Genomic DNA, 72089 nt, shown 5'->3' on the forward strand with positions numbered 1-72089 from the left:
TAATATTTGCATAAATATTATTTTATTTGTACATATTTTATTTACATAGATTATATGCAAATATTTAAATAAATCATTCGATAATTTATTACACATTTTATTTATTATATAGATTTATATATATAGATTATATGCAAATATTTAAATAAATCATTCGATTATTTGTTACAGATGCATAATGTGAAATATATATTGCGTACACGAAACGATAATTGGAAGATAATGTTAGGCAAGAATTATTGCTATTCTTATTGTTCTTTTACATATAATATACATATACAGAGAAACAATGATAATACGAAAACCGGTTCTTGCTGATATCTCCCAATAATCGCATTCGTTCAACGCATTAGTGTTTGTGTCTACATGGATGTTACTACATATGCGATGTAAGAGAGACAAGGACAGAATGATAATCTCTCCTTGTCAAGCTGTTAGCTGTCAGTATAGGTTTGTTCGCGTCGCATGCCCTAACTTGCTCTTTTTTACTTCAATGAGCTCGTATTGGTCCAATTCGAGGAGCGCACCAATACGAGCGCATTGGAGTAAGAAGGAGCATGTTGGGGCATGCGACGTGAACAAATCTAGTATGTTACCACGGAAATTTCCCCTGCTCCTTATGAATCTAGTGAGAATCTTATCGTCCAGATATTTCATAAAATAAGTGACATAACTTTGGTTTTTTTTTTTTTAATATATTCTTGATATAATAAAGTAGTCCGCCAAAGAGTCGGATTTTGCATTTTTGCTCTGAAAAATTTATAATAAATAAAATACGGACTCCTGGCTAACCCAACCTTACCCGTTACTAGCTGCGCATTCCCCCAAGTTATATTATAAATTTTATTTTCATCTTTTTTTCAATAAATAACTCTTTGGCGGACTGCATTTGAGCTTACTGATTAAGAATATCATAAATTTAATAAGATTCATTCAGTAGTTTCGCTAATATCTGGAATATAAGAATCTCTAATTCCCGGCCGGCCGATAGGCGTCTCCACCATGTCGCCTGCCGGCCCTTAAGGCGCGATCTTAAGATTACCTTAAGTCGCAACTATGAATCTAGAGGGCGTCTTAAGACTTAAAAATAAGTTTGGACTATGAATACGGGCCTAAGAGTTCTTTTTTTTTTAAATGACTACAGGTATATCATAACTCATATGTCATATATATCATATGTCATATCTGTTTAATTAAAATTTCATTAAAATGCCGTCGGAATGTGTTGTGCCGACTTGTACAACAAATAAATATAAGGTGTATGCGTAATAACATATAAATATATAACGTGTAATAATATATAAATATATATTATTTAATACCGATATTTTTGTTATTTATGTACAATTCTTGAAAATATTTGCATATGTGCAAATATATATAATAAAAATATATATTAATATTATTTTTATTGATATTGATATGCAATATGATAGAGTTACATCTAAAAAATATTTAAAAAATTATATTTAAAACATCATGCACTTAATATAAAAAATTATATTATTTTTAACCACAAAACTTTAAAAATACTTTAAGAATATCAATAAAAATATCAATAAAATTTTTTATGCATATACTTATATGCATCTGGAGGTCGATTGTGTATCTTGGGTGAGTTTGCTCACGAGATGAAAATTACAAAAGTGAAAAGATTTACTAGATATCGACAAATGAAACCGTGGGTACTCTAGTAAATTTTCTCACTTTTGTAATTTTCACCTCGTGAGCAACTCACTCAAGATACACAATCGACCTCCTGTTAATTTGTACAGGAGGTCGATTGTGTATCTTGAGTGAGTTGCTCACGAGGTGAAAATTACAAAAGTGAGGAAATTTACTAGAGTACCCACGGTTTCATTTGTCGATATCTAGTAAATCTTTTCACTTTTGTAATTTTCATCTCGTGAGCAAACTCACCCAAGATACACAATCGACCTCCAGATATAAGCTCTTTACTCAGCGATCACAGCGCTCTGCGGTTGGCGACAGATTTATGAACCACAAATCATGACATTAAGCATCGACATATAGAATGGACTGAGCATCGCGATGGGTAAGCGCGCGCCTGCTTTAGAGTGAGAAGTACTACATCTGAGGCCTATGTTTGTCTCTCTTTTTGCAGGGCCGTCTAAAAAAATTGCGGACCATGTGCATTTTTCTATGAAATGTGTAGTCAATAGATTTTTTTAGAATTTATTTTAAAATTTGTTTTAATATATTTAATATATTTATAAATAAACAATAAATTTGCTTTAATTTATATTATATTTATATTAATATTTTATTAATTATAAAGTTTTATAAATAGATATATGTTTACAAATTTTATTATAAATATTATTATTATTTACACACTATACTAATGTTATAAATAATAAAAAAATTATATTGTTGATATATAGAAAATTTTATTTATTTACATTTATAAAAAATTACAATACTACACATTATTATAAAATATAATATGATATATGCCACTTACAGGATATTGTTATAATTATATGTATAAAACAAAATTTTATTATATAATATTTATAGTTACATGTATTTCTTATATTTCTTATATTATGTATTTCTATATCTATCTTATATCTATTGATGCATAAATAAAATTGTTTTTGTTAACTTATGTCTTATTCTATTTATGACTGCAGATTTTGTCTTTGCTGCGTGATTTAATCTTATTTTTAAAAAATTAACAAAAACTAATTTTATTAATTGATATCTATGATCGTTTAAATAATTTTGTTCAAAACAGTGGTCCTTATGATAAAAAACATTACTCGTTACTTTGCGTAAACTTTTCATTAAAAGAAACTGTAAAAGATTTTTATGTTGAGAAAAAATATTATTTTCCCTAAAAGTAATTTCACCTATTTTACACACTAATATTACATCAGCAGATGCATTAATTAAACCACCTCTTGATTTTAAATGCTGTAATTTTGAAAACGTTGTGTCACTTTGTAAAAGAGTCAAACAGACATTGCATGATAAGTCTTTTGATATTTTACGTACTATAAATCCTGCAATATAACCAAGTACATCATCAATATAATCTTTATTTATTACCTCAAATAGAGCATGAATATTATAACTGTGGTCATCATTTATATTATTATTTAAAATATCAATGTCATTTTCTTCAGTTATACAAATATTATCAATATTATCTTTATGTATATTAGTGGAAGTAATATTTAAAAAGATAGTATCGTCTAAAGCAACGCTATTTGCATATTTTGAACCGCTAACTTGTGCATGCGTTAGTAATTTTTTAAAGACAGCCATGAATTGCGTACAAGTAGGGTTGTTATTATGACCACAATGATTTCGTACTGCAGAAAAAAATAATTCCAAGTGGTCCTGGGATAACTTATATGTTAAAAAATACGACATATTACTGTTTTCTTGTATCCAGTTTTTAAATATTCCTACAATACTATTTAAAGTAATAATGAACCCAAAAAATCCAGTTTTGCGTTTTGAATGTAAAATTGAAACTCCTTGATAACCACAATTTCTTTATGTGTTCTTTTTCTGGAACTCTGAAAATAATGATAATGTATTACTAGCTTTATATTGTATAATTCAATTATTATTATATTACAAAATATTTAAAATAATGTTCTAAATATCTCTTATTTGTAAAACGCATAATCTAACCTAACTTTTTATAATTTTACTTTACACAATTTTTATTACATACTATTACATATCTTAATTTTATTATATAATATATAATTTTAATATATATTTAACAAAACTATGCAAGTTACGTATATATAATATAATTATATACAGCTTTAAAACAATATGTTTAAAGAATGTGTTACAATAATGTCTTATAAAAAATACTTTTAATGTACTTACTTATGCATCTGTATATCCTTTTTATTTTTATCATACGTAATTTTGCACACAAAACACCTTAAAACCATTTTTTAATTTTTAAAGATAAAGATAAACGTTTCACGTTATTCCAAAGCGAGTAGGCGAAGGTGAGGTGTCAAAAATTTAATGCTATGTTACTGCTAGAATTCTGGAGGGGGACGAAATAACAAATCAGAAGCTTGCAAGAGAGACAAACATAGGCCTCAGATGTAGTACCTCTCACTCTAAAGCAGGCGCGCGTTTACATATCGCAATGCTCAGTCCATTCTATATGTCGATGACATTAAGAGCCTTACCCCCACCATGAGAGTTTCCAGACCTGTGTATACGACCGTGGTTTGCACACATTGATTATATTTTGCATTTATCGTTCATACCGTTAGGCCGGCGTCCCATGAAGCGGATTATGCGGAAGCGGAACCAGCGGATCGCCAATCACGGAATCGTTCCGATAGAACTTATCGATGAGATCCATCGGAACGATTCCGTGATTGGCGATCCGCTGGTTCCGCTTCCACGTAATCCGCTCCATGGGACGCCGGCCTTAGGGTTGTAAGAGATGGCGACGACTAGTTATTTATAGGTATGCGCTTGTTGTGTTGGATTGGTCGCGTTGCTAGTCTCTAGACTAGTTACAACTAGAAGATTCCCTATGCCGGTATTACTAACGATAAATGATAAAAACGTCTAATTCTAAGTTAAATCATTCTCAAAATAGTTAATTATATAAGTTCTCGCAAGAATTGATGTTAGCGCGAAAAAATTAGGGTTTCGACCAATGGCAGGACGTCACACTGGTACAGTAAATTAAAGTGAAACAAAATATATTTATCTCACTTTAACTTAATGCACTAATTTACCAGTGCAGCAATAAAGAGAAAACCCACTAGCTTCTCTCCGCTTGCACTAGTTTAGTTTAGTGCAGTGCACTGTGAACTCAGTGTAGCAATAAAGAACAAATCTGATGTAAACTAGGCCATAGCGAACTTATCGAATACATATTATGAATTAATTGGTTATATCAGTTGCATTTTTCTATATAACCTCTTTTCTACAGGGTAAGGTACAAAATTTATATAAATCATTATTATACATAGATATAGATAGAAGAAAATAATTACTTTTAGATTAAAGTGTAAAAAACAGCTATAAAAAGTGACCATTTTCCTCTAAAACAAACTTGGAACTCGTGTTTTGCACTTATGATAACCTATTAATTCTATTGGTATCGCATTAATGTAACGAAATTATTTTTATTCTGAATTTTGAATGATTCTGATATTTAGTATTGTACATATTCTATTATTTCTGCGACTTAAATCAAAATTTTTAGAAGCATAGCAATATTGATTATTAGAATAAGAAATTATTTTGATACATGATAAGATGATATTCAGAACTTTTATTATATGATTATTATACTAACAATAAGTATATCATGTATTATTAATCGAAACATTTAAGTCAATATTTTTATAACTTATTTATCATGTGTATTTTGTTTACATTATAAATTGTTACATATTGTTATATAATATATACATATATATATAGATATATATATTTATTTATTTGTGATAAAATAAAAGATTTATAAAACATTTTATAACAATGTACTGGATATAAATGTATAGATTACTATATATTATATGTTATTTAGTAGGTTTGATTAATTGATAATACAATTACATATATAAAACAATTAAATTTAGTATTTAAATAATTTTTATATTTTGTATATACAAGCTAATTGCCATATATGTATCTAACAATGATATATATGACCAAATTTAGCAAATTTGACATTCTGAATATTAACTGTGCTCTCAATTTTACATTTAATTTTTTATTATTTTGATAGGGAAGACTACTATTATATATTACATGAAAAATAAATTATTTTTTGCAGATGAGTAATATAACATATGGGAAAAGAAGAAGTATTGTAAGAAGAATTGGTTCTTTTTTGCCACTGAAACCACCACCAAAAATATATGTCAGTGTAACGCCATTACATTCAATGACAAGTTCAATGATTAATGAAGAAATTAGTAACACTTATGTCGATACAATTGGATATGGTTCTATGAGGTCAGCAATTTGATATGTCAAATTATGATTAAATTTTTATATACAGGGTGTTTCCAGGTTAAATAGCCAAACTTAAAATACGAAGAATTTAGGACTTCAAAACAAACAAATATTTTATGTGGAAGTTTGCTCGCAAATGTTTCCTTGAAGAGATATTGACTTTTAAAATTTTGAACTATAGGAATGAATAATGCCAAAATGTCTGTTTTGAAGATCAAAGGTCATTGACAAGCTTGTGTGTAAACATAACAGGGTTTGCACTATAAACAAAGTTTCATTCATTTGTATCAAATAATTCTTAGTTTGTTGAATGTCAGTCAGCTCGTTCTGTTATTGATAGTGCAATGCTGGTTTCCACATTGGAGGTAAGCATTTTAAACCAAATATTTAATAATTATATTAAATAGATTATTGTAAAGCAATAAAGATGATAAATCTAAATTATTTCGATAAGAATTATTCATTCCTATAGTTAAAAATTTCAAAAGTTATTATCTCTTCAAAGAAGCGTTTACGAGTAAACTTCCACATAAAATATTTATTTGTTTTGAGATCCTAAATTCTCGTATTTTAAGTTTGGCTATTTAACCTGGAAACACTGTGTGTGTGTGTGTGTGTGTGTATATGTGTGTGTATGTGTATATATATATATATATATATATATATATATATATATATATATATATAAATTTTCATTCAATATTCAAAGAGTGACCCAAAAAAAGGTGGTTTTTTCGCCCCTTTTTGGTCCCTCGATTTTGGGATTGAACTGTGTGCCAAATGTTACCTTATAATGAGACATTAATCACAGAGAAGTTTCAAGTTGAGGTGACAACTATTATCAGAGGTAGGGGGGGGGGGGGGGGGTCAAAGTTCACTGACGTACTATCTTTTTTGCTTCGAAGCAATTCAACTCAAGAATTTCAAGCGAAGTGGATAACTGTAAAGAGCTTATCCCCACGTTTTTTAGATCTCTGAATACCAATCTGACATTAGATTTTAAAAATACAAAATGGCTGATTCAATATGGCGAACTCTACATACGAAATGTTTTATTTTATAATAAATTCAGTCAAATAACTTAAGGCTACATATCCTGGAATTTTTTGGATTGCTATTAATGAATTTTAAATCAAATATTTAAAATTCAATTTAATATGGAGAGCTGTGCACGAAAAAATGAATTTTTTAATGCACATGTTATTAAATATCTTTTAATTTATGAGAGTTACTCTAAAGAAATTATTCTTTTCTTATACACTTGTTTCTTATTTTATTTTATTTTTCTTATTTTATTTTATTTATAAAAATATACATATACATATAAAAATAAATATAAAATTGGAAAGATAATTTAATACTGTTACTTTAATACTAGATTTTAAAGAAATGATTAACTTGAGTCTGAGACTTTTTACTCTATTTTGAAATAATCAGAGAAAGTGTATTTGTCAAGTGTATTTATACTTTTTGTACTTGGACCATTTGACGGCACTCACAACTTATTTTTGTACTCATTGATAAAGTTAAAACAGGACGAAATTCAATTACAGAGTACTATTGTACATGTGAAAGTGGCGCACGAACTGTCGGATGTTGCAGCCACGTAATGACCATCGTATGGTTCCTTGGATATGCTCAATATCATGGAGTACACATACCCAATCCTAATATATGCGATGTATCCATAACAATTCCAAAAAAACGAAATTAAGAAAGATACGTCTCAATATGTTTTTACATTAGGAATAGATTTACACAATCAACAAGATAAATAATGTTGATTTCTTCAAATAAATTGCATTGGAAAAATCAATATTTTTCAGGTATTCAGCCACATTGAATTGGCCATTTTGAATTTCGGATATCTGATTTAAAATTGATTAACAGCTATCTAAAACCCAGGATATATAGCCTTAAGTTATTTGACTGAATTTATTATAAAATAAAACATTTCGTATGTAGAGTTCGCCATATTGAATCAGCCATTTTGTATTTTTAAAATCTAATGTCAGATTGGTATTCAGAGATCTAAAAAACGTGGGGATAAGCTCTTTACAGTTATCCACTTCGCTTGAAATTCTTGAGTTGAATTGCTTTGAAGCAAAAAAGATAGTACGTCAGTGAACTTTGACCCCCCCCCCCCTACCTCTGATAATAGTTGTCACCTCAACTTGAAACTTATCTGTGATTAATGTCTCATTATAAGGTAACATTTGGCACACAGTTCAATCCCAAAATCGAGGGACCAAAAAGGGGCGATTTTTTGGGTCACTCTTTGCTATTAAGGTCAAAGCCAAGGTCACCATCAGGTGTCCCTCTCTGAATCCTGCAACTTTTGTATAAAACATTTTTCTATTTTGCTTACCTTAGATATTTGCATGGATTGATTAAAATGGTCCACCCTGTATGTGTGTGTGTGTATGTATATATATGTGTATGTGTGTGTGTGTGTGTGTGTGTGCGTGTAATGTGTGCGTGTGTTTATATGTACAGGGGATATATAAATAAAACCATCATAATTTTCTTACTTAAATCGATTTTTTGTAATATTTGGCGTACAAAATATATATCATATATATATATATACACACATATATCAGGTGGCCCCGAACGTTCCAGCCAGACTTTGAGATTTTATAGGAAATTTAATCCTGAACAAAAAATTTTTTATAAACATGGGTCGAAAAATGCTTTTTTAAGAAGTTATTGCTCAAAAACCTCTGATAAAGGAAGAACAAAAGGTGAAAAGAAAATGAAATAAAAAAAATGAAACGTGAAAGAAAGAGCAAAAGGTGAAAGGAAAATGAAACTTAATAGATTTTTCTTGAAAAAAAAAACGGTAATAAAAAATAAAAATTTTTTTTTTATGAAAATAAAATAAATTTTTTAAAACTAAAATAGTACGTAATAGTAGAAAATGAATAAAGACGTTATATCAAAATCTATGGAATGTACAACAATCATTTTGATCTCATTTTAAAGATAATTTAAATCTACAACTTTTGTTTCGGTACTTTTTATTAAAAGATGCAGATTTTTCATGATATTTGGGAAAATGTGACAAAATAATGAGATAAATTATTTAGTGCAAAAAAAACGTATTCTTGTCATTAAAAAAAAATCGGAACTTGCAATGGTAACTGCATACTTTTTTAAAAAAACTATGTTTTTTTTGTACGAATGGATTCATTTTATTATGCTAGGTTTATGTTACAACTATAACCTATATATATATATATATATATATATATATATATATATTGTACTTAAAAATGATTAAGCTAAGATTATAGAATAAAACAAAATAGCTATTACTCAATTTTTTACGCCAAATATTACAAGAAATTGATTTAAGTAAGAAAATTATGATGGTTTTAGTTAATAAAAAAAATTAATGATGATCTTAAAATTTCAAAAATGCCTCCACCCATAGAAAAATTATTAATATATTATGGCTCTCTTGATACAATATAACGTTCATAATTACAATATTTTCATATCTCTATAAATAACGAAGATATTCCAGGTGGACGAAGGAGTTATTGGTTCTATATATACAGGGTGTCTTATTTTAAATAATGCGTTACTATTTTATCAAACCCCACCTTTCATCGAAAAATGTTTCATATAAAAATTCTATAAGAGTTGTTGACTGATTGTAGCTAGTCTTATTTGAGATGCAGATATTATTGAGATTTCGAGGTCATTATTATTTTTTTTAAATGAAACCATCATTTTCTTACATAAATCAGTTTCTCGTAATATTTGGTAAAAATTGTTAGAATGAAATAATTGAAGAAGGAATAGTGTATAAGATATTTTATGTTTTATTTTGATACATTTTGACAAAAAATATGAAATATTTCGAATATATTTATTTTTCGATAATCTTATCTTAACAATTTTCTGTATAGACTAATGAGATATCGGTGTAAGAAAAGCTTAGTTATTTAAAAAAAGATATGCAGTTGCACATTGCAAATTGCAATTTTTTTTAACTACAAGAAAATATTTTTCTTGCAATTTATTTATCTCACTATTGATCACAGAAAATTATCATCGTTAAGCTTCATATTAAATTACATATGTTTATGTTATTTCCTACTTGTGAGAATATAACTTTTAGATAAATCTACTTATGTAATTACAGGATATTTTATTTTGGGTTGACATTTAGATGAATGTACTTTTGTATTACAGAATAATTATTTTGAATTGCGAGAAGATGGACGAAATGTGCCGATAGTACTACTTTACAAGACATCTATACTTTTATGAAAATTAGTTGCTGCCATTATTTTTATATAAAGTTCACAGCTTTCAGCAATGCAACAAAGATCCTTGACATTGTTAAATTCCAGAAAGAGTAAGTATATTTTTTTCTCTTATAGAATTTTTATTTATTTGTTACATACGTTCAAGTTATTTCTAATTTTCAACTTCTTTCTTCTTTCTTATAACTCCAATGATGGCCAAATTTTAATCGTATGTTCGAATGACAACATATATTTAAATAGTTATGTCATATTTAAATGAGTGTGGCAGAAAGGAGGATGTTCAAAAAGTGCGATTTTTTTAGCAGAAAGTAAAATTCGAGTTCTTTTAGGTCTCATACAACTAGAATAATGTAAAAACTATAGTGGTTTTTCTTGGAAATGCAGGGAATATTTAAATATCATCATATGTTTAGAGAAAATCATGAAAATCAATATCTCACAATAAATCAAGATTTCTTGATGTTTCAACCGAATATTTTGGTAAATATTTTGGTAATACTAAGTTTCTAAGATCATTTAGAATGATTTTTTGTAATGTTAGTCAATTGAATATATTGTATATACAGGATGTCTCTAAAGTCCGACTTGGGCTCTTTATCTTGGAAATTGAACTTGAGATACGAAAAAATGTTTCAAATAAAAGTTGTAGGCTACCTATTTTTCATTACATATTCTTGTAAACTATCTCAAGAGCTTTCCAAAACCCTATAATAAAGTATTTTTTCATGGAGTACTTTTTGAGTTATAAAGATTTGAAGTTAACAATTTTTTGACATAAAATGTAAAATATTCAGTTTTCGGTAATCATACCTTAATACTTTTTTGCACGGAATAATGAGACTAATTAGTTGGTATAAAAAAATATAATTGCCTATTAAAAAAAGTATGCAGCTGCATGCTGAATATTACATATTTTTTTTTAACAATTATCTGTTTTCTTTATACCAGTTGATTGGTCTTATTATTCCGTGCAAAAAAGTATTAAGGTATAATTACTGAAAACCGAATATTTTACAAGATATTTTATATTTTGTCAAAAAATTGTAAACTTTAAACCTTTATAACTCAAAAAGAACTTCATGAAAACATATTTTAGTATAGGGAAAACATATTTTAGTATAGGGAAAACATATTTTGTAAAGCTTTTGAAATAACATACAAGAATATGTGATAAAAAATAGGTAATTCCCTTTAAAAAATTAAGGGTGATGACCTTCACGTGACCTTCACATGACTATTCAAGGTCAAATCAATGGCACGATCTTATGTTCTTCTTGAAATCCTACAACTTTTATTTGAAACATTTTTTCGTATCTCAAGTCATTTCCAAGATAAAGAGCCCAGGTCGGACTTTAGAGACATCCTGTATATACAATATATTATTCAATTGACTAACATTAAAAAAATCATTCTAAATAATTTTAGAAACTTGGTATTACCAAAATATTTACCAAAATATTTGACTGAAACATCAAGAAATCTTGATTTATTGTGAGATATTGATTTACATGATTTTTTCTAACCATATGATAATATTTAAATGTTCCCTGCATTTCCAGGAAAAGCCACTATGATTGGAATTAATATTTATTAATTTAATTATAATAAATACATTTGTTATTGAATTTTTTTAAATTATACTTTCTTAAGTATCTGCCACTCATTTAAATATGATTATTTAAATACATGCTGCCACTCAAAGATACGATTAAAATTTGGCTATCATTCAAGTCATAAAAGAAAAGAAAGAAATTAAAACTTAAATGTAACTTAAACATAAATATGTAATAAATAAATAATAATTATATGTATAAGAGAAAAAAATATACTTACAGAAGGATCCAATGAAGCCACATGTCAGTGTTGACAGTTCAAAATGAGGTGTCTTGTTACACTGTTGGTTTTATCTTTTTATATTTTCAATTTAAAAAAAAACTGTGAGAAGAGGCGACACAAACGCCTATAGATATTAAGAATTTCTCGCTTAAAAACGAAGAATTAATTTACGAGATCCGACTAACATCATAAGATCATATCACGGCGAATACTTTTATAAATTAAATATGACAAATTGTAACATGCATATATTTCTTATAATTCTCGACTCGAAGTAACGGACTATTAGTAATTTCAAGAATATTATGATCTATTTTTTGTAAGAATTATAAATTACTTAACACTGTTATACTGAGGAAGACCGCGTGCGGTTGAAACGTTTATTGAAATTTTTTTTGTAATTTTAATATATTGTTTATGGAATAAATTTTAATTGGATACAACATCTTAAATATTGCTCGATAAGTTGGCCTTTTTTTTTGAATACATTTGTTGTTTTATACAATACACGAGCGAATAGAAATTTTAATTGATGCTTCATATAAGAATCATGGCTAATTTTCATAAAAGTATAGATATTTTGTAAGATAGTATTTTATCAGAACATTAAGTATATTTTCTCGTAACGCAAAATAATATCCTATAGAAAAGTAATAGAAAAGTAGATTTATCTAAATAGCAATTCAAAATAAAATAAGATATTTTGTAATACAAGTCATCTAAAACTTAGAGTTACACAAGTTTAATATAATACAAACATAAGCAATTCATTTACTGTGGGATCTAACAATGCTAAGGACGATTGCTGTCAGCATTGCTTACATCTTACATCATTGTAAGTTACGAGTTTATAAAGATCACAGGCAATATTTAATTTTCATAAAAGTACAGAACACAAAAGTTTTTATATGAAAGCTAATAATATATTTTTATAATTTTTTGCAATTAATAAATCAGTAGTTTTTTTATATGTTTTTGTATTTTGTAGTTTTTTTTATATGTATTTGTATTTATAACAAAATTATTATATATTCTCTCTAATTCTCTCTCTATATTTTCTTCGCAAATATTATATATTTTCATATATTCAAAATTATATATTTAACTTTATCAATTATTGTTATAAGTTTTAATTAATATTAATATATTAGAAAAGTTAAACCCTTAATATTATTTATACTAATATAATATAATATATAACTTAATTTTGTCCAATATTATTTATTCTGCTATACTTTTATATAATTATGCCATAATTTTATATCATTTTATCACTTTTTTTCTTATGTTACACTATTCTACAATATTCTCATAAATTCCATTGATCACTTTATTATCACTTTTCTTTTTGTCATTTCTTTATACTCCGTGCGTATTTTTATAAACATTATTATCTCACATACATTTCCAAAAAAAGTAAATATATTTGCAAATAAATTTTACAAAAAGCAGTGATATCCCGTAAAAAAATTATTAATAATTAATAATAAATTAATATTAATAAATAATAATATTAAGAATATTTAGTCAATTCTCGAAATAAATACATAATATATACATTTATCTCGGCCAATAGAGCCAAACGCGATGTTATTGCGAAAATTAAGAAACTTAGGAATTCGTATCTTATGGTTGAGATCTCAAAATTCTCCTTGTTCCTGTTTTTACCCCTCCCCCCTGTAAAAAAATAGACGAGAAAAATATTAGTCCGAAAGCCGGCTGAATCGGGAATCGCACCCGAGACCTTTCGCTTGCCAGGCGACTGCTTTTCCAACTGAGCTATTCAGACACTTACAAAACAATACCCTTCTCAATGCTTTCACCCCAAAAGCGCCGTAATTAGGCCCAGAATTAATAAGTTTTTTAATGGTGATATGTGTATCGGGTGCGTGCGTGCGCGCGCGCGCTTAAAGAACATCAAAAACCATAAAATTTCTATTTGAAACATTTTTTAATATATTCCAAATTATTAATCAGTCACTAGTATTTATTATAAATTATGGAAATAATCAACCCAACTAGCAAGTAAAATCGTTTTATTCAATTTCTCGACGTTTCGACCATATGGTTGTGGTCCTTTTCAAGTGAGACTACAATAATTATTAAATATATTATTAATATAAACCGAAAACACTAGATACAATTTGCAATTTAAAACGCACGTGATACTTACTAGTAAAATAATAACTAATCAACTCTTCTTTTCTCTCCATGCAGTGTCAAATTATAGTAATATTCTTATATAAGTCACAAATAAAAATTAATTAAAATTAAATTGAGAGTGGAAATAAGAAACAGCCACAACATATCCCAACCAAGGATCGTCAGATTCTGATATGTTTATATTTTAAAATGCAAATATATTTTTCTAAAAATCTAAATATACACAATACGCAGTTATAAATACATAGAAAACATAAATAAGAATTATACAAAAACATTTTTTATATATCTTATTGTTCGACGGTAATTACTTACGTACCTAACACGGATGAGCGTATATACGGGAGCGTTTATAATTAATTTTTGAAAATGATATTTCGTAAAATAACTTTATTACACATGGTTGAATTTGGAAAAAAATAAGTTTTAAATTAGGTAAATCAAAATTTTTAATTTTGAAAAAAATAAGTGGTAAGGGTTTTAGAAAAAAAAAATAAAAATAAAAAATTTTTGTTCATATAACTTTAAAGTACTCTTCAAGCCATTAAAATTTGTTTTATGTTTTTTTTTATCTCTTATACCATAGTTTAGTAGACATTCAATCCTAAAGAAAAATACCGTTTTTCTTTAAAGGGGTGTTTCATCCCTTAAAACTCAAATTGCGCACGTATAAATAAATACGTGTCTTTTAGATTTGTGTATTTGACAATATATTTCAAGGAGAATCAAATCGGTTCCGGACAGTTGTGACATGTCCCTTGTAAGTTTAATTTCGTATTCTTCGAAATGTCCACCGATCGCTTCTCAATTCAATTCCATTCATGACTAAATTCTTGGGAATATTGGTGAAACGCGAAGTGACATCCAGCGAAATCATTTTTTCCGAGTCATTAATTATTTTGTCTTGAATATTTTTTGAGAATAACCAACCATCCTTAATATATGACCTTGGTTTACTTATGGAACATTGTATAATATCGTGGATATAGTTAGCTAGATTATAAAACGGGCTATCAAACGGATTATCTATTTTTTAATATCTTTTACCGTTTTGACGGTATTAACTCAGAAATATAGAATTGTATCACTCAGAAAACCGATTTTCTTCAAGGGGGTGTTTCACCTTCTAAATGTCGAGATACGCCGCTAAAAGAATATGAGTCTAATATTTTTTAATGCTCTACAACATATCAAAGCCCATTAAAATGAGGAACACTTTCAATCGATCCCTTGTAAGTAGATGTTTGATCAAGATTTAAAAAAAATTTTTAAGTGTTAATAATTTTTTAATTAGAATTCATATTGTGACAGATCTTTTCTATATGTTAATCTAAACCATTTTTGTCTAAAACATTTCTTTATTTAATCGAGATTTTTCGATATTTAAAAAACTTACGAAGAGCTTATATGTTATTTCCGTTAGCATTATTTAATTAAACTGATGTAAATTTCAAGGATTTTACAAATTCAATTTTTACTTGAGAATGTACACAAGTAAATATATTATCAAATCGAAGAACGATTAGGAACCATTAGGTGGTTGCTTGCATTTAACCTTGTTACATTAATATCGAAATTATTATAAAATTCTCACTATTTAATTTAAAATTCTTTTGTATAAAACGTTTTTTATTAAAAACTTAAAATAATCTATTACCCATGTACCTATGTTTATTAAAAGAAAAAATTTTAGAGATCTTTAGTTATTATAAAATTCTATATTATAAAAATTATTTAAGATTCTTATTTAAGATTTTATTTTTTAAGGTTTTCTAATTAAAAAAGAATGCTCAAAATCATAAGAGTGAAATGGCTATCGGCGTCCATCAATGGTATGGGTGTCATTAGATAATCTCGCCTAGTAGAACAAGAATTGTAATGGTCATAACTCGTGATGTATGGAGGTCAAGAGTTTCAGAGCAAATGCGAAAAAAATTGTAATAAGATTCTATAAAAATTTCAACTACCAGACTAAAAGTGTAGAACAAAATATATTTTCTGGCTATATTATATCTAAAGAATTTGAAAAAATAAGTCGCAATCGTCAGATGTAACGTTCACAATTTTTTAGAACAAACAAAATCGAATTTAAAAAAATATTTTATGAAGTCTTTCTTTTGAGTTGCAATATGTACTAGATTGTGTCAACTTCATCAGAAGGGTAATTCCAACATTTATTAAGTAGTAACAATTCGCATTTATGTAAAAAAAAACCAATAAAAGCAAAAAATGCTGATATCTCTAATCCAACTGGATTAAAGCATAGATTATCCGCGATGACGGTTCTATTTTTTTACCGGATACTTTGCCAGGTTTAGATATAGTATAAATATATTTCTTGAGTATAAATACATTTCAAGCCTGTTACTTGCCGTCACCATGAAAAAATGACTTTTGTTGCAAATAATCCACTTTTGTAATAACATTTTTGTCTTTGTTTTGTAACTTTTGATCTCGTGCACCAATCGAGTTATGATCATTCCAACTTGTTCTACTAGACGAGATCTATCTAACGACACTCATTGATGAACGCCGATATCCAGATTTAGGCATTCTCTTTTCTTCACAAGTTATCTAATTATTTAATTATTCTATATATATATATAATTAATTAATCTAGCTAATAAAATTCTTACTAATAAAATCTATTGAATAACATTTTTAATATTATTTTAATTTTTGATGAATATTTACTATCATAGGAAAGCTTAAAATAAATTAAAGTGTAGATATTTGAGAATCGCCAGACAGAATTTAAAAAAAAGTAACAATCTTCTCTCGACTGTACTGGCAAATATTGTTTATTAATTAATCACAACGTTTCGACCCTTGTTTGAGTCCTTATCAAGTGATCTAGATATACACAAAGAAGAATTACAGTACAGAAATTAATACAATAAAAATTAGTTCACTTAACGATATTATAAAATAATAGAACGAAGAGAAACATACTTGCGAAAGTAAAATTATAATTTTAAGATGTCAAAAGAAACGAAACATAGTGTCGGTTTTACAACACATCTAGAATCTTAGACGAATTATGAGAAACTAGACGACCTTTATTATTTTGTCGTAGATATTATTTAAATTATCTGTATCCTTTTGTAAGTTAATAGTGTTATTATTTTTCCCGATTTAGCCGACTTTCGGACCAATATTTTTCTCGTCTTGTAATTTTACAGGGGGTTTTAATTAAGGGGGTATTACAGGAATTAGAGATCTAAATCAAGGATATTATTCCTAAAGCAACGAAAAAATTAATTTTGTGCAATCGGCGCGCGAAAAGTCGCCCTTTACGCATATGATGGGATTTTAGAAAGGGCTCCCTTTCCACGCACCGGTCACACAAAATATCGTAGCCAACATTTGCGGGTCATAAATCGGCCGATTTACGATCCCCCGCACTTGTTAGCTAATATACTATTCGTGGACGCAAAGAACATCGCGGCGTGGCCAATAAGTCGATATAAATATATATATGTTGTTATTATTTTTCTTAATAAAAAACATTTCAGCGATTTCTCTTTTTCTTACGTGTTTTTCACTGTGTAAGATAACCGCGAAGCCTAGTTAAAATCGTGATCGAATTCAATTTTGTTTGTTGATAACTAATAAATTGCTCAAATGCATTTTAATTTTGCTGAAATGTTCCTTTACACGTGTGTCTATATGTCTCTTCGTTTGTCCGATGTATGACACGTTACAATCATTACAATTAATTTCGTAAACTACTTCTGTCTTTTTATCCTTAGGCAGTCTATCTTTGCCGAGTGTAATTAAATGATTCGGTTTTTTAGGAACATTATGAACAACATTAAATCCGATATTTTTAAAAATTCGATCAATATTACTTAAGCTATTAACATATAGTAGTGAAATGAAATATATCTATAATAATATCTCAATATTATAAGAATATTAGATCGGCTCTTTAATATAAAACACGATATACACCTTCTTCTCGGCCACAGAGCCAAACGCGATGTTATTGCGAAAATTAAGGAATCTGAGAATTTGTATCCTATGATTGGGATCTCAAGAATTCTCCTTGTTCTTCTTTTAACTTCTCCTGTAAAGAAATAGGCGAGAAAAATATTGGTCCGAAAGTTGGCTAAATCAGTTGAAAGAGCGTTCGCCCGGCGAAGCGGAAGGTCTCGGGTTCGATTCCCGATTTAGTCAACTTTTGGACCAATATTTTTCTCGCCTATTTCTTTACAGGGGAAATTAAAAGAGGAACAAGAAGAATTCTTGAGATCCCAACCATAGGATACAAATTCTCAGATTCCTTAATTTTCTTACTTAATTTTCGCAGTAACATCGCGTTTGGCTCTGTGGCCGAGAAGAAGGAGATGTATATCGTGTAATAATATCTTACTTATATGTTACTTTTTTTCTTAGAATAAATATTTTTAAAAAATGATTAAATATGAAAAAAGTTTAAAACAACAGTTGCTCAATTTAATGGAAAAGTTTTTGTTTTCTATCTAATAAAAATTATCGGTTTTAATAAAAATTAAAATTATAACTTGTACGATGTATCATAATTAACTTAGATAATTTCTGTTTGACCGATTATTTTTTGTACGAAAAACACGGCACTAAGCGTCAAAAAGACTTTTAATTAACCGCGCAATAAATTAAAAAGTCGATATTATACGTACATAATAACACAATTTTCTACCTATATAAAAACGTGTTACATATGTTAACAACGGCATCACGAATCAACATAAACAAATAACTCGACTAATTTAACGTGTATAATTTAATGGTATTTTTTTAAGGAGGGAAAAACTTTGCATATATCCATGCGACCTGTGAGGACAGGTCGGAAATATTCGAAGAGTCTAATACTAAATGGCTGCGGGCTTGGAATATGTCCAACCAGTGCGTTTTTATTATAAAAACAGCCACCACATTTTCAAGTTGTAGAATTTGTCAGAAACCCACAAAATCTGGAAGCGATGGAATATTTCATAGAATGCATTTTAGAAAGAATATTTCAAATAAAAATTGTAAGATTTTTAAATATTTATTTACAGATCTTATCACCTTGACCATAAAAGATAGCATTATCAAAGTTTTACCAAGATTATATTAAATTTTTTAAATGGAATTGCCATCATTTTTTATATAAATCGATTTCTCACAATATTCTACATAAAAAGTTATAAGGGTAGGATAATCAAAAAGTGAAGTTTATGAGATAGTTTATACTTTAATTTGACATAATGTGTTAAAATACAGTTTACCTGTCGAAAGCTAAAGGTTTCTAGTTAATGTGTAGTTTTTGGGTAGTTTTTCAACCATTGTTTTGATAATGGCGATGATAGTGGCTTTTTTTAAGTTTTAAAAAGTTTTACACTCCCCACCCATCCACGCACTCATAAAGGAGGATGTTAAAAAAGTATCGATATATATATATATATATATATATATATATACACATATATATATACATATATATATGTATGTATATATATATTAATTCCTCATATAACACCAATATTTTGAATATCAATAATATTATATACTTTAACAATTTTATTTATTATTATTACAATAATTTACTTGTTCGTCGCGTCTGGACCTAATTACGACGCTTTGGGGGGTGGGGGGGTATAAACATTGAGAAAAGTATTTATTCGTAAGTGTCTGAATAGCTCAGTTGGAAGAGCAGTCGCCCGGCAAGCGGAAGGTCTCGGGTTCGAGTCCCGATTCAGCCGACTTTCGGACCAATATTTTTCTCACCTACTTCTTTACAGGGGATGTTAAGAGAAGGAACAGGGGGAATTTTTGAGATCCCAACCATAGGATTCAAATTCCTTTCCAAAATGTTCTTTCCTTCATAATTGTCGCAATAACATCGCGTTTGGCTCTATTGGTCGAGAGGAATCAAGTGGAGATTGTGGCTTTAATAATTTACTTTATATATTCTCCTTCTCATAATTTTAATAGTTTAACCTATTCATTAAATAAATATAATTGAAACTGAAAATGATAATAAATTTATTCTCAATTTGTGACCCATCAACTAATATATCTTTATCATTAAATTGATTTAGAATATTAATTATTTTTTTAATTTTCCCTTATCAATTCTGGATTATTCCTTCTCGATTTTTTATGACTTGAAATATATTTTATTAAATTTTTTTTTTAAAGAATTTAAAATTTTTATTAATTATTCTTTTTCTAACCTAATTATATTTATTAGTTTATTTATATTTATTATTATTAATAATTTCTTAGGATTATTTCCTTACATTTTTACTGCTTCTCGACATTTAAGATTTTGTTTAACTCTTTCTTTAACAATATGAATTTCTATAATTCTATTTAGAATTATTAATTATATTAATGATTTTTTCTCTCATTTTTAACTCCACAAGGAACATCTGTAATTTTAATACCTTTCATAGTTATTATTGAATCAATTAGATTAATTATCCGTTCTTTTACTCTAGCTATTCGACTAACAGTTAATATAATTGCAGATCATTTACGTCTTTATTAGGATCATCAGGACAATTTATTACAAATCCTTTTATTTTAATTTTAATAATATCATCACAATTAATATTATATATTTTAGAAATTTCTGTATTTATAATTCAAGCTTACGTATTTTCAATCCTATCAACATTATACAGAAGAGAAATTTAAATTTATTTTTATTTTCAAATTTAATATAATTTATAAAAATTATTAACATTAACTATGATAAAAATTCATCAAAATCATCCTTTCCATTTAGTTTCTGTAAGTCCTTGACCAGTTATTATTTCTCTTAGATTATTAAATAATTTAATTTCAGTAATTAGTTAATTTCATAAAATAAATTATATTATTTTTTTATCAATTCTATGTACACTTATATGTATACATATATCAATGATGACGAGATGTAACTCGTGAGTCAACATTTCAAGGTTGACACACTCTTCCTGTTTACCTAGGATTTCGATTAGGAATAATTTTATTTATTATTTCAGAAATTTTTTTCTTTATTTCATTTTTTTGAGCATATTTTCATTCATCTTTAGCACCATCCATAGAAATTGGTCAGCTATGACCTTTAGGAATTAAACCTTTTAACCCTTTTGGTATCCCCTTAATAAATACAATTATTTTAATTTCATATATAACATGAATAACAGTAACTTGAACACATCATTCAATTTGAAATAAAAATTACTCTGAAAGATTTAAAAGTCTCTTTATTATTCTTGGAATTTATATTTTACTCTTTTAGAATTAATTGAATATATTGAATCTCCTTTTACCATCTCAGACTCTGTTTATGGATCAACATATTAAACCTAATTTTTTACCTTTACCATAATAAATCTAATTTCTCTATTAATTAAACAATAAACTTTATTAACTAATTTTATTTATATAGTACAAAATTTTATTACCTTTAGCTTCCAATTAAAAAATTTAATTTAAAATTAATATAAATAATTTGAACTTTTAAAAAAATTTTTTTATTTATTATTTTATCCCTATTAATTATATCATTAAATTTATCTATTTCATAATAATAATACATGAATTTTAAATCGGCCAATAGAGCCCAAGCGCGAAAAATTAATTCTTCGGAACTGTATCTCTTGGTTTGAGATTACTAAGTTCCATATATAAATTAATCTTGAACTTACATATGGAGAAAAATAGGCGAGAAAAATATAGGTCCGAAAAGTCGGGAATCGAACCCGCGTCTTTCACTTTCCGGGCGACTGCTCTTATCAACTAAGCTATTCAGACCCTTTCGATCCTATATTTTTCACTTTTTAGTAGATGTTAGTAAATAACTTATAATAGTTGGTTTAGGTTATAGAACCTAAATTTTGAAAATTTTTCAAAGATGGCTAATATGTTTTTTTTTAAGTTTTACATCATCACCCACCCACCCACGCACTCATACATTTATTGACCGTAAGTACCGTCTGTCTGTCTGTATGATCGCGAACTACTTTTACATTTATGGACCGATTTTCACCAAATTAGTACCAAAATGTTGCAAATTTTTCGGGAGTAGCTGCTGTGTGGTTTTTTCAAGTTTCCATCCACCCACGCACTTACACATTTATTGACAGATTTCACGAAATTGGTACCAAAATTTCGTAAATTTTTTGGGGATTACTACTTTGTTTTTTTTATATTTTACATTCACCCACGCACACCCACCTACGCACTTACACATTTATTGGCAGATTTTCACGAAATTGGTACCAAAATTTCGTAAATTTTTAGGGGATGACTACTAGGTGTTTTTTTTTATTTTACATCCCCACTCATGCACCCACCCACGCATTCACGTCTTAATTGACTGATTCTCTTGAAATCGGTACCAAAATTTATTAAAATTTTGCAAATTTTTCGAGGATGACTACTCGGTGATTTTTTTAATTTTACAGCCCCACCTACGCACCCACCCATGCATTCATGTCTTAATTGATTGATTCTCTCGAAATCGGTACTAAAATTTTGCTAATTTTTCGGGGATGGCTAATATTTGATTTTTTTAGTTTTGTCCATCTACGCATGCGCGCGTTTATGGAATAGAAAGGCTTTGAGGACCGCGCGAAGCGCGGTCCGAAAAGCTAATTATAATATAAGCCCTAATAAATCCTAATTTTATTAATGTTATTATTGAACATATTAATATATTTATATGAACAACCGATGAATAAGCTACCAATCTTTTTATATCAAACACAATGATAACTTATTAAATATTACGAGGCCATGTGTAACGAGCAAATAAAAAATTATTATAAATCTTGGAAAAAACTTTAATGTAAAAAAACCAGTTACAAACGTTTCGAACTGTACTCAGTCTGCTTTAGTGCGCAATAATCATTATAATAATTAAATAAATATAAATAAAAATTCTAATAAAAAGTCGCAATATAATGTCAAAATAAATTAAATAATTATGTCAAAATTAAAAGGCGAAATACGCTAACAATAAATTTAAATGATTAAAAATAGTTCAACACGAACAGTCCCAATTAGATGCAAAAATCGAATTAAAATAATTTATCCGGTTAATCCATATTATTTTAAAAATTATTATTGAGAACTCGGAGTGGCACTTAGACATTACTCCAAACCAACCGCTCATCGTTAGTCGGCGAAAGGCTGTTAGTCCGGCAATGATCGTGTCCATCATTTCATAAAAGTTTTTTTAAATATTATAAACTGAATTTAAAAATTTTCTAATATAAAATAGAAATTGACTTATGTATGTGTAAAAAATTAAGAATTAAAAATTAAAAATTAGTTAATTATTGCTTACAGTTGTCTCCGAATAAATTAAGATGACCATGCCTTTAATTGTTGTTGAACTTAGTACTTGACTGATGTCGAGTCATTTGAAAAGTTGAATATATAGGTGTCAACTCGCAAAAACATAAACATTTTAATAAGTCTAAAGATTTCCTATTTCTTCTAGAATGTCAAAATAAGCGTTGTTGAGCAATTCAGTATCTGTATTATTTATACCATGCTTTTGTTCTTTTATGTGTATCATCTCCGAGATAAGTCTTTTATAATAGTTAGATTCAATATCAAGTATTTTGACGTTATCCCAATCAAAAGCATGTTTTTTATCAACAATATGTTCCGAGACCACCGAATGCTTAGAAGAATCAAATTTAATGTTATTTATATGCTCCTTTAGTCTAGTACGTAATTTTCTTTTGGTTTGCCCAACGTATGAAGCTTCAGTCTTTACAATTAATTTTGTAGACAACATTATTATTGTTATTATGCGCATTTTTGTCCTTATGGACTCTGATGAATTTGTTAAGATTATTAAGACAACGTAATATTTAATAAGTTATTATTGTGTTTGTTTACATACGAGCTTAAGCATTGTTACAGATTAGGTGATTTTGTATGGTAAATTTTATTGTCTTTTTATATCAATTTGAACTAAACAAGTTAAAGAAACAATAATTGATCCAACAATACAAATTCTAAAAATAATATAATTAAACTTATCCTTCTTCTTCTAAACATTTCCATAAATCGTACTAAACCATATCTTCCTAATTTTAATAAAATAGCAGTTAAAATCATAGACCCATAAACTGAGGCCTTAACATGAGCTTTAGGTAATCATACATGAAATATAAATATTGGTATTTTAATATAAAATGCTAAAAATAAAATTAAATAATTTCAAAATCCTATAATATAATTTCTTAATAAATATATATTTAATAAATTTAAGAGTTTAACAAGGCTCTGTAATATACATATAAATTTAAAGTGTAAGACAGGCAATAAGAGCTAAATCGCGGATAACAGTGCGTTATCCCAACGAAACTAAAATTTTTTCCGTTAGAATTAAATACCTGTGCACAAGGCACTAAATTTCTAACGGAAAAAATTTTAGTTTCGTTGGGATAACGCACTGTCATCCGCGATGTAGCTCTTATTGCCTGCCTTACACTTTAAATTTATATTTATATTGCAGAGCCTTGTTAAACTCTTAATTTATACACACTGGCTTAAAGGCGTTTCAGAGGCGTAGCGAGAGAGTGTGGCGCCCGGGGACATTTCAATGTATTTGCGCCCTCTATCCGTTAGACCTCTATAGCTAATTCCAAAGATTTTTGGCATGCTGATTCGCTGAATTCAAGTCCAACCGTGACCTAAATCGCTCCATTACCATTATCAGGTTCCCGAGATATTCTAACTTAAATGTGTCCAGAAAGATGAAATGAAAAAATCTATCAAAATCAATTGGTACATCCAATAAATTAAAAAAAGCTGCGTACTCTCGTGCTAAACTTTTTCATCTTAGTATGTTTTACAGTTAATACATAATATTACTTTCAATTATTGAACAATATACAATATAACCGCTCTCAGCTAAACCCAGAGTCACGAATCGAGGACGTGGCGGTTATCGACTCCATTTTTCGTTTTTTGTATTTTTCTTTTTTTAAGTTTTTTTGCATTTTTCTTTTTTTAATTTTTTTGTGTTTTTCTTTTTTAAGTTTTTTTTGCATTTTTTTTATTTTTATAGAAGCGAGCTTTCTCGAAATATTAAATATTAATTTTTCTGGCCTTCGTAATCGCAAATTTATCAATTACTTCATTGAAATCCACCAGATCTAATGTTTCTTTCTCTATGCTGAGTAGAGCAAGATCACTTAGGCGATTTTGTCCCATTGATGTACGTAGATACGAAAGAATTAATTTTAATTTGCTGAAAGAGCGTTCACAACTGGCAATTGAAACAGCAATTGTGAGAAGAATTTGCAAGGCAACGCACAAGTTGGGAAACACGTCATCACCGTATGATATTATAAATGAAAGAAGCTTCATCGGAGTATCTGGTAATGTATCGCCGCGAGTATGAAGTAACATCTTGGCGTCACAGATCTCACTATAGAGTTCATTTCCGTCAACATCTATGTTATAAAATTCACCGAAATTAGAACAATGTTGACGAAGATTATCCGTGTTTTTTTCATGAAGTAACTCTGTAACATTAAGTAAAAACCCAAATTTTGAATTTAAATCTTCCAGGCGAGTAAATCTCGTGATTATTTCTTGTTGAAGCCGATCTAAAACGCTTTTCATAACGCGCATTATCTCTTCACTTGCTGATAATCCTACATCTGTTGTTACTTCCCCAGGCATCTTTCGCCGTCTTCTTATGCGTCGTTCAATATCTATATCCCAACTTTCACATTTCATCTTCCCATATTCAACAGCATCTTGACAAAATTCATCTCTCAAATTGTTGATGTCAATTTTTAGGGATTTCAAATCACAAGCTGCATCCCAGAAGTTCATCGTGTGATCTTGAAGACGTTTCTGTACGCGATCAAATCGTCTTAGGATGTTATTCCAGAAATGCAACAGAACTAAGAAGTTGAAATTTAAAATATTTTCTAGTAAACATTCTGCCTCACTTCTTGTCTCATTTGTATTATTCGAGTCACCTGACATTTTCTCCAATAGGTTCACTAGTGCATCGAGCCCATCAAAAAGAGCATTAACAGCTTCATACCTCGCACTCCATCGGGTTTCGGATTCACGCTTTACTGTTTTCTTCACGGCTTTCTTTAATTCTTCCCATCGCAGAGTCGATCGCGAAAAAAACAAATAAATATTCTCCAATTTACCAAAAAATGTAACGACAAGTGGATCTTGCTTAGCTGAATGTACACCTACTAAATTTAAACTGTGGTTATTACAATTAACAAACAAAGCTCGATGATTTCTCTCACAGATCCTTTGTTGAACTCCAGATATATATCCAGCCATCACAGCCGCGTTATCATAGCATTGTGACCTGCAATTATCTAAAGATATGTTGTCAGAATTCAATTTCTCCACAATCACTTTTTCTATAGAAGCTGCATTTTTAGCGTGCAACTCTATAAATCCTAAAAAGGATTCTTTAATGACAACTGTTTTATTAACAAAATCGATATCTACGTATCTGATAACTTCAGACAGTTGCTCTCGATGTGCGAGATCTGGAGTCGAGTCAAGCAAAATGCCATAATATTTATTTTTTTTTATGTCGTTTACCAATTTGTTCCTGACAGCAGAGGAAAGAAGATGAATAAATTCATTCTGAATTTGCGGAGATAAGTAGGATGTAGAGTGTGGATTCTCGATAGCATAGTTGAGATGGTTTTTTAAAAGTGGGTCGTACCGAGCTATTAGTTTTAGAAGAGATAGGAAGTTTCCCAAATTTTTACCATCGTCATGACTTAAGCTTTCTGAATGGCCACGCAATGGCAAATTTTGAGTGGCAAAATACTTTATGCAAGCAAGTAATCTATCTAACACATCTCGCCATCGTTGTTTCTCAGATGCAATCTGAGCTTCTAGTTCAGCATCAAGTATTTTTCCTTTAATTAATCTTCGTTCCGTTTCTTTCCAACTAGTAAACGATTTACGGTGACTAGGACTATTTTCATGCGCTGACAATTTTTCTGGCTTTTTCCAGTTACTAAATCCAGTAGCCAATTCAAAAGATGATCTCGTATTGGGCTTGGACGAAGGAAATAATAAGCAAGAAAAACAATAAGCCGCATTTTTCGATGGTGAATAAAGTAACCACGATCTATTTACTTCATTTCCTTTTTGATTAGCAAGTCGCCGTTTAAACCATGACACAGTCATTGACCGTCCACCTGACGGTACAAATGGACCAGATTTGTTCTGGAAATATTCTGAGCCTCGAATAATCATCTCAGTACGAAGCTGCTGCGATATTTTTGGCAAGTGCGATGTTTCGTCAAATTCTAAATATGCAATATCGTGGTATTTAAATATATCAAGAATTACTTTCGATAGATCTGATTGTTCTAATTCATCGGAATAACTAGATTTTTCAAACTGATCTTCGTCATTGTTTTCTTTTACGTTTTTGGTTTCATCAGTATTTATTTCCTCTGAAATATTTGATTGATTGGCATCATCATCTTGGTCCTCATTATTTTTATTTAATTGGGCGTTCTGCACACCTGAAATATTAGGCTCATTCTGATAATTATTAATACAGTCATCTCTTGCCTCTGCATCCGAATCTACTTCCTCATATGCTATCGACTGATTTGTTTTTAAAAATCCAGCCATTAATTTTCTGGATTTCGTATCTTCTTTTTCATATTCTACCTTTCTTTTCCGACGCTGAAAGCCACTAAGTTTCTTTCCCGACATTATTATATAATTATTAAAAAATAATACTTTTTTTAAGTTAAATTATGTACCATATATCGTATATTTTAATCATACATAAGTACATAAACTTTTAAATCTCGTATCCTCATCAGAGGTATCTACCCTTTTGGCGCGCCTCTATATTTTTTCTATCTCGCGTAGGTAGCAAAAGAACGCGATCTCGCAGAAGTGGGGAGTGGAGATGCGCTGATTGTCCAGACTGACGTTCTTATGTCCCTTAACTCCCACGCGACTGCAGGTTGAAGCGCCGGGGCTATGGGTGGAAGTAGAGTAGAGTGGGGGTAATTCGCAGAGGCGCAGGCCGCGCCGTGCGCCTCTACAAGTTATCCCCACTCTACTTTCACCCGTAGCCCCGGGCCCGGCGCCCCGTTCAGTCGGCACACTGGCGTCGACTCCCCGCGTGTCCCAAAATTTGTCATCAATTCTAAAGGACCATTTGGCGCCCCCTCATCATCGGCGCCCGGGGACACGTGCCCCCATCTGCCTCCCCATCGCTACGCCTCTGAGGCGTTTGTTTATCAACATTATTATATACCAGGAATGTAAGTTGAAATTTGCCGGTTTTTTGTTAAAAAAAACATAATTTTCAGGGGAATCTCAAAATATTTTTATTCAAAGTATTGACCATTTGATTCTACACATTTCGTCCATCTTTCAGGCAAATTATGGATACCATTCCAAAAAAACTTTTTTTCTTTCGAGGAAAACCATTCGACGAGCCATTTTTCAACTTCTTCAAAATTGACGAAGTGCTGCTCTGCAAGTGAGTGCCCCATCGATGCGAAAAGGTGGAAGTCGGACGGGGCGAGGTCTGGAGAGTACGGCGGGTGCGATAATATTTCCCAATTAAGTGTTTTTAATGTGTCCTTCACGGATCTAGCGGTATGAGACGGCGCGTTGTCATGTTGCAAAATAACTTTGCCATGTCTTCGGGCCCATTCCGGTCGTTTTTGAATCAACGCATGATTCAAATTGATCATTTGTTGTCGGTAGCGATCCGTATTTACCGTTTCACCAGGTTTTAATAGTTCGTGGTACACCACACCATCCTGGTCCCACCAAACACAGAGCATTGTCTTACGGCCAAAGCGATTGGGCTTTGCAGTGGATGGGGCGGCTTCACCAGATGAAAGCCATGATCTTTTTCGCTTCGGGTTCTCAAAAAAAATCCATTTCTCGTCACCCGTGACAATCCGATGCAAAAAAGACTTCCTTTCGAACCGTTGAAGCAGCATTTCACAAATAGTTTTTCGATGTTCCATTTGCCTGTCGTTCAATGCGTGTGGCACCCATTTTCCATACTTCTGGATTTTTCCCAAGGCTTTTAAACGTTGGCAAATTGCTACTCGGGACACATTAAGTTTTTCTGCCAATATTTGTTGTGATTGGGTTGGGTCTTCATCCAACAACACCTGCAAATCCTCGTCTTCAAACCTTTTCGCTGCGCCAGGATGTTCATTGTCTTTCAAATCGAAATCTCCACTTTTAAATTGACGAAACCATGTCTCACATGTTCTAATCACTAGAGCATGTTCACCATAAGTTTCTACTAGCAAACGATGTGCTTCAGCTGCTTTTTTCTTTTGATGAAATAAGAAAAGCAACGAATGCCGCAAATGCTCTTTATTTGGAACGAAACTCGACATATTCATTGATATAAACGACTATGACGCTATTATTTTGACAGAATGAGACTTGGGTGTTTTTGGAGGTTAATGTCAATAGAAAACAATCGTGTATATAACAAATCATAGAAATGCCTACATCCTGCTAGGGACACCTAATGTAAAAACCGGCAAACTTCAACTTACACTCCTGGTATATAGGAGAAAAAAGTATAGAATCGAAAGGATCTGAATAGCTCAGTTGGAAGAGCAGTCGCCCAGCAAGCGAAAGGTCTCGGGTTCGATTCCCGATTCAGCGACTTTCGGATCTATATTTTTTTTTGCATTTATTTCCTTAGGGGGGGATTTAAATCTTGGCCGTGACCACGTAAAATTTGGTGCCTTGTGCACAGGTATTTAATTCTAACGGAAAAATTTAGTTTCGTTGGGATAACGCACTGTCATCCGCGATTTGGCTCTTATTGCCTGTCTTATACTTTAAATTTATATTAATTTTGTAAATTAAAAATATTTACTTCTTAAAAATTATTAGCTAAATTCTTCAAAAAAATAATTATTTAACAATTATAACTTTAATCTTCAAAATTAATATTTTTTATAAACTATTTTTTGATTATAAAATATAAAATTACTAAATTTATAAATCGTAGTAAGTCAAGGCTCTTATTAAATTATAATAAATTTGATAAAAGGCTGTTAAGAGCAGTAAATATAAAAATTCAAATTATGTTAGAGAGTGAAGTCATATATAAAAATAATATTCTTTAATCTAATGTCTAATAATAATTTATAATAAAAGGTGACAAAAATGAATTAAACATAAGTACTCTTTAAATATAAATACAAAGCGAACGTTTCGGTCAATATTTTGACCATTATCAACGCTGATTAAATTTTGAATTTAAAAACTAATAAACGGTGTCATAACGGTAATATATACATCAAGCATAGTCAAAAACGTCACATAGTATGTAACGCATTAAAAATACAATGATAGATATAATGATTAACAAATATTATCGTAAGAGAAAAAGAGAACATCATGTAAAAATGAAAAGCAATATTTTTCCAACATAGTCATAATGTGATGGTTAAAATTCGTAAATTGTGTTTCTACTCCGGTTATTAGACCCGATAGACACATAATGATTTGAATCCTATAATGTTATTAAATATTTATTTATTTATTTAAGCTTAATAGGTTATACGAAAACGAAGATGTTTATAGACTTACATATGGTTAGATTGCAACGTAAAAACAGTAGTGTAGGAGGAACATCGATTCCTGAGATCCGCACACTTATAATGTCACAGTCAAAGTGATCGAAAGGTGAAAATGAGCGGTGTTAACTTATTATATTTGTGTATCTATTTTCAGAGTTTCGGTAGTTTATCAATACTATCTATATATGTATCAGGTAAACATTCTGCGTCCGTTTACAAGTTCAAACTATTTGTTTGTCTTTTAATATAAATTATCTCGGAGATTAATCTTTTTCCGAGGAAATTTTCTTTATCAAGAATTTTTACTTCATTCCATTTAAATTCGTGGTTGAAATCGAGCCTATGGTTAGTTATAACAGATTTATTTGTTGAATTTCTATTAATGTTCAGTTTATATTCCGAAATCCTAGTACTTAATTTACGTCCCGTTTGGCCTACATATGATGCATTACAGTCTGCACATTCAATTCTATAAACAACATTGGTATTGGAAAAAATTGGAACTTTATCTTTATGCACTTCAATGTGTTTATTTAACTTATTTAAACTGAAGTAGGAGAGTTTCGTATTAAAATTCTTTGTGATATTTTTAATTGTTCAGATATAGTTGGTAAATACCCATAGGATGCAAATTCCTTAGTTTCTAAATTTTCTTTCTTTCTTACGTATTGCAATAACATCGCGTGTGGCTCTATTGGCTGAGAGGAATGAAGTGTAGATCGTGTTTTTAAAATTAAGGAGCCGACTTAATATTCTTATTATTAAAATAAATAAAGGATATATATAATTACTAGATATCATAAATAAAACTGATAATTAATAAAATAAAAAATAGAATATCTTCCTCTCATTAATATAACAATTAAAATAATTAAAATAAACTTTACTTCATAGGATAATATTTGTGAAACTGACCGTATTGCACCTATTATTGAATAAATTGAATTAGCTGACCACCCTATAAAAATTATAATATATCCACCAATAGTTATAAAAATAATTATTAATAAAATAGAATAATTTAAAAAATAAATATTAGTAATATATGAAAATACCAATCATATTATCATTATCATAACAATTCTAACTATAGGACATAAATAAAAAAGATTATAATTAGATTTATATACATAAAATAATTCTTTATTAAGTAATTTAATAGCATCACTAAAAGGTTGTAATAATCCTATAAATCCTACTTTATTAGGTCCTTTACGAATTTGAATATATCTTAAAATTTTTCGTTCCAATAAAGTTAAAAAAGCTATCCCAACTAACATAATTAATAATAAAATTAACAATCTTAATATATTTAATACTCTATATATATATAATCTTAAATTTTGACAAATTATTACTTGTATAACTTTTTTTCATTATACATTATTTAAATTCTAAATTTAATACACTTTAAATTCTGCCAAAGTAATTAATTTTTTTAAAATTTAATTAATTAAATTTATTCATTTAAAAAAATATAATTTCAAAAAAAGTTTTTTCGTACAAAATTTTTAAAATTTTATTATAGATAGAAACCGATCTGGCTTACACCGATCTGAACTCAAATCATGTAAAATTTTATTAGTCGAACAGACTAAAATATTAAACTTCTTCATTTAATTTTTATTTTAATTCAACATCGAAGTCGCAATCATTTTTATTAATAAGATCTTTTTAAAAATATTACGCTGCTATCCCTAAGGTAATTAATTCTTTCAATAATTATTTTATCAAAAAAATTTTTTTTTTAATTTAATAATTAATCCTTTATAAAAAATTTCATTAATTAATGTTATAATACTTTTAAAATTAAAGTTTATTTTATTTAATTATCCTTCCAATAAAATATAAATATTAATATAAAATTTAATTCCTTAAATAAATTTAAAAATTATATTAAATTCAATAGGGTCTTCTTGTCCCATAATTTCTTTTAAGAATTTTAACTTAAAAGTTAAATTTTAAAAATAATAATTGAAACAGCTTTAATTTCATCAATCCCTTTATTCCAGTTTTTATTTAAAAACAATTGATTATGCTACCTTTGCACAGTCAATATACTGCGGCTATTTAATAAATCACTGAGCAGAAATAATTTTAAATTATTATCAAAAAATCATGTTTTTGTTAAACAGGTGAATTAAAATTTTAATTTAATAAAATAAATTTGCCTAATTCTTTAATTATATATATAATTTTAAACTAAAACTTTTATATAATTATATAAAAATATACTTATATTATCATTATTTATTAAAATATATAATTTATTTAAAATATTTTTTTATTTAATTAAATCAATTTTTCAAATTATTATTTCAATTAGATTTTAATAATCTTTTATTTATTATAAATTTTTAATTTTTTCAAAAAATTTCTAATATTAAAAATATTTTTTTTTATCATCATTTATATATAATATTTTAATTATAATCTATAGATAATCCCATAAATTTTTTATATAAACTTATTAATTAAATCTATTTATTAATTTAATTAATTTTGAATTATTTATATATAAATTAAATTTATATAAAAAAACTAGATATCATAAAAATTGATTAAAATATATCCTCTAAATAAATATTTAAAATAATTTTTATACATTAATTTCAATATCTCATTTAACTCATTTTATTTCGAGAAATCTAAATTATTCAATAAATAACAAAATTTAATAATCTCTGATACAAAAGGTACAATTAATAAAATTTACTTTTCCTTAACTAATTTACTTATCTTGAAATTTTCATTTACATTACCCATATATATAATTTATTTCATTTTTTTTAAATATTTCAACCATTAAAACTCAATTCTATTTAACTTTTATTATCACTTTATTTAATTATAAATTAAAAACTATATCAAATTTTACATATATATTTAAATTTAATTCTTTTTTTTAATTTTAATAAATTTTTATTAAGATATTAATCTCTTCAATGTAAATGAAATATTTTTAAATAAACTAAAATTTTATTCATTCTAAATACATTTTCCAATATATTTACTTTGTTACGACTTTTCTTATAAATTTTATTTAATAAGAATGACGGGCAATTTGTACATAATTTAAATAAAATTCAACTTATAAATTTTTATTTTACATTTAAATCCTTTTTAAATAATAATTTTAAATACTATTTACAAAAAGAAAATATTTTTTAATATAACTCATCTTAATAATTCTACATTTTGATTTGAATTTAATTTTAAATCAATTTATGATTAAAATCTCTTAATTTAATTTACTACAACAACAATATATAAAAATATTTATATTAAGTTAATCCATTTGTGGATTATCAAATTAATCAACAAGTTCCTCTAATATAATAAATTACCGCCAAATTTTTTATTTTTAATGTTTTACATTTAATATTTAATTAATTTTAACTTTACTTAAATAACAGGGTATCTAATCCTAATTTCTTTTTAAATTTAATTAAAAATAAATTTTTGGAATCAAATTCTTTTATTAATTAAAATTATTACATTTTACTATAAATACAATTTTAAAAAAACTTAACTTATCCAAAATTCTCCTTTTATAACTTTAAGTTATTATAGATTATTTATTCTTATCATCAGTTTAACCGAAATTGCTGGCACCTAAATTTATTAATAATATAAATAAAAATATCTATTATAATTTTCATTAAAATAATTATTTTAAATAATAATATAAATTATTTAAAATTATTTAAATTTTAAAAATATATATATTTTTATAAAAATTTATTTATATTCAAATTTTAACAATAAATTTATTTTAAAAAAATTATTTTCTATTATTCACTAATTTATCATATTTATCTAATTGATTTATTTTTTAATCAATATATAATTTAAATAATTATTAAATTTAATAAACATTTTTATTATATAATATATTGATTAAAAAATAAATATGATATTTCCTACCTCATTTACTAACTTATCATATTTATTTAATTGATTTATTTTTTTATTAATATATAATTTAAATAATTTTAAAATTTAATAAACATTTATATTATAAATATAAATTTTTAAAGTGTAAGACAGGCAATAAGAGCCATTCGCGGAAGACAGTGCGTTATCCTAACGATACTAAATTTTCTCGTCAGAATTAAAATATCTTGTGCACAGGGCACCAAACCCTACTTGGCCACGGCCAAGATTTAAAATATGAAACAATCTCATTTTTGAGATTTAATTTCAATAATCCTATAACACCCCTACGGAAAATAAATAAATGCAAGAGAAAAATATAGATCCGAAAGTCGCTGAATCGGGAAATCTTGGCCGTGGCCAAGTAGGGTTTGGTGCCCTGTGCACAAGATATTTTAATTCTAACGAGAAAATTTAGTATTGTTAGGATAACGCACTGTCTTCCGCGAATGGCTCTTATTGCCTGTCTTACACTTTAAAAATTTATATTTATATTACAGAGCCGTGTTAAACTCTTATATTTATATTATATGTTGATTAAAAAATAAATATGATATATATATACAGGGTTTGTCCGGAAAGTAATGCGTCGCATTTTTTTAAAAAAGAATTTATTGATCGCATAGGTAAAACAACTTAAAATTGTTCGAAGTATGACCCTTCTGCGTCAATACATTTTTGCCAACGCGATTTCCATGCGTCATAAGATTTCTGGAACTCCTTGACTGGGATGCTGTTCAGGGAGGCCGTCGAAGTAGCTTGTACGTTGTCAACCGACTCGAGCTGTTGTCCTTTGAGCTCCCTTTTCAGCCGAGGAAATAAAAAAAAGTCCGCCGGGGCCAAGTCGGGACTGTAGGGCGGCTGCGGCACCGTTGCCACACCGATCCGGGTCAGGTAGGCCGTAATAACAAACTTTATCGCATAGCGTTGCTCTATCGTTCTCTCCATCACAAGTTCGACGCGACCACTAAGCAGAGGTTCACAGAATAAGCCGTCCTAACCCTCCAAGCGCATGGAAACAATTGAGCGACCTACCGTTGGAAAGCTAAGGGTACCCCCCTTCCTCCCCAACCGGTCCCATCGCTCTGCGATGTATAGTCGCGTCACCAAAAAATGCGACGCATTACTTTCCGGACAAACCCTGTATATATATATATAAATAACTTATAATTAAATATTTTATATTCCTCATGGTTATGCATGTTACGCATAAAAAAATTCGAATCATCCTACTTTTAGCGCTATCCAGGAACAGCGACGTGGACGTAGTAGAATTTTGTTTCTTTTGGGGTGCTTGATTAACGTGAGTCCCCTTGCTACAAATATTTGGGTGAAAAGTTGATTTGTCTTCGGAATCCCTAGGAGTCAACTTAACCACATAACGTTACAACATACAAGATATCGTATTTTTAGGTCAAAATACTGCTTTAAAGCTTTATAACTCGAAAAGTACTTTACGAAGAAACATTTGATTATTAGTGTTTTGGAAAGCTCTCGAAATCAGCTACAAGAATGTGCAATAAAAAATAGTGTTCCATTTAAGAAATTACATAATTCATTCATTCATTACTTTATTTGCCCCCTTAGGGATTAAAGGCGCTTTTAAGGAGCGTACCCAAACCTTACAAACCTTTACAATATTATCTTACAAACTACTCTTACATTTATCTTACAAATACCTTAATTCTAACTTAATCTACCTATCTACTAAATAAGAGAGAGAAAGAGTTGTCCCTAATCTATTATTTCGCTTCGCCTCGGCTTCCAGTTCCCCATACATTCTCCAACACCTCATTTATATATACTTTCATTCATCCTCTTCCTCATACCTTCTTCCCCCTCTTCCCTTCCTTCCTTCTCCCCTTCCGTTCTCCCTTCCTCTCTCTTTTTCTCTAATTCCCTCATCCATCCTTCCCCCTCTCTTCCTTCTTGCAGTATTTCCCTCATTCTTTCCCACCAATTCCCCTTATTCCCCTCTCCCCCACATTCTCCTATTACATGTTCCCAAGTTTCATCTTCCATCCTACATAGTCTACATCTTCTTTTCTCCTCTTCTTCCCAGTATCTCGCCCCTCTCATTTCGTTGTTCATTCTAAACCTCACTATCCTTCTCCATCTACTTTCCCCCCATCTCTTTCTCAAATATTCCGGTAAACCCTCCTCCTTCCATTCTCCATACCATTTATTATACCTCGACTCTCTTATCTTCTCCCATCTTTCCTCCTTTTGCATTTCTCTGTTTTTCTGCTCCCATCCCTCGTATACTTCCTCTCCCCTTTCTCTTTTTTCTTCCATCTCCTTCCCTTCTATTCCCCTTTCTTTAAAAAATTTTGCCCTCTCTTCCTCCCAAGCCGTTCTCTCCTTTCCTTCTCTTACCCACTCTTTCATATCCTCATAGCATAATATATTTTGATAGCCAGAATAAATTATGTAAGTACTTGCTTTTTATGATAATTTATGATATGACTCACATGTATATGATAGCTACTTCATATTAACAATTTAACAATAGGGAACTTTTATCAACTCCTGTGATTATAATTCGAAAAAATTCAATAATAAAAAGATGGACAACGAAAGAGTAGACACTAATGGCTTCTGCAATCTAACATCACTGAAAAATCTAAAAGGACAATTGTAAAAGCGAGAGTATAGGCGTATTAGAAATCTGCGTTAATTTATCGATAGAAAATTAAATATATTTTGACCAAATCTGAGGTTCAATGTAAATTTATATTAACTATTAACATTATATTATATTGAGAAAGACTGCCGTGCAGTCAAAACGTATATATACATGTAATTTAAATTCAGTTTTATTTAAGTTTTATTAAGATTAATAAATGTTTTAATATTTTATTAATGTGATATCATAATTTGGTTTGCTCGTTAGTTGGCCTTTGTTTCTTATAGTATTCCTTCCTTTTTTATATTTATATTTAAACGAGCTTATTAATTTTATAAATTTATACATCTTTATATTTAAAAATTTGGAATTTTTATTTTTTCTTATTCTTTTTAATGATAATGAAAATTTGCGACAAGGTCATTTTCAAGGTCAAAACTCAAAAAACTGAAAAAATATAACTTTTTAGACCTTATTTCAATATTGATGTAACAAAAACATATTTCAAATAAAAGTTGCAGTTCTTATAAAAATACATCATTTATGTTCTATACATTTTTTGCGTAAAACTGATTGTTTTCGAAAAAATTAGATAAGAAAAACCCTCTCAAACATCAATATATATTCTTCGTTCTCAGCCAAACCTGGAGTCAACTAGACTAGAAAAACTAGACAAATAGATTTGCGTGGAACCTTGCTCTGTGTGGAAAGTTGCAAATCCATGTGGAACCTCGCTTCGCGTGGAAAAGTGTATGCGTGGAAACAGTGGGTTCCGCCTCTTCCGGGAGGCTCCACTACTGAAAAACTAGAAAAATAGGTGTGCGTGGAACCTCGTTTTACGTGGAAAGTTGTAAACCCATGTGGAATCGTATATGTACTGCAAAGTACATGCTTAGAAGGGAGAACAGATATAAGATTTAGATTCCATCGTTTTTGTTGAAAACTCATTTGTACGGTAAAAATTAATAGGACATAAATGTTTTTCTCTGTAAGATCTAAAACTTTTGTCTAAAATATTTATCATGATTTTTCGTATTTACTGAGATAAACGTTAAAAACTATAAATTTTATGGGTTTTTCATAATTTTCACTATGAAAATGAGAGATGCGCTAATTTTTGCTATGATATTCGTAATCAGCACATCAAAATACGTAAGAATACTGAGTTCCAAAAAATCAGAGGTGAGCACTTTTCGGAACTTTACCCGCCGTTTTTGGTCTTTAATATCGATTTTCTCGAAAACTATCAGTTTTACGCAAAAAATGTATAAATGATGTATTTTTATAAGAACTGCAACTTTTATTTGAAACATTTTTTTTGTTACATCAATATTTATTGAAATAAGATCTAAAAAGTTATATTTTTTCAGTTTTTTTGAGTTTTGACCTTGAAAATGACCTGTCGCAAATTTTCATTATCATATTTGTAATCAGCGTTCAAAAATATAAAAAATAGTGTAGTTTCAAAAAAATCGGAGGGTTCACCTATTCGGAACTCCACCCTATTTTAAAATAGGAAGTTTAGTTTTTATTATAAAATTTTATTTTGTTTCAAATTTTTAATTTTGTGAGCGAATAAAATATTCTTAATATTCTTAATATTGTTTATAATTTTGTTTTAAATTTATAATTTTTGCAGAAAAGTTTTTGTTTGATAAGTATTGTTTAAATTGTTTATAAAATATAAGATTATACAAAATCTTCGAATCCTTGCTTTTTGTTTTTCTCACTTAGAATCAACTACAAATTATACAGACAGCGGCATCTAATTGGAATTTGTATGTGTGTGCGCATGTATGTCTATTGCAATATTAATATTTGCAATCTTATTGTTATTTTGCAATTTAATAATAGGCTTTCCGGCAGCAGACCAGATCTATTAGAACCAATTAGTTTTGGATCCGAAGTAAGATTGCTTGCGTTGGAACAAGAATTGCAAGAACTTAGAGAACAAATCTCAACAATTGTGAAAAATAATAAACTGTCTAAATGTACGTACAAAAATACACACACGCACACGCTCATACGCACGCACGCGCGCACACGTTCATACACACTGTTAAATAATATTATATATTGTATATATATATATATATATATATATATATATATATATAGTATTCGGAGTAATTAAAATGATTTAAAAATGAGATTTATATGTTTTATATGTAGACGCATCTGTTACATCTTTACCTAATGGAGCGGACAAAGGAAAATCTTCGCCAGTACCACCACCACCTCCACCTCTTCCACCACCCACAACACCCCATATCGCGAGAAGAGCTAGTTTGCAAGATCATAAAATTGAGGAGCGCAAAAAAATTCCACTGAGTGCACAGAAATCAACAGACGATATACTTAAAGATATCGACAATATAAAATTGAGACCAATTGCGAGGTAGTATTTTGATTGTATGACAATTTAATGTAGCATTACATTATGATATCAAGATAAGAGATAATGTGTAAATTTTCTCCTTGCTATGAAACATTTAAAATAAATTATAACTTATTAGATAGAATAAACTTATGTACCAAAGATTTTTAAGTTCATAAATTAATAAATAGCTATAAAAATTTGATTAAAAATTATTGTCTTAAAATGTTGTCATAAGGGAGAAATTAAGAGTCAAAAACGGTAAACGATATGCAATTTTTTCTTTCTTGTCAAATATTTATTGTATACATTTTGGTCCCAATTTCGAACCAATATGACCTAGTTTCATCGATCATTTAATACGTGTATCAAATAATAAATAACTAGTAAATTGTTTCAATTATTGGCTGAACTCATATACACTACTTGATATGTGTATCAAATGCTCGATGTAAACTAGGTCATATTAATAATTATTAAATACAGATAAAATGAATCTTATAAAGCATGAATTATAGACTCAAATTTACATATAAAATAAATAAAACAATACTTAATATAAATTAAATTTTACATGTGAAAGGTACATCATAAAATTAGATTGCTGATAAGTTGTTGATAATCCAAAATTAAAATCGAAACGTGCACAATAAGTAATATTTGAGAAGAAAGAATGATTTGAACAAATAATTTGCGTACTTACTGCACTTAGCTGTTAATTATTCCTTGCTTGTGTATATTTAATATTAGAACTTTCTACTTTAATTTTGTCATAAAATTGTCAGAAACTTAAGGTATATAGATTAAATTATATCCTAATTTAATAATAATAGACATCTAATAAGGTAGTTTTGACTTGATTGATCAATTTATATTTATCGAACATAAATTATATTCATAGATATGAGTTAAATTGAAAATAATTTATTACAAATATTTAATGCTAGAGAAAAAATGTATTCCGTTTCTAATTTCAAATATAATTTAATATAGCTGTAAAGATCTAAGAGCTTTAACTTTTATACAATGGAATAAAATAAAATATTACATCGATCTTTCACAGATCTCCAGGTGGTCATTCTATACGGGTTAAGCGTGAGAACAGTCCATGCAATGATTTGCAGGAAATTTTACGCAGACGCTACATCGCGATGCAATCTCCTGACAGTAGGAATTCATCTGTTAACTTAGCCATAGACAATTAATTTTGAATATCATAAGTGACAATACTTTTGAGTATTTCCATTGTATGTTTACACAAAATTTATAATTTCTACAAGCTAACATCTCTCTTGTAATATGTTATGTTGAAAATATTTGCACTCTACATTAGAATTTGTAAAGAAAATCTTAAACCAAAGTTTATTGTCAATAATTAATGTGTCATTTAGATAATTTTTTTATCTGAATAAAAAGATAATGATTAAAGTTTTTGCTTTTTTCGATAAATTTAAAGATCACTTTTATTCATTAAAATGTAATTATTAAAACAATTACTTTAGTTTGGCTGGTTTTAAGTAAGACGTTGCAATATTAAAGTCTCAATGCCTTCTTTTTCAAGATTTGCTCATCAAAACTTTGTACTATTTAATATTGACAGATATTATTTTTATGTGTCATGATAAGATAAAATACAATTCCTGTTATTATTTGTATATTAATAAAATATGTATAAATGGAAATTTTGAGTTAAATCGCTTGTAAATAAGAAAAATAAATTTTATGATTTATATAAACAAAATTAATATTCAATATTATTATTAATATTGTGATTATTTATTGTTTTAGCTAACGTTTTCAAAATACTTAGTTTATTATTTTTTATTAATCTTTAAATGTATCGGCAATATTTACACACGTACGCATATAGACATTTTTGTGTACGCGTGCGTGCGTGCATGCGCGTGTGTGGGCGCGGGCGTACTTTAATTAATAATCAATAATTCAATATAATTTCTAGGTTCTAATATTATAAACTGAAAAAAAAGTTTGTTAAATTTACAAATATTTACAAGGATAGAAAATGTATCGCTGTGAAGAGCCAACCAAATACTTAGCAATTCGCTAAGACAAGGAACAATCTCTAAATTGAGATGTGAATTTCTCTTTCTTTTACCCCTCCTAAATTGATGTAGACGAGAAAAATATATCGGTCCGAAAAAGTCGGTTGAATCGGGAATCGAACCCGAGACCTTCCGCTTACCGAGCGACTGCTCTTTCCTGAGCTATTCAGACACCTTAACGCTTTAACGAACGATATAGCTCTCTCGTCTCTATGTATACTAATTCTCTTCACAGCGATACATTCTCTATCCTTGTTATTATGATAAAAGCGTTCTAGCCATATTATTATTTTCACACGCTGGCTGTAAATATGCGTGTTTTCATTAGTATACATAGAGACGAGAGAGGTATATTGGTTCGTTAAGGTGACTGAATAGTTCAGTTGGAAAGAGCAGTCGCCCGGTAAGCGGAAGGTCTCGGGTTTGATTCCTGATTCAGCCGACATTTTCGATATATTTTTCTCGTCTACATCAATTTGGGGGGGGGGGGGGGGGGGGGGGGGGTAAAGGAAAGAGAAATTCAAATTTCAATTTAGAGATTGTTCCTTGTTAGCGAATTGCTAAGTATTTGGTTGGCTCTTCACAGCGATACATTCTCTATCCTTGTTATTACGATAAGAGCGTTTTAGTCACTGAAACAAATAAATATTTATTTGTTTGAAATAAATGATTTATTTGAACGTATTCAACTAAATATTTGTTAATTTAACAAATTTTTTTCAACGTATAAACAATTAATTTAAAACCTTTAAGGACCGTTTGCAGGATTTTAATGCACAATATAATCTTACAATTCAGACAATGTGAACGTTTCGGCCAAGGGTTGAGGCCACCTTCAGCGCAATACCAATTAATATAATTAATATAATTAAATTAAATTAATAAAGTAGTTATATATACAGGGTGTTTCCGCGTTAAATAGCCAAACTTCAAATACGAGAGAATTTAGGACCTCAAAACAAACAAATATTTTATCTGAAAGTTTGCTCGTATACGCTTCCTTGAAGAGATTGTTTTTAAAAATTTTGAACTATAGAAATGAATAATATCGAAATAATTTAGATTTATCTTCTTTATTGCTTTACAGTAATCAATTTAATGTAATTATTAAATATTTTGTCCAAAATGATGACTTCTAGTTGAATAACGATTAACGAGATTCCATGACATGGACGTTGTTAAGACGTAAGAGTCGCTCGAGACGGTCGTTTCTCTAGATCGTTCTCTGAATTGAGTGGAATTGTCGTCGAGAACCAAGCTGTCGATGGCTGACAAAGCTAGTGAGGTCCAATTCATTAGAATTGATAACTTTGAAGAACTTTTAGCGGCAGGCGTGAGATGCACAGTCAGCGGGATTCTCATTTTCCGCGACGTGAGCTGACGGCGCGAGTTTGTGAATGAGTGCGACGTGATTTGCGATAATGTTCTTTTATCGAAAAGGATGTCCCTTGATCCACGTAAGCGTGACCGTTGAGTCGAACCATAAATATATCGGTGCATTCTTCAAAGTGTGGTTCGAATGTGGAAGGCAAGGCGACCGAGCAGAACGACAACGTATAATTCGCGGAATAGTCTTAAGCGGTGCGATCTTGCTTTTCGCGGTGACTAATAAGGGTCAACCGTACATGTGGAAACTCGTCGACGACACGTATAATTATGTATAATAAATTATGACACTAAGCGCGGTTTGAGACGCGTCTAAAAATCCATACAATTCCACTGTGATTGAAGGCGACGAAGTTCCGAGCCACCTTGGAAATGTAACGGAAGTTATACTGAAAGTTACCCTGTGACTGGGGTTATTTCGATTAGGACGATGAGACTTGACATAGTGCTGAATCTCAAAAGGGTTTCGGTATAGTGAAACACGGACAAACAGGAAAAGTTGAATCTTTTATTCAAGAAGGAGCTTGTGCTCCGTGCGAATCGCGAACGAACTTCTTGGTTGGCATTGGGTTTGATTTAATAGAAGCCCATGCTGCTAGATAATCTTCGGTAAAATAAAGTCCAGAATTACATTCACACGTCACATCAAACATGAAAGTTACACTTTTCAAGAAATAAGCAGATAGTTGTAACGATTCTCGGACACGGCGATTCAAGGAGCGAAAACACGTCACCAGGGGAAGATAGATTCTCACGTCTGCGCAAAGAATTTACTAGATTAGAACGACGATCACTTAGGAGCGGGTAGGACCAAAGGATATGGTCAATATACTGTCTGAGTGCACTACAGTCACATGTAGGAAAGTCCACAATATCATATCTGAAAAAGCTATAATTTAAATTGTATAATATAATTTAAGTGATTAGAGCGGATTCTGCAGACTGTCGCAATCTCTTGATAACCAAGACTAAGCCCACTGAACCAGAGGCGGGAGAAAAAACCGGACGTAAATAATAAAATAATTTCCCCCTGCTTCCGGCTCTGGCCAATACAATTTCATAATGCATTTCTTTGATTTCTGCAAAGAGATCAGTGTAAATATTTTGAAAGCTCCCCCGAATGGGCAGCTTCCTTAATATGATAAAAAGCCCGCACAAAACATGAGAAAATTCGGTTTCGGCCGATAAAACTATGCCATTTGGTACTGTGAGTCATACTGATCAAAAGTTGTCATGGGCGCAACCCGATCCTATGAGTCGTTTTAGAGCTACAGAGGCTCAAAGTCCTCTTGTTCTGAATTCTTATCGATACGTATGTGCTGTGTGTCATGCAATATCCTTCCTCAACGCTACCCAGGATCAACGGCGTGGATGTAATGAATGTTTGATCTCTTGTGTGTGTGTGTGTGTGTGTGTGCGCGTGCGTGTGTGTGCATGTGCGCGTGCGTGTTGGCGTGTCAATAAAGATAAAACTCTTATGGTTCGTCACTCCCGTAGTATTTGACGGCTAACCCTCTTTATTGTGTGTGTGTGTGTGTGTGTGCGTACGCGCGCGCGCGCAACCCTCTTTTCCTCTCAATTCACAAGATCTTAGCCTTCGTTTTCTTTAATTGCATTATTTGCATTCCCTATTGCATTAAGTAAACTATTATCCGGATATTTGACGTTAGGTTGATGCCGAGTGTAATCCGGGTACCACACAATACTGGCAACGTGAGCTCAAGTTCCTAAGGTTCGAGTTCCGGACTGGCAGGTGCAGTAATACCCACTTATCGGCTCTTCATCTTCACTAATATTCTCACTTATGTACGCGATAAAAACCTGATATTTCATCGCATGATAAAACTTGGAATATATCCTTGATTGAATGAAACCTGGTTCAGCAAATGCTTGATCTATCTGTAATTCTCCAACTCTCCTTTTCGAATGTGTCCTGGATACATGAAGGAGCAAGATTCATTTGGTATACACCAATTGTAAAATGTAGATAATCTGTAATTCTCCAACTCTCTCCTTTTCGAATGTGTCCTGGATACATGAAGGAGCAAGATTCATTTGGTATACACCAATTGTAAAATGTAGATAATCCAAAGTAAGAATCAGGAAGCCTGGAACAAGGTTATCATTGATTCTCGCCCATTGACCTCACTTTAAACGAAGATTATCAACTTTAACATGTGCTTGAATGATAGTAGATATATGTATAAGGAGAGTTCTAACCCAGGTCCTCTGAGGAGGGGGGGGGGTGCGGGGCGAGGGGGACCTGCGGCGCGGGGGAATGACGTCACGCGGAGAAGGAGATCCGTGAGGTCCGCGGGGAGGAGGATCCGCAAGTAGTCTGCGGGAAGGGAAATCCGCGAGGTTAGTGTCCGCGGGGAGGGGGATCCGCGAGAAATCCGCGAGGAAGGGGAAGCGAAGAGAGCATCAACGAGAGAGCACAGCGAGAGAGACGCACGCGAGAGATGACGTGAGAGAGAAAGAGATAGCGCGTGAGATAATGCAAGACGCAGTTGAAAGGTAACGCGGGGCGTTCACAGGAGAGCGCAAAGAGAGGGAAAGAGGAGCGACAAGATGATGCGAGAGAAAAATGATTACGCGAGATATTCATCTCGGAGTTTTTAAAATAATTTATAATAATTTTTAATAATTTTTTTATATATTTACTTATTGACTTATAATTTAAGAGGGAACAAGAGATAAAGAAGACATTTTAATCTAAAATAAATAACAGGTTTTATATAAAATATTTTTAATCTATAAAATATGTGTAAATTTACATTTGTGTGTGTATATATGTGTGTATATGTATGCGTATAAATATAAAATATATAATATAAAATATAAAAATTACAACATAAAATATAAAAATTACAATATAAAATATAATATAAACAATATACAGAAATATATATGTATATATACAATATGTACATTTTTAAATTTATGACGGATGTGGACAATAAGATGGTCCATATGGATGATCTTTGATGCGGAAGAAGAGCCAGACGATGAATCCTTGGAAGCTTGGTCAGGTGGTGCGGCAACTCTTGCATCATAGAAAAATTTATTATATATTTTTTAATTAATCAATAATTTAAAAAGTACTTACATTAATTGCACACTGGACAAATATTCCAGGTAAACATGGTGAGCTGTACCATCGTGCAGCGTTGACGGGCGTAGCGTTGGCGATGGCGGCGGCGGCAATTGCGAGCAACTCCTGCATTATAGAAAGAAATTTAAATAATTATATATTTTGAATATGCGTGTTTTCCTTAGTTTACATTGGGACGAGAGAAGTATGGCGGTTTGTTAAGGTGTCTGAATAGCTCAGCTGGAAGAGCAGTCGCCCGGCAAGCGGAAGGTCTCGGGTTCGATTCAGCCGACTTTTTCGGGCCGATATATATTTTTCTCGTCTATATTAATTTTAGGAAATTTTAGGGAGTTTGTTAGGAGGAAAGAGGAACTTATAAATCTCGATTTGAGATAGTTCCTTATCTTGACAAATTTGCTATATTGGCTCTTTCAGCAATAGATTTTCTATCCTTATTATATATTTTATTTTATTAATTAATAAATATTTTAATACTTACATGAATTGCACACTGGACATATATTTTTAATGAACATAATATCCAGTGGGTCGTTGCAATCGCTGCACCACCGCCCCAGCAAATGTTCATATCGTCCCGTTCTGTGAGTACGAACGACATCAACTTCTGTATACAGATCTCGAGATCTCATGAAACATCTTATACACAACATTTTACCAGGCCATGGACGATAATAGACATGTATCGAACATATTCGAACTTCATCGTCCATGGCGAGGATCTCCGTTGTGTCGAGTGTTGCGCACGGTGATCTCGAGTGATGCCGCTGCACTTACTATCATAATCCGAATCTTGGAACGGGACAATCTCTGCATCTGATCCAGCTTCCAAAAACTCATCGTCTGACCCTTTTTCGATGCTCGATCCGTCATTCGTTCTTCCTCATCAAGGATCATGGCTTTATTGTCCACATGGATTACCTTATTGTCCACATGGATCACCTCATCGTTCTCATGGATCACCTCATCGTCCACATCCATCATCTCATCATTACTAATAATAACTTCTTCACGCTCCATTTTTTAAATGTATTCTGCGACTGTCAGAATTTTTATGACACATGAACCGTAGACACCGCAGGATTAAAAAGACTCTCATTAAGAAAAGTAGGGGATGCATGACATAAGAATTAGCATGAATGCTGACTCTGCACTTGAGATAAGAAGACAACAAGTCTTATGATAAAAACGAATTATATTTAAAATCGAAACCACATTTGAACATCCATCGAACAACGTCCGAATCACGTCCGAACGTCTATTGAACGTCAATCAACCATGTTTGAACTACGTTCGAACGTCGATCAACCACGTCTGAACCACGTCCGAACGTCAATCAAACAACGTTCAACCACGTTCAAACCACGTCCAAACGTCGATCAACCACGTTTGAACCATATTCAACTACATTAAGCAATAATTAACATATAAGAATGATGTCGCATACTGAAATTGATATGTACATGTGTCGAAACATGTAAGAGTAATATGAGCTGAAAGTAATATGTGTACGTGCGGAAATATAATACTCGTAGGAGAAGAAAAGGAGAGAAAGAATAAAGAGAATATTATTTTAGCATCGAGCCATGTCCAAACATCTATCGAACGTCTATTGAATCACGTCCGAACGTCAATCAACCACGTCCGAACCTCAATCGAACCACGTTCAACCACGTCCGAATGTCAATCGAATCACGTTCAACCACGTGCGAACCTCAATCAAACCACGTTCGAACCATATTCGAACGACATTTAACTACATTAAACAATATATTATAAAAATGATGTTGCATACTGAAATTGATATGTACACGTATCGAAACATATAAGAGTGTTGAGAGTAATATGTGCACGTGCGGAAATGTACTACTCGTAAGAAGAAAAAGAGAAACAAAGAGAATATTAATATAAGTATGCTGTCTTCTAAGCTGGGCAATAGAGCCAAGGAAACGAAACGAAAAACTAATTAAACGAAACTGTATCTCAATTTGAGATCCCAAAGTTCCACATATAAATTAATTTCGAAACTTACATATGGAGAAATAAGCGAGAAAAATATAGGTCCGAAAAGTCGCTGAAGCGGGAATCGAACCCGCGTCTTTCACTTTCCGGGCGACTGCTCTTACCAACTAAGCTATTCAGACCCTTTCGATCCTATATTTTTCATTTGCCTTTTTAGTAGATGTTAGTAAATACCGCCGTGATTAGCCCAAGGCGTGAATAAACTCAGAAATAAATATTTTTATCGGCTCTCAATATAAATAATATAAGTATGCTGTCTTTTAAGCTGGGCAATAGAGCCAAGGAAACGAAACGAAAAACTAATTAAACGAAACTGTATCTCAATTTGAGATCCCAAAGTTCGTTTCCTTGGCTCTATTGCCCAGCTTAGAAGACAGCATACTTATATTATTTATATTGAGAGCCGATAAAAAGAGAATATTATTTTAACATTAATTTATTCAAAAAGGTGAATTATCGTGATTTTTCAATCACCAATTGTACAGTTTAAATACATTTTGTAAAGTCCTAGTTTTGAGACTTTCGCGGCCATTAGAATCATCAATGCAAAAGGTTTCCAGATGGATGCCGCGTGGTTTAACAGCGTAATGCCGACGTTTCGCAAACGTTGCAGTTTGCATCTTCAGGGCTGAGAGCTCCGATATTGAGCTTTCTTGGGTTGTAATTCTTATATACAATATGTATTATGGGAGATTTTTCATCTACGGAAAAGTATTCCGTAATGACGCCGCCTAATGGTGTGAGTGTATATTAAATCAATTTCTCGACTTTCTAAATTTTCAGCACCGCGGTATTCAGTTTACAATGGAAATAGAACAGAATAATCAGCTCCCCTTTTTAGACGTGTTAGTTAAAAAGAACGAAGACGGCACCTTAGGCCATCGGGTTTATCGAAAACCAACACATACGGATCATTACCTCCATGCCACCTCTCATCATCACCCGGCTCAAAAGAATTCTGTCCTCAGTTCATTAATATACAGAGCCTTAACAATTTCTGAACCAACCTCCCTGAATAAAGAATTAGAACATTTCAACCAAGTCTTGACCAAGAATGGGTACAACATCAAAGACATCCATCGAACAACTGAAAGGTTGAAAAATAAAATCTCCAGTTCTACAAATATGAGTGCATCAAGTGAAAAAGAAGAAGAAAAAGAAGATAAAAAATGGACGATCCTTCCGTATCTTCAGGGTACAACAGAACGCATTAGCAGGATCCTGGGTAAACACAATATCAAAGTAATTTCTAAACCTTAAAATAAGATTGCGCAACTGCTTTCTAATCCCAAGGACCGGAGACCATACTTAGAAACACCAGGTGTATACAGAATTCCTTGCTCCTGCGGAAAAGTGTACATAGGAGAAACTGGGAGAAAGATCAGTACACGAATTAAGGAACACCAACGGAGTGCCAGGTACTGCCATTTTAGTCAATCAGCCTTGGCAGAACATTGGATGGAGACGGGACACTCGGTACAATACGACAAAGCAACCAGACTAGCCTTCTCGCAAAGCTATTTCGCCAGAAAACATCGTGAAGCCCTAGAAATTCTGAAACATCCCGACGACCTCTACCGCGACAAAGGATATCAAACAAACCCTATTTGGCACACTGCCCTTAATATACACTCACACCACTAGGCGGCGTCATTACGAAATACTTTTTTGTAGATGAAAAACCTATAATATATATATAAGGATTACAACCCAAGAAAGCTCAATATCGAAGTTCTAAGCCCTGAAGATGCAATCTGCAACGTTTGCGAAACGTCGGCATTACGCTGTTAAACCACGCGGCATCCATCCGGAAATCTTATGCATTGATGACATTTTGTAGAGTACAATTTTTCACATGTTTTTCACAACGTAGACTATTGATATCTAGACAACGTAGATTATTTTATTTATTAAAGCAGGTACATCTTCATAGTTTTTATCCAAGGTCTCAATAATAAAACCGCTTTTCGCATCGCCCAATATATCGGCTAGCCATTCTCGCTTTTCATGTCCTTTGACGTACACGAAAGAGGATTACTCTTCTTCTTGCATGACTCCGGCGACAGCTGTTGTAATCAAACGCTGAGCCATGCTATATGGAATGTTTCTATTTTCCCATTGCAATCCACGATGATTTTGAGTCAACCATAAGGCTTGGCGTCTCTCAGATTTTATGAGCACGCGCCATGGTATGGGACATTTTTTTTGTGACGCAGCGGAAACTCTAATGAGTACCACACACCCCCGGGTAGAGATGCGGGTTATGTGGGACTGTTTGTCTCCCTTGACCAAGCCACGAATGGTTCGATCAGAGGGTCCAAGCCCTACCTCACTAAAACCGCTGCGGGTGCCTTCGCGAGCTCTATGGAGGATGGCAAGGAACTGCTGAAGCATTACTTCTTGCCATCCCCCGGCCTTTCCTGTCCCAGGAGAGCGTCTTCCCCGAAAGGAAGATACTCTCCCTCGCGTATAAGTCGTGCGGACCTTCCCGGTTGTGGCGCAAGGGGGCACCACCCCTACGCCACGCCCTCCCAAAGAGTTTAGGGGGCGGGGTCACGGCTCGAGTGTTTCCGCTCGAACCGCCACCCCCCGTCTCTGGAGTGGTGCTCCCAAGAGGGACGGGGATTTGGCGACCAGCCCCTGAGGCTCTACACCAGACGACCCTTCCCAGAAGGGGAAGAGCCCACTTCGCAGGCAATGGTGTCCTCCCCCCGGCGCCCTTGGGCATCAGTGAGAGGACCGCCAACTTCCGCGTCCAATCCCTGGGAGATCACGTACAATGGGGTGTGAGCCCTTGTGGCCCCCCGTGCCCCCGGGTCAGGACTCCCTCCTTTTACGGGATTTGGCCATTGACCCGGGGGCTACACCGAGACCTCCCCCTGGAGGGAAACCTCGGCAGGGGCGGGGTCGAGGGGCGCCCAGTCCCCGGTCGCAGGGCTGTCACCGTGCGGCCGAGACCAGGCGACCCCAGCCCCGTCCATTCTCCAACCAACTATTCTGCGCAATTGCGTTAACTCCTCCTCGTGGCCCATTTCAAGGGGGAAAAAGGAAAGCTTGAGATCCTCCCCCATTTCTCTCATCATGTTTGCTCCCCATTTAGCAGGGGGGATTTACGTGCGAAGCGGTTGCCTCCTCCTTTTAATGTTTCTAATGGGGGGTGATCTTACATTCATCACCCCTCCGCTGTTCCCGTCACCTTGCGCCCTATCCTCTCTCTCACTCTCTCTTCGCCACCTCCTTCAGGCTCATAACCTTGTTGTAGAAGGAAATGACGGAGTTCCACCCCTCTTCGCTCTCCAGCATCTTTTTCATGACGCTGGGGAGCGACAAGTCTTCCCTGATTTTGTTTTTGAGGAATGCTGCACAAGGTTCGAGGGTGTACTGCGCCGTGTCCTCATCATCCTGGCAATGGAAACACTGCGCCGTGCGCGCCCTTCCTATTCTACGCAGGTACTTCTGCAAACAGCCGTGATCTGTGATCACCTGTGTAGAGCTGAACGACGTTAGTCCGTGGGTCCGATCCACCCATTCTTCTGGTATCGGACTCACGGCCCCGATGACACGTGCCCCCGATATCGTTGGGGGCACATTGGAGAAGTAATCTTTTCACCTCTCCATCATGTGGAGGGTTATCGCCGCCGCGTGGGACACTGTTCTGTACCCACGGATGCAGCGAATGGCCATCCTTCTCTGGACGCGTCTAAACTTGCCACAGATTAGTTTGGAGGCCATCGCCACATCCGCCCACATCGGTACCCCGTACAGGGTAATCGAGTTTACGATGCCCATGTACAGTCGGCGGACCCGACCGTCTGGTCTTCCCAAATTTGGTAGCAGTCGACATAGTGCCCCTACTACCCCGTCCATCTTGTTGACCAGACGGTCAAAGTGTTCGGTAAAATTCCAAGACCCGTCCAGCGTGAGCCCCAGATATTTGAGGGTTTTGCCGACGGGGACGGGAACGTCGTTCACAGCGACATGAGCCCTCGGTGGCACTCCATGTGTACCATCATGTATGAATAGCGCCTCTGTCTTTTGAGGCGCCACTCTCAGACTCATGTCGCTAATTGCGCGCACGACGCATGCCACTGCTTGATTGGCAGTTCCCACTGCCTCTTCAATTAATCCCCCTGGCTATAACCAGTGTGTCGTCTGTTACGCAGAGCAGGTGATTGTTGCGGTTTCACTAGATGTTGTAAACGGCCCTCCGCGGAGGAGTCTGCTACGCAGACGACACTGCAGCCGGAGGGAAAAGCCGACCGGAGGATTCTGTCGTAGGCGAGGTTCCACAACAGAGGGTCAAGAACCAATTCTTGTAGAACCCCGCAAAACATTTCCCTCCCGCACTCACTGCCATTCCTATCCCGGAACACTATTTGACGATGTTAAAATAGCTTTTTATAGCCCCTATGAGGTAGCTAGGGACGCGATGAAATATCATCGCGTCCCCAACTCTATCCCAGGGCAGGGTGTTGAACGCGTTTACAATGTCTAGTGAAACTGCAACAATCACCTTGCCCTCCTTCATTTGGGACTCCGCGAGGGTCTCTACACGTAGTATTGCGTCCACTGTGGATTTTCCCTCGCGGAATCCATATTGCTCATTATGGAGGTCTACTCCGTCCCGGGACAGGTGCTCGACGAGGTTTGCAATACATCTCTCGAACAGTTTACCCGCTTCGTCGAGCAGACATATCGGCCTGAATGCAGGAGAGGAGCCCTCCGGCCTTCCTCCTTTGGGAATCAGCACTAATTTCGCTGATTCCCACGCTTTTAGGAAAGTTCTTTCCTCTAAACAGCTATTGAAAAGCTGTTGCATGTACCCAGACAAGTGTCCTTCGACCAGCCCCAATATTCGGCCAGGTATTCCGTCCGGGCCGGGGGCCTTTGTACACCCGGCCCTGAGTCTCTTGAATACTCTGGCCATTTCCCTGTCTGTGATCTCCAGCTCTCGGCTTTACGCAACAGGCTCCCTAATTATCGGAGGAGCCCGTGTTGCGGGGAACAATTTGTCTATTGTTTGCTCCAGGAGCTGGAGATCCAGGGTTTCCGTCGCGAGGGGGGCGCCCATGGCTTTAGCTTGTTCATCACAAGCTTGTACGGGCGCCCTCAGGGGTTTGCATTAAGGGCGTTCAATTGCTCGCCCCATGCTCTGATCCTGGACCTTTTGATGGCGACGCACAGAGATACCTTGGCTTCACGATACCTCTCTAGTGCGTCTGCCACCTCCTTGTCGTTGCCGCGCCTCCTTCTTTTTCTTTTTTTTTTTTAAGTCAGGAAATTTGCCTAAACCAAACTTTGCGTCCTGACCCTTGAGGGAGGGCCAGGAGGCTTCGTGGCGGATTCCCGTCCGTAGTATCCCGAAGGACTAGCGGACGGGGTACCAGCCTAAAACCTGACTATAGCCCCTGGTCTTTGACGGGTATTGTCCACCGCGGAACCGCAAACGCATTACTTCACGGTGGACACCCATGACCTGGTCCTGTTAAGGACGCATCCCCGGGCAACTTGAGGAGTTGACCCGTCCAATACCCTCACCCCGAGAGGGTAAATAGGGGGGAGCCGGGCTATCAGCTCACCCCCCGGCCATACCCGAGGTCAACGTGCAATGGGATTGGAGCCCCCACTCCTCCCCCTGTTGACCTGGTTGGCGAGGTGACCGCAGTTACCCACCCCACATGAAGTTGACGTCACGGGACGTCACCAACTATATGGACAAACATATATACAAACATGTACACGTCCACAAAGAAACCAAATAAGGGCCACAGGCCCAGCCCTCTAGGGGCCAACAGCGAAAGCACAGTGGCCGAAAGACATATAAAGGTGGTGCATGATGTTCACACTACCTATGGACGAAAGACGAGAAAAACTAAGACAAAACACCTGGCGCGGGCAAGGAGGCCGCGGAGTCACCTTTCAGCAACCTCCCCGGCACTCCAAACCCATCGCCGCTACCTAGTAAAGACATAACAACTACAACATTTAAGAAACGCTACTTAGCTGCTGAGGCAGCCTCGATCTCCAAAGGCCGTCCCCCATCAGGACGGCCCGGAGCCCGGCGCCTATCTTTCGCCCCGGTTGTCTGTTGCCCGGGAGGAGGGGGAAGCGGAACGCATCCCCGACCCCCCAAGACATGTCGAGCCGACTCCCCACCGTCCGAGCAAGCCGGACAACGGGGAGTGGCGACGCACCCCGCCGCTTGGTGTCCCTCGACACCACAGCGGTAACAGCACCGCGAGCGATCCACGTCAGACGCACAATTAACCCGCGCATGCCCCAACTTGAGGCACCTGAAACACCTCAGAGGCCGGGCACGAAGTACCTTGACCTCCAGGGTGTTCCAACCTACTCGGAGTTTACCCGTCGACAAGGCCTATCGGCCAACAGCCAACGGGCAACGCACCCAAAGGGTGCTCAAGGGGGACCGCGGCAGGGACCGAATCGACCCGATCCGGATATCCCCCGCGCTGCATTCCCCCAGAGACCCCAGCGCCTCCAAAATCTCCTCGCGCGAGGCGGTCTCCTCCCCCATAGTACCACGAAGCCTAAGCTCCATGGTTTTCTGGGGGCGGGAGACCACCACATCTCTACCCGCGAAGACCTCCCGCAGCTTACCCGCGAGCAAGTCCGCCTTATCTGCCGTGCCTTTTCCAGGGACCTGCAAAAGCAGACCCCCGGTCACACCAAAACGCATGGTCATTGGACCAATACCCAGCTCCTCAGGGTTGATGGCCGCTCTTGCCTCCCGCAGAACATCAGAATATGTCCTACCACCCATCGAAAGGAGCTGCACCGCTGACGCACCCGGAGCACGTGCAGCCCGCGCAACTCGGCCCCGCCTCGCGCCCAGCACCGGACCAGCCGCAGGGCCCGACGCCCGAACTCCCCCAGGACCCAAGCCACCCGGCCCGCCAGCAACCATAGTAGCCGCCGACAGGGCAAGCGACCCAGCCCCAGGAGAGCCGACCGCCCCACGACCACCCTGACCCCGTCTCCCCCGCTTACGCATGGGGAGAGCAGGGGAAACCTTGTTAGTAGGAGGAGTGGAGGCAGGCAGAACTGCCCCACTCCCCCGAAACTCCAGCGAGAACCTGAGGGACTCTACGGTCCGCCTCAGATCCCCAAGCGCCCCGGAAATACGCTCCTCGATGAGGAGACCCACCCGCGCTATTAGCTGCTGGTGTGGGTCCCCCCCCGAAACCGCATCAGAGGAGGACTCAAAAAGAGTCCTCCGCACCGCAGAGGCAGTCCCCTTACCGGAAATTTCCGGTTCGGAATCCGCCCCTCTATCCCGCTTCTGTCGCGACTTCCTCTTCCGAGGGGGCGCTTCCTTCTCCCCAGAAGAGGGAGGAAGGGGAGCAGCCAATCTCCTCATCGACTCCAGATCGTCGTGGAGTTTCCTATTGTCAGCCTCAAGTGAGGCAACACGAGCTTCAAGTCTTTCGACTTCCTCCGCATAAGCCCGGCAGTTGTTCGCCAGGATCTGCTCCCGGTCGAGAACCTCTACCGGGCTAAGGTGAGTCTCGGGCTCCGACACGTCAAGCGCGCCATCCAAACCCCCAGGGGAGGCAGAGGCAGCGCCCAACGCATCTTCACCCATGCTCACATCAGGGATCCCGCCCATCGGCGAGTCTCCCCGGACCTCCTCCATCCGCACGCCAGGATCCCGTGAACCGGAGTCCTCAAGGCGCTCCTCCTCTATGGTCTCCAGAGCGGCCGAGGGGTCATCCAACCCCACGCAATCAGGGAACCGAGGCTTACCACCCCGGGTCATCCACCTTTTCTCGCCATGAGTCCGGAGATCGAACTCCGCCAGCCATTCCCTCTCATCCTGTTGAGACAACCATCCGATCCCCGATCGAGGTAAAACTTTTTCGTTCGCCAGGTTGACCAGGATACACTTATGTACAGCACACCACTGGGTGGAGTTTGTGGCGCAGCACCCCAGAAATAATCGGCAGAAAGCCAACATCCTCTCATATGGCTCTCTTCCACGGAAGGAACGAGCCTCCTTCGAGCCAATAAGAGCCATCATCTCAAGCACCAGGTCACGAGGATCAGCCCCGATGACACGACTCTCGAACCTGGCCTGCATCACTCTCAGCCGGTCGTCTACTTCAATCAACGGCGCTGTCGCATTCCTATCCGCGGACCCAGCCGGCAAATCTGCGGACGACCTGTCGTCTGATGACGACGAAGGGGGAGCCAGGCCTACACCCCCCCCACGCCGGTTCCCGGTACCCGAACCCGGGACGTTCACTTTCTTCTTGGAACCGCTCATATCTGAAAGAAGAAATTGGTTTTTTCTGTCGGGGGTTTTCCTTCCCCTTAGGAGATTGCCTTGCCTGGCTAACGGGGCCTCCCCCCCGGGTGTTATGTCAGTGTTTTCCTTCACCTAGTGCAGTGGACAAGTCCTTTTTAGGGCCTGCACGCCCATCGCACCTCATTCATCCTTCGCACACACTCCAGCTCGGGTACCTCGGGATTGCGACACCCGTACACTGCAGGGATGAGTCCGCAGTGCCCCTGAGGGATAATTCTAATCCTTCTTTTTCTTTCTTTTTTTTTTTTTATAGTCAGGAAATTTGTCTAAACCAAACTTCGCCGTTCTGACCCCTGAGGGAGGATCAGGAGGCTTTGTGGTGGATTCCCGCCCGTAGTATCCCGAGGGACTATCGGGCGGGGGACCGACCTAAAACCTGACTGAAGCCCCTGGTCGTATGGGTATTGTCCACCGCGGAACCGCGTAAGCATTACTTCACGGTGGACACCCGACCGGCGTCCTTAAGGTAGGACACATCCCCCGAGAGGATACTACAGGTATCCCCCCGGAGAGGACATTCCCTTGCCCCGAAAGGGCATCGGAGGGAGCCGGGCTACTAGCTCCCCCCGGACTTCCCTGGGTCGACGTGCCATGGGATCAGGGCCCCCACCCTTCTCCCTGCCGAACCCGGTTAGTGAGACGGCCGCAGCCGCCCACCCCACATTTAAGACGTCACAGGACGTCACCAACTACGTGGACAGACATAACACGATCCACGACAGAAACCAAATAAGGGCCACAGGCCCAGCCCTCTAAGGGGCCGACAATGAGGCACAATGGCCGACCACAATAAAGGTGGGAGGGTTGTTACTCCCACCTATGAACGAAAGACAACAAAATTAAACAAAAACAACATGAACTTGGCGCGGGTGAAGAGGCCGCGGAGTCACCTTTCGGCAGCCTCCCCGACACTCAAACGCCCATCGCCGCTACCTACAATACATATACTTGGCGGGACAGGAAGACCACGGGGTCATCTTTTGGCATCCCCCCCGGAACCCCCCGCACCCACCGCTACATACTACGATTAGTGGACAAGAAACAACACTAGACGTTGAGAGCAGAGCTGCAGTCCGGCACAGGGGAGCCACCTCTCCGTGACCTCCCCCGTCCCCGACTGCAGTCTACCTCCACCCACTCGGGACTGTCGAGAGCCCCCCCAACAGGGGGCCCCGAAGCCTGCACACACACAACAGAAACACCCGTTGAGGCAGCCGCAACCTCCACTGGCCGTCCCCCATCTGGACAGCCCAAAGCCTGGCGCCCATCCTTAACCCCGGTTCTTGGTTGCCCGGGTGGAGGGGGGAGCGAACCACACCCCCGCCCACCCAGGATGTGGTCAGCCGATCTCCCACCGTCCGCACAAGTCGGACAATGGGGATCAGCGACGCACCCCGCCGCCCGATGCCCCTCAACACCACACCGGTAACAGAGGCTCGAACGATCAGCCCCGGACGTACATCTAGCCCGCGTATGACCGAACTCGAGACATCTGAAACATTTCAGAGGGCGGGTAGGAAGCAACTCTACCTCAAGAGTGTTCCACCCCACCCTCAGCCCCCCAGTCGACAAAGCCTTACGGCCAACCGCCACCGGGCACCGCACCCATAAAGTGCCCCGGGGTGACCGCGGCAGAGACCGGACCTCTCCAAGCCGAATGTCCTCAGCGCCACACCCCCCCAGAGACATCAAGGCCTCCAGGATTTCGCCACGTGTGGTGATCCCCTCCCCCATAGTCCCGCGAAGCCTAAGCTCCACGGTTTTCCGGGGGCATGAGACCACCACATCCTCTCCTGAAAAGGTCTCCCGCAGCTTACCTGCGAGCAGCTTCGCCCTGTCCTCCGCATTCTTCCCAGGGACCTGCAAAAGCAGACCCCCAGTAACGCCAAACCTCATTAACAAAGGGCCTATGCCCAACTTCTCAGGGTCGACCGACGTCTTCGCTTCCTTCAAAATGTCCGCGTAGGACCTTCCCCTCGTCGAAAGCAGCTGCACCGCCGCCGTATTCGGTTGGCGTACAGCCCGCGCAACACGTCTTCGTCGCGCACTCGGCCCAGCACGGTCCCCAGCATCGCTTACCGGTACCGAAGTCCCCCCACGGCCCGGGACCACAGCGCCCCCATCGGCCGCAACAGCCGCCGACGAAGCGAGCGATCCCACCCTAGGAGGGCTAACCACCCCCCTACCGCCACGACCGCCACGACCCCGTTTCCCCTGCACGCTCGCAGAGGGGACGGGGGAGACCTCTTTGGCCGACGGAGCAAAGGCAGGCAAAACTACCCCACTCCCCCGGGAATCCAATGAGGACCTGAGAGACTCAACAGTCCTCCTCAGGCCCTCAATCGCCCCCGAAATGCGCCTCTCAATGAGGAGATCCACCCGCGCTAACAGCTGCTGGTATGGATCTCCCCCCATAACCACATCAGATGAGGACTCAAACAGAGTCCTCCGCACCCTGGAGGTAGTCTCTTTACCGGAATTTTCCGACTCAGAAACCACCTCCTTACCCCGCCTCTGACGCGATCTCTTCTTCTGAGGGGGGGCCCCCTTCTCCCCAGAGGAGAGAGGAAGGGGAGCCACCACTCTTTTCATCGCCTCAAGCTCTTCGCGGAGTTTTCTGTTGCTCTCCTCCAGCAATTTAACGCGCTCCTTGAGCCGCCGATTCTCCTTCGCGTAATCCCGGCAGGTGTCCAACGGGATTCGTTCCCCGTTTAGGACCTCTCCCGGGCTATAAAAAATACCAGGCTCCGTCACATCGAGCGCGCCATCTAACCTACCAGGGGAGGCAGAGGCAACGCCCAATGCGCCGTCACCCACACCACTTACCTCGAGACTGCGATCCGGCGGCGAGTCACCTCGAGTTTCCTCCATCTCGTGCTGTTCCTTCTCCTCTACCGTTTTTAGGGTACATCCGTCCAGCCCCGAGCGACCGCACAGCTTTGTGTCGCCATGTGAACGCCTCCTTAGGTAGCTCCTAACGTGTCCCTTCAGGCGCCTGTAAATTCCAAGATGCCGATAGACACAAACGTTCTCGTCTAGGAGGACATGTTGGATCTCAACCACAAGATTACTCGGGTCGTCGCTCTCACCCATGTCCTCCCAAGCAACACACAATCGAATGAGGTAGTCCTCCACCTCATCCTCATCCAACGGCTTTTTCTTCTTCTTCGGCGCTGTCGTGTTCTGATCCACGGACCCAGCCGGCAAATCCGTGGACGACCTGTCGTATGATGACGACATGAGGGGAGCCAGGCCTACACCCCCCCCCACGCCGGTTCCCGGTACCCGAACCCGGGACGTTCACTTCTTTCTCGGTACCACTCATATTTCTGAAAAAGAAAAATTGGTTTTTTCTGTCGGGGGTTTCCTTCCCCTTAGGAGGTTGCCTTACTCAGCTAACGGGGCCTCCCCCCCGGGTGTTATCTTCGGTGTTTTCCTTCACCTAGTGCAGTGGACAAGTCCTTTTTAGGGCCTGCACGCCCATCACGCCCCATTCATCCTTCGCACGCACTCCAGCTCGGGTACCTCGGGATTGCGACACCCGTACACTACAGGGATGAGTCTGTAGTGCCCCTGAGGGATGTAATAGATATTCTGATAAGAACTTTCTATTCGCAAATACTGAAGCTTTCTGTGCGAGTGTCTTAACCGTTTTCTTGCTTTAGATCCTTCTTTTTCTAACGAAGCAACGTCTGGCCTTTTTTTTTTTTTTTTTTTTTACGTAGTGGGAATCCTCATGGATACCCCCCGCCTCCGGGTAGAGGGCGGGTGGTTATGTGGGACTTTTTGTTCCCCTTGGCCGATCCACGGATGGATCGGTCAGAGGGCCCAAAACATACCTCACTAAACCCACTACGGATACCTTCACGGGCGTTAATGGGGGGCGGCCAGGATGCTGGAATCCCATGCCGACTGGCCGCCCCCCCGCCTAATCCCTCCTTGGGAGAGTGCCGCTGAAGGCGACACTTTCCCCCCCCCGCGAATTGCATCGTGCGGGGGCCCTCGCGGTTGCGACGCAGGGCGGTATCAACCCCACGTCGCGCCCTCCCAAAGAGTTTGGGAAGGCGGGGTCACGGCTCGAGTCGCCATCCCCGCCTCCAGAGCGGTGCTCCCTCCTCTTCCCGAAGGGGAATGGGGATTCGGCATTCGCCCTGGAGGCCCTCTCCAGGGGGGTCTTTCTCGGAAGGAGAGAAAACCCCCCTCCGTGGACGACGTTGCCGGAAGTCGTAAGGCACCGGTGGGAGGGCCCCGCACGTCACGTCTCCGTCATGGAGGGGGGGGGCAGGCACCCCGGTCGGACGGGCGATGCCCATCCGCCGGGGACGCGTGGCCCCCCCTTCGGCCCCCCCAGTCGCGGATCCCTCCGCTCCCTTATGGGAGTTGGAATTTGGCCGCGGCCGAGGGGGGTTTCCCGTTCGGAGGCGCGACCGCGCCGACCCCGCCTAGGCAAGGCGGCGCGCCCGCGCTCCAGAACCTCGAGAGGTCTTCGGGGGGAGCCCTGGGGCCTAAGGCCCCTAGCCCCCCCGGAGACCTCATCCCGCGTCATAGGCTGACGCGGGTGTAATTGAGGCGGACCCCCCCCAGCCCCGCCACCACGGGCGAGCAAGCCCACCAATGGTGGGGGAAGAAGGGGCCCGCCCCCGTCTTTCCGACTACTTCCTCCTCCTCCGAGGGCGCCCCCCCCATTCCCGCCACCACAAACGAGCGAGCTCGCCGGCGGCGGGAAAAGAGGGGGCCCGTTCCCACGTCTACCACTGTCTCCTTTTCTGGAGGCGCGCCCCCCCCTCGATTCCTACCACCACAGGCGAGCGAACTCGCCGATGGCGGGAAAGGAGGGGGCCCGTCCCCATCTTCTGGGTCGTCTCCTCCTCCGTCTTCCCCTTCCGAGGGCTGGGAGCTACCCCTTCCAGCCCTCTCTCTCTCTCTCTCTCTCTGCCTCTTCCTTCTGCGAGAGCACTCTCTCGTAGAAGGAGGAGAACGCCTTCCAAACATCTTCTCTCGCTACCATCTCCTTGACTATCGATGGTAGCGAGAGATCCCCTCCCCCTATTGCCGCCTCTAACTCCCTCCTCTCTTCAGACCAGGCCACACACTCCTGGAGTGTGTGGCTGGCTGTGTCTCGCCCACTGCCGCAGTGGTGGCAGCGTGTCGTGCGCTCCTTCTTAATGCGACACAGGTACTCACCGAAGCATCCGTGCCCGGTGAGCACCTGTGTCATCCGGTATGATACACCCCCCTTGGCCCTGCCTAGCCATTGTTCTAAGCAGGGCCGGATGGCCCCGACGGTCCATTGTCCCGGCAGCCGTGGATCTTGTAGGCTGCCGGACCAACTCTCGATCAGTTTCCGTCGGGTCTGGGCCCTCAAAACACGCCGGACACTATCCGTGACGGCCGTTCCCTGCCTTTGTAGCCCGCGTGTACGCCTATAAACCTCGGCGTACATGCGGGCTAGCAACTCGATAGGGGGTACTTCTGCGAGCACCCCCACGGCCGTCCAGCTAACGGTACGGAACCCCCGGCATATGCAGCTGGCCACCCGCCTTTGCAATTGATGCAGAGCATCTCTCAGTTTGCGGGTGGCTTCTACCTTTTCCGCCCACACGGGGGCTCCGTACATAATCATAGAATGGATAGTTCCGGCGTAAAGTCGGCGAACCCTTCCGTCCGGTCCCCCGAGGTTCGGCAGCTGTCGGCATAACGCCATTGCCGCCTTATTTACCCTCGGGGTTAGTTGGCGGAAGTGCTCGCCGAAGGCCCATCTGCCATCCAAGTGAAGACCCAGATATTTAATCTGGGTCCCCACCCTTATGGGGGTGTTCCCTACTAATATTTGGGCTTTGGGTGGCGCCCCATGAGAACCGTCATGAAAAAAGACAGCCTCTGTCTTTTGGGGCGCTACCTTCAGCCCAATTCCTCCAATTGTGCGCACGACACGAGCCACCGCGATGTTTGCACGCGCTATCGCTTCCTCCCAGGTGTCTCCCTCGGCCATGACTAATGTGTCATCCGCGTAGCAGATGACGTCACAGTCGGAGGGAAGGGCAGTTCTCAGGGTCACATCATAGGCGAGGTTCCACATAAGGGGGCCCAACACGGACCTCTGTGGAACCCCGCACGAAACCTCGACCCTGCGCTTCTCGGCGTTCTGGTCTGTATAGACCAGACTTCTGTCCCGAAAATAGTCCGATATGACTGACACCAGGTAGGGGGGGACCCTGTGGTATCTCAGGGCATCCCCCACCCGGTGCCATAGCAGAGTGTTGAAGGCGTTTGATATGTCTAGTGAGACCGCCAACAACACCCCGCCTTCCCTCACAAGCAACGTCTGGCCTGGACGTAGGTCCTACGGAGTTCCGCTATTTCCTCCGTCCACCAGTACGTCGCTTTGCGCGACGTCTTGGCTCGGGACATGGCGAAATAGCAAGCGTCTGCCAGTATGCCCCTGAGCTATTCCATCCTCTCTTGGATGCCTTCTCCCGGCCCGGACAGTCCAGACCAAGTTACTGAGGAAACGGCCGCTATCAGCTTGTCTGGATCCAGCTTCCGTAGGGCCCATCTTCTCGGGCGAGTATTCTTCCCCCCCCCCCATTGCCGCGGTTGAGGATTCCCCGGCGGGTCATCTCTACACTGAATTTGATGTAGAGATGGTCGGACAATGTTTCTTCGTCCGACACCCGCCAGTTAGTAATTTTACTGACCGCAGAGGGGGTAGACCGGTCCACGATCGATTTCCCTTGCGGCCTGACTACAGTGCTCCTCGACCCTGTGTTGATGAGACAAAGGTCGAGTGTTGCGGCTTACATCTCTAGGACCCTGCTTTTGCGATCCATTGCACAGGAGTTTCAACGACTTCGCGTTGAAGTCTCCGGCCAGAATTGCTGGTCGAGGGAACTGGGCGTGGACAAAGTCAGTTATTTCGTCCAGAGCTCCCTCATATCTGATAGAGCCCCATCTGGGGGGAAGATAGACCCCCACCACTATGATGGGCTCCAGGCCATCGCCACAAATGCGTCGCCCTCTCCTGCCTTGCTGCAGGGAGGACGGCCCTCCTGGTATATCTAGTGGATTGCGACCGAGCCGGCACTATTAAGTGTCCATAAGAAGTGATCGTTTGGAATCCCCGGTGTGTATGGCTCGGCCGCGATCCCCAATCCGCAGCCACGCTCGCCAAGAGTTTGTGTAAACAAATCTTGTGCTCGGCAAGCGTGGTTTAAGGTTCGCTTGGAGCACTTTGAGGCTCATGTTAATTTAGGGCCTCGCTGTCCTCCACAACGTCCATCATTGCACGAGCTTCCGTTCTCAGCTCCTGTACCTTACTTGCTTGGGATATCTCCTTTGCCGCTGCTTTCCCCTTTTTTTGAGGTCGCGGCTCCTCCTGCGTCTTTTCCTGGGTAGGAAGGTTACGGGCGACCCTATTGTTCCCTCCCTTTTCTCTTGGGGGGGGGGGTGCATTTGGCGCTCCCCATTCGGTGATCCGCCTTACGCCCCAACTCTGTACAAATGGGACATTTGGTCCCGCTTGTGCATTCCCGGGCTCTATGTCCAGGGGCTCCGCAGTTGTAACACAGATTACTTCTGTCTGTTCCACTCGAGCATTGCCCTTGGACATGTCCCTTCCTCAGGCATTTGTGACATTGCAGGGGTCTTTCCTCCAACATTTGTATCCCTGCTCTGACCCATCCCAGAGTAATTTTCCTGTTCAGCCAGTTTTTGGGTGGGTTGCGGTTAATGGGCACTGTACCCATGCAGTGCTCATTGATCCTTTGTTGAACCTTATGCCTCCCGTATTAATATCGTAGAGGTCACATCCTCCGATTTTTGCCACCCGAGCTCGGATCTCCGCTTCTGTGAGACTCATCTATCCCCGTTATACGGAGATCTCTCTTCTGCATTGGTCGGGTCACTCTTACCCCTTCAACATTCGCCAGAACCTCAGTTTCCCGGCGAATTCGTCCGCCTTTTCTTTACGTCCCTCCCCTGCTACCTCATACTTGAGGGCCCCTGTCACCGCTCTGGTGACCTTCATGTTTTGTATGCCGATTTCGGCGACGTCTATTTTCGACCTCGCCATATCCACCACCTCCTTATAACGCCCTTCTCCTCCTTATAAGGCACGTGAGGATCACCGCGGCTGTTCTTTTTATCTTTCCTTGCCCCTTCTTCTTCGGCGCGTTGTTTCCTTTCCCCATCTGTCTCTCATTATTGAGAGGGAGAGGGGGGGGATTTCGCATCTTTCGCTCTTTTCGTTGCGTCGGGGGGAGCTTACCTCTGAGCCAGATGTTCGGGCTTGGCTTTTGCTGTCGCTCTCTTCTCCTTTCTCCCCACCACCTTGGCCCAGGTTTCTTCCTGAGCTTTGGCCTGCGACGGGGAGGGGAGCATGGCGACAGCTGTTTCCCGGCAAGAAGGATTTCCGAGGTTGACTGCTTTCTCCCTCTTGGGGGGGGGGGGAATTGTTGCAACTTTGTGGCTGAGCCTTTGCCGCTTTTTCCTTTTTTGGAGGGAAATTTGTCCTCTTCTTGGAAGCGCCCAAGCAATCCTTGCTGGGCCCTTCATTGAGGGTTGATTTAGGGTTCTTGTTTTTCGCTCTCACGGATTTTGGGTTAATCTCTTTTCCCTCTGCTACCTTCTTTGTTCCTTTTGCCATTCATTCTGGCTGAGTTTGCGCTGGTTTCCCTGATGTCGCAGGCTTAACCCCTTCCTTATTAGTTTCACTTTGGGACCTAAGTCCCTGCGTTAGATTCTCTCTTCTTTGGAAATCTTGGATCTTCTCCGATAACTCGTCAGGCCAACATATCCTCCTCTCTTTCTATTCCCCTGGGATATTCCTTTCCAAGGGGTTTCTTGACTCTTTTAATAGGGGGTTTTTGTGAAGGAGGAGATAAGGTAGAGCAGGGTACGGGGCCCGCCTCCGGATCCGGGGTGTCCATCTCCATGGGGGCGGGCCGGACCGGGCAGCAGAGACCAACCTCATTACTCCCTCCCCCTCCGGCATTTCTTGCTGGGAGAGTCTCTTTATTAATGACGCTCTCATTCAGATATCTTATTGACTCCTTCATTTTATTACTAACTCTTATTTGTGCCGCTTCCGCCTTGAGTTTCTAAACCATAGTTAAGAGGGACTTGACCTTGCGCAAGTCCTCCAATTTTCCTTTTTCTCCGCTTTCAGCGACGGGTAGAGCCCTGTTCGTCAGTGTGACAATCGCGGCCTTCATCAGGCACGTGGCTTCATTTAATTTCCCTTTAAACGTGCCCTTCAGCTAACCAGATTTGACTGATATTTTCCTTATTGCTAATATACTCTCCATAACGATTGCAGAAATATCAGCCACCGGAGCGTCTCTGTAGTTTTCTAACTTCTCCTCAATTAGCCGTCGCATTCTGTCTGCCGAGGCAGTCCTTTGGAGCGGTACTCAAGGGTCAAGAATGTCACGTTCATCCTGCTCCTCTTTCCTTATTTTCTCTGCTTCCCATCTAGCCTTAAGTCTAGATTAAGGCATAGTCGCTTGTTGTTTCAGGGCGAACCGGACCTTTTTCTTTTTCTCTTGAATCTCTTGGCCACAGGCTCGCCTAGAAGACTTGTAACGTCTATATCTTCGTCCAATATCAACATTTCCTACTGATTTACTCTTCCTGGGTTGTCCACTCTTGTGAGTATGATGGCGGGGCGGCTTCCCTAGTGGCCTCCTTCACTACCTTCATTTCTTTAATGACAGGCTTGCCGGATGTTAGGCTTTTAGATTCTGGTTTTTTCCAGGTTTTTTCATTCTCTCTGCCTGCATTAGCGCTTAGCGCAGCGCTCCCCCAGCTCCTCCCAGCTTGTTTGTTTTTTATTTTGATTGTGTTTGCTCTCCATCTCTGTTGATCCCACTCCCCGAGGAAACTAGACCGGCCGGCGTATCTCCCACCGGCCAGGGGGCGACCCCCGAAACATGACCGGCATCGCCTCCTAAACCAGTGTCCTGGTGACTCCCGGGGAGCCGGTTTATGCCACAGTCCGGGGGGAATACCGCATCCCGGCACTGAGCTCCTAGCCCTTTACTGGGTCCTGAGGAGTTTGATTCCCCCAGGGCTTTTTAGGAGTCCCTTGGTTTCGACCCCAGGGGCACCTTCGCGAGTAACGCCACTCGGGGGGCCCCACGGACGGACGCTTTGGACAGGGTCGCCGTCCCCTGCCCTACACGCCGTGTCAGCCAGCAAGCCTTCCGGTGGGGGCTCATGGCCACCGGGCCACGGCGCAAGGTGATGGCCCACGAGGGGGCCATGGTATGGGACATGCAAAAAAATAATGTAAAACAATAAATCCTCTTCTCAGGACTGTTACCCGGAGGGGGATCCGCGAGATTCGCGGAGAGGGAAATTCGCGAGTTTTAAGGTCCGCGGGGAGGGGTATCCGCGAGTTTAAGGTTTGTGGGAAGGGAGATCAGCGAGTTTAGGGTCTGCGGGGAGGGGAATCCGCGAATTTTAGGGTCCGCGGGGAGGGGGATACACGAGTTTAGGATCCGCGGAAAAGGGGATACGCGATTTAGGGTTCGCGAAAGGTCTGCGAGAAGAGGGAAGCGATGAGAATATCAACGAGTGATGACACGAAAAAGACGCACGCGAGAGAGAAAAAGATAGCGCGATAGGTAACATGGAGTGGAGCGTCCATAGGAGAGCGCAAAGAGAGGGAAAGAAGAGCGACAAGATGATGCTCCGCGAAAGAAAAATGATGACAATGTTAATTCTAAGGTGCTTTAATATATGTATATATATTTTTTTTACTTATATAAGATATATTTATAATTCAAAAGAGGTAAGGAGAAGGTTTAATCCCAAAATAATTACACAATATATATATAATATTTAAATATTTATTTATAAAGATGTGTGTGTATGTGTGTGTGTAAATTTATAATATAAAATATGAATATATAAAATTAATGTAATATAAAATATAAATATATAAAACATTAATATAATATATAAAATTTATTCGGAGAAAGGCGGCGCGGGCAGATCCATGCCTGGCTTCTAAACACAGAAAAAATTTTATTAATTTTGTTGCGGAAATGATCACGCAGTCCGCGCGCTGTTTGTGTTTTTGCGAGATGGTCAAAACTCTGCAAATCTGTCGAGAGCCAAACAGCGCAGCGGCGAAAAATAAATTTGCGAATCATAACAAAACGCGCCTCTTGTCTTCGACCAAGGGCATCGTTGCCGCCTAACAACATCGCCGAGCGAAATCGAGAGAGACCATTATTTTCCCCCGAGAGAACTGACGTGTTTTTCTTTTTTTTCTCCCAAGGTCCGCCGAAACCTAAAGACACACCAGGCTCTTGAAGTCGCACCCTCAGTGCCTCTAAGTACGCCGCAGCTTCGAGTCGTGCCAAAAATATAGCTACGAGTTCGCGCCAAAATTGCACTTAGTATTCTCGCCAATATCGCACCGCTGCAACGTGCAGTTAATAAGAATTTACTGCATCAATTACTTTCTATTTTTTTTGTGTCTAACTACTTTACATATATATATATTCTTTTTTGTGCTTTGTTTTATTTCATTAAACACTTTTGTGAACAGTATATTTTGAACATTTCTTTATTCTTTATAATATTCTGGTGTTCGTTCCACCTCACTCTAAACATTTTGGTCCTTCGAGCCGGATAGTGCACATCCGAGCGAGTGGTGAGTGAACACGAGTGTCGCGGTGACGGTAATCCTGGTGCGAAGGGCGTGACGTTGACTTAACTCGCGCAATGAGCCTCGACGCCGAAAGTGTCCTTGACGCTCAGTCCGAGCTGTACGGTCGCATAGCCCGCGCCGAAGAAAACCTGAAAAAGTTAGGAGCGTCAAAAATCTCAATCGGCAGTGTGGAGTCGCGACTCCAGACTCTGGAGGCAAACTGGGATAAGTTCCAGCTCAATCACGAAGAGCTGCGCTCCAAACATAAGAAGGTGCTCGCTGACCACGACTACTTCAAGTCGAGCTGGATTGTCACGGTCGAAGACAGGGTGATGGACCAGCGCTCAACTCTGCTGGATTTGCTGCATTCCCTTCGCTCCAAGCCGGAGAGCGGAGCGGAGCGAAAGATGATAGCAGCTTCGGAGCCCGCGTCGCAGCGGAAGCTGCCCAACATCGAGCTTCCCGGTCGCATTGAGGATTGGCCAGCGTTCAGGGACCTGTTCCTGTCGATGCTGGATCGCCATCCTTCGCTGGCAGATGTGGAGAAATTGCACTACCTGAAAACAAGAGTGCAAGGTGAAGCCGAAGATCGAATTCGCAATTTGCCGACAACGGAAGGCAATTTCCGACGAGCATGGGCAATCCTCGAGGATCGGTTCGAAAACAGGCGAGTCCTTGTGCGCTCGTACCTCTCGTCGTTCTCCGCAACGCCTAAAATGAAGAATGAGTCCGTCGCCGACTTGAAGAAGCTGGTCAACTGCATACTGCAGACGGCTGGCACGTTGGAAAGCATCGGTCGCAAGGCAGCATACGACAACGACCACTTCGTCCACACAGTGATCGAGATGCTAGATCCTCGATCCAGACGCGAGTGGGAGGACACAATCTGCGATTCACGAGATCCGCCTTCGTATGATGAGCTGAGAGCGTTCCTCGAGAGCCGCCTGCGAGCTTTAGAAGCGGCGTTGCATCCTGCGAAGCAGGAGCCCGCATCCGTTTCTGCCTCCAGGTCGGCGAGCGCGTCTTCAAGGTCGGCGCGCGCCAACCTGGCGCAGAAGCAGCAGAAAGGAGGTCGGTGCCCACTATGTCAAAAGGATCACTTCATCCTCCTGTGCATTGAGTTCCGCAAGAGGCTGCCGGCGCAGAGGAAGGAGTGCGTGGAGAAAAACAGCCTCTGCCTGAACTGCCTTGGCTAGCATCCTGTAGCCGAGTGCCGATCTGCGAAGAACTGCATGGTCTGCAACGCGAGGCATCACTCCACGCTTCACGAAGCCTGTTCAACAACGTCGGCAGCCAGTGGAGCTATCGCGACATCGCTACACGTGAGTTACCACCACGAAGAAGATAGTGCCGCTGGCCTCCTGGCCACCGCACGCATACACGTCAAGAACAGACATGGCGAGCTACAAGCAGTCCGTGCGCTCATCGACCCGGGATTTGAGGTGTCGCTCGTCCACGAGGCCGCTGGTGCAGCGACTGCATCTCCCTCGTCGCGCCACTTCTATGTCCATCTCCGGTGTCATCGGGCGGCGAAGCGGCAGGCTGCGGGGCACGCCCCTTGAGCTGAAGTCGCGCAACTCCGACTTTGCAATGCGAATTTCCGCATTGATCCTTCCCCGCATTACTGCGAGCAACACCTGCGTGCCGGCCACGACTCAGAGTTGGCCCCACGTCCAGGATCTGTGTCTCGCCGACCCAGACTATGGAGCGAGCGACCCAGTGGAGCTGCTGCTGGGGGTGAAGGAGTATTCCGCAATAATGGAAGGAGAAGTACGCAAAGGCGGCCCCGGCGCTCCAATGGCTCAGCGCACGGCATTCGGGTGGATTCTCCTGGGCGAAGTCGACGGCGCAGCAAGGTCCGGGGAGGCATCATCCCATCACTGCCAAGTAGACGAGGACCTCGTGGGACTGGTGCGTCAATTCTGGAGCCAGGAAGAACCACCGACCGACCAGTTCCACGCCGCTCACGGAGGACGAGCAACGCTGCGAGACATTCTATGTCTCATCGCTCCGCCGCACGCCTGAGGGACGGTACGTCGTGCGCCTCCCGACTACCACGACGCTGCCAGACTTCGGCGAGACGCAGCGCACGGCCGCATGGCTGGTTCGCTGCATGGAACACCGGTTTGCGAAAGACCCGGACTTGCATCGGCTCTACTGCACCTTCATGCGAGAGTATGAGACGCTCGGCCACATGCTAGCAGTCTCCCCGCCGTCGGAGGTCGAGCGCGCGCGCACATGCTATCTCCCGCATCACGGCGTACTCAAGGAAGCTGCACCAGAGAAAAGAATCAGAGTAGTGTTCAACGGGTCATCGCGCCTCAATTCCGGTGACTCGCTTAATGCTCACCTCTTCGCGGGTCCCAATCTGCTTCCAGCGCTGAGTGATGTGCTCCTGAGATGGAGGAGGCATCAATTCGTGCTGGCCGCTGACATCGAGAAGATGTACCGCCAGATCTTGGTGCATCCCGACGATCGAGATCTGCAGAGGATAATATGGCGGCCGACGGCTGACGCTGAGCTGCAGGAATACCAACTGCAGACGGTCACCTACGGCCTTACCTGCGCGCCATTCCTCGCGATACGCACAATCCGGCAGCTGGCGAAGGATGAAGGAGAGCGATTTCCTCGCGCTGCGGCAGCGCTGCGGCAGGACGCATACGTGGACGACATCCTGACGGGAACCGACACCCTGGACGAGGCGCAGGCTCTCCGCGACGAGCTGATCGGCCTCTGCACGGCGGGCGGATTTCCTCTTAGCAAATGGTCAGCCAATGCAAACGCCATACTCAAGGACATCCCCGAGGAAAGACGTCAAGTGCGAGACCTGCGTGAGTGGGAGAGCGACAAGGGACACTCCGCGCTCGGCCTCCGCTGGCATCCTCGCCAGGATTGTTTTGCCTTCAGGGTACAGCAACTGAGCAGCCAGCGAGTGACGAAGCGAGTGGTACTTTCGCAAGTGGCTCGCTTATTCGATCCCATGGGCTGGCTGTCGCCGGTGATCATCAAGGCGAAAATTCTCATTCAGACGATGTGGCTGCAGCATTTGGACTGGGATCAGCCTGTCCCCCCGACGGAAGAGCGGACTTGGAGAACTTTTCGCGACGAGCTCCCCGCTCTGGAGAGCGTGCACGTGCCTCGTTGGACACAGTGCAAGGGATCAAACAGTGACCTGGAGGTGCACGGCTTCGCAGACGCCTCCGAGCGAGCATACGCTGCGGTGGTGTACCTCCGCACCAGAGGAGTGGAGGGCGAGCGCCGTGTTTTCTTGTTGCAGGCGAAAACCAAGGTGGCCCCTGCGCAGCCGGTCTCGCTGCCAAGGCTCGAGTTGTGCGCGGCGGCGCTTCTTGCCAAGCTGACAGCGCACGTCGTCAAGGTCATGGACATCGCGTCCGCTCCTCTTCACCTCTGGTCGGACTCCACAGTGACGCTGGCGTGGATTCAGAGTCACCCGTCGCGCTGGAAAACTTATGTGGCCAACAGGGTCGCCGACATCCAGCGAAGGCTCCCCAACGCCCAATGGCATCATGTGTCCGGAGCAGAGAACCCAGCAGACTGCGCGTCACGAGGCTTGTCTCCCAGCGACCTGCCGGATCATGGGCTGTGGTGGAGCGGGCCGCCCTGGCTGTCTGGAGACGCCACGCTTCCTGCGAGCACGCCGCTGCCGATGGGTGACCCGCAGGAGGAGAGGCGTCAGGTGCATCTTGCAGCGGTCCAATCAGCCGAGGAATGTCCAAT

At 38.3% G+C, this 72089-nt stretch overlaps 2 protein-coding genes, 1 long non-coding RNA gene and 1 pseudogene across 5 annotated transcripts in view; 3 read left to right on the forward strand and 1 right to left on the reverse strand.

The window, feature by feature from the left end:
- Nucleotides 1-4782: 4782 nt before the first annotated feature.
- LOC114934892 (mitochondrial fission regulator 2) lies at nucleotides 4783-41378 on the forward strand. 3 transcript variants are annotated; one of them, XM_029307604.2, is made up of 5 exons: nucleotides 4783-4955; nucleotides 5807-5988; nucleotides 39276-39397; nucleotides 39579-39804; nucleotides 40847-41378. In XM_029307604.2, the coding sequence occupies exons 2-5, from the start codon at nucleotides 5807-5809 to the stop codon at nucleotides 40986-40988; spliced, it is 672 nt and encodes a 223-aa protein (XP_029163437.1). In that variant the 5' UTR covers nucleotides 4783-4955; the 3' UTR covers nucleotides 40989-41378. The 3 variants fall into 3 exon arrangements, with proteins under 3 accessions (XP_029163437.1, XP_029163435.1, XP_029163434.1); XM_029307602.2 differs by having other exon boundaries at nucleotides 4785-4960; nucleotides 39261-39397; nucleotides 40847-41377; XM_029307601.2 differs by having other exon boundaries at nucleotides 4786-4955; nucleotides 39261-39397; nucleotides 40847-41376.
- A 26873-nt stretch (nucleotides 41379-68251) lies between these two features.
- On the reverse strand, nucleotides 68252-68808 carry LOC114934897 (uncharacterized). Its single transcript, XR_003820383.2, has 2 exons — nucleotides 68636-68808; nucleotides 68252-68500 (listed from the first exon to the last, which is right to left on the reverse strand). It is a non-coding gene; the product is annotated as an uncharacterized LOC114934897 (long non-coding RNA).
- A 52-nt stretch (nucleotides 68809-68860) lies between these two features.
- LOC146721309 (uncharacterized) lies at nucleotides 68861-69913 on the forward strand (annotated as a pseudogene).
- A 551-nt stretch (nucleotides 69914-70464) lies between these two features.
- LOC114934887 (uncharacterized) overlaps nucleotides 70465-72089 on the forward strand; it is a 1981-nt gene continuing 356 nt past the window's right edge. Inside the window, 3 exon segments of the mRNA XM_085487145.1 lie at nucleotides 70465-70681; nucleotides 70795-70837; nucleotides 70839-72089. The exon segment at nucleotides 70839-72089 is cut by the window's right edge and continues 272 nt beyond it. Coding sequence (XP_085343271.1) covers nucleotides 70465-70681; nucleotides 70795-70837; nucleotides 70839-72089 — 1511 coding nt within the window.

The sequence above is a fragment of the Nylanderia fulva genome, unplaced genomic scaffold (assembly GCF_048542155.1).
Source record: "Nylanderia fulva isolate GAGA-0341 unplaced genomic scaffold, ASM4854215v1 Scaffold50, whole genome shotgun sequence".
In the NCBI taxonomy this organism is placed as follows: domain Eukaryota; kingdom Metazoa; phylum Arthropoda; class Insecta; order Hymenoptera; family Formicidae; genus Nylanderia; species Nylanderia fulva.

Coding starts and splice junctions, on each gene's coding strand:
- LOC114934892 (XM_029307602.2), top strand. CDS start 5,807: ATGAGTAATATAACATATGGGAAAAGAAGAAGTATTGTAAGAAGAATT. Junction 5,989..39,260: donor ATTGGATATGGTTCTATGAG/GTCAGCAATTTG, acceptor ATTTAATAATAG/GCTTTCCGGCAGCAGACCAG. Junction 39,805..40,846: donor AAATTGAGACCAATTGCGAG/GTAGTATTTTGA, acceptor GATCTTTCACAG/ATCTCCAGGTGGTCATTCTA.